This window comes from Beta vulgaris, chromosome 9 (assembly GCF_026745355.1).
Source record: "Beta vulgaris subsp. vulgaris cultivar EL10 chromosome 9, EL10.2, whole genome shotgun sequence".
Classification (NCBI taxonomy): Eukaryota; Viridiplantae; Streptophyta; class Magnoliopsida; order Caryophyllales; family Amaranthaceae; genus Beta; species Beta vulgaris.
The window spans coordinates 25,063,540-25,135,628 of record NC_079210.1 but is presented as its reverse complement, the minus strand read 5'-3'; the positions used below and the strand labels follow the sequence as shown (position 1 = coordinate 25,135,628).

Here is a 72,089-nt window from a genome sequence, read left to right as displayed (position 1 = left end):
GGTATTATTTTATCATTTTTAATTAATGTGTGGGATATAGTTGTAGAGTGATAAATGGTAAAATAATAGTGGGCTCATACCTTAAAGTGTTGCAATCAATGTAGGACGGAGGGAGTACATCATAATATGTGGAAAGTGAAAAGTGAATCTATATGTAAGTTATGTGATGACTTGAATGAAAATCTTGCAACTTGCCTAGCTATGAACTAGATTGACATACAAACAGTGTGAGATGGTGGGAGTATCTTAATAATCTTTAATACATTTCAAAAAAGTGAATAGTCACATTTTGACATTGAGTAGGGTGAGCATTTTTTTCATTTTGCTTTTATTCTTGTATCTTACTTTGTTTGACAAGTGCTTCAACAGATTGCTGGAGAATTTGGCTTTCGAGATTTATTAAACCTTCCTTTAATAGACGGATTATAATTGGTAGTCCTGACTCCTGAGTCGATGGTAGCTTAACTTTTTTGTTACAGGGGTTTGTCAACATCTGTGTAGTTGACTCTGACATCCTAAGCAAATGCTATCTTGGTAGTGTGTCATGTTTTATGCTGCAAGTAACAGTTTTAGGATGTTTCTAAACATATATGTACATGAGGGTTGGATGATTGAGATGTCTCTTTTAACTATTAGTCCTTCAGCTATATGCCTGGATATATTCTATGCCGAACAACCATATCATTTTTGAATTGTCATTTTTCCTGACTGCATTAAGTGGCTTCTTGTGTTTGATTTTATCTTCTTCCTCTGCAGGTCTCCCTGCTCCAGCAAACATGGCGGATGGATCAGGGTATCCATCTGTGTATAAGAAGATACAAGGAAAGTCTTATTTCATGTCTCAAGTTTCACCCAGTTTGCAAGCAAGGAATTGTACGGTACACAATTTCAGGCGTTCCTTCTTTAATGGAGAATTCCAAAGTCCTGTTCTGTACTCGTACCAGGGTACTGGCTTGACAGATGTGTCTCCAGTCTCTACACCGATTCTTGTGCCTGCAGTGGCTGAGAAAGCACAAAAAAATTTCTGGGTTGATTTTCTCATGGGAGGGGTTTCTGCTGCTGTTTCTAAGACTGCTGCTGCACCAATTGAACGAGTCAAGCTCTTGATCCAGAATCAAGATGAAATGCTCAAGAGTGGTCGGCTCTCTGAACCATACAAGGGTATATCTGACTGTTTTGCCAGAACTATGAAGGATGAAGGCATGATTGCTCTTTGGAGGGGAAACACTGCCAATGTTATCAGATACTTTCCCACCCAGGTCAGTGACTTATTGCTTTTTGCTTCGATTTGGCGTTGGAGTGCAGTAGATATATCATCTTTGACTGCAATCTGGTGCTTTTTTTTTATCTTGTTATTGAATCTATAGAATCTGAAGTTATTTTTGGTGAAGGTAATAATTTCATAAAACTCAAACTTAAGGCATGTCTACAAGGCCTTGGCCCATTTAGACAATCTTGGAAACACTACAACCTATTTTGTACACAAGTAATATAGCCTATGGTCTACATACCAAGAAATATACAGAGCTAGCATAAATCAAACCAAGATTGATCAGTAACAGAAACTGATTTAGCATTATAGCCCTAACAGGAACCTCAATATGTTCTTGAATGGCAATGGCATTCGTAATATCTTGAACAGAAGGGATCTTTTGATTCTAATATCCTTCATTTTTTAGCTCTTCACACTCTATACAGACACATTTACAGTAGCATAACGGATACTTTTCTTGAAACTTTGAATTGCAATTTATCTGCATAAGCTGCAACTGGTTCAAGAGATAGACAACCACTGTTTGATAGCCTTTAGACACTCCCTGCTAAAAGCGCACTCAAAGAAGTGTGAGATGGACTCAGAATCTGATGCACAAATAATGCACGTGTCATCGTCACTGATATCCAACAAAAGCAGCCTGGACTTGGTGTTTAATCATCCTAAAACAATAAGCCAACAAATGAAGCTATGTTTAGGAATTTTAAACCTGCACCAAATCCATATTTTCCATGGGACACTATCCATATTACTTCTTAGCCACTGGTACCCAAAACTAATTCATGGGTGATGAGACTCTAACCATATTACTTCTTTGCCACTGGTACCCAAAACTAACCGAGTTTAGACATCTTGGGTTTTGAATCCAAGAATTTCCTCTATATCCAGAAGCCACCTTTTCCCTCACTTTACAAACAGAACTCGAATACCAACTAGAAGAGGCAGGGGAATCAGAAGTAATCTTGTCTGTTTTATTCTATTGCGTAGAATAAGGGGTTAGAATTTAGAAAAAAAGTGTGAGAATTAGAGTAGATAGATGTTCCAGATTGAATAGTAGATATCAATTGAGTGGGTATTCTAATTCATGAGCTTGTTAAGTCATCTTTGCTTAGAGGATACTAGGAGAGTAAGGGGTTAGAAGTGAGAGAAACAAATTTTCCTGATTCAAGTGAAGTTCAAAGTTCAGTGTGTTTGTTGAAAATATGAGTCTAATAAACCACTATCCTCTCCTTTTTATTTTCTTCTGGTTTTTGTTGTTCTACTTTTGTTAATTGGTAATTGGTGTGTTTGTCCAATAGGCCCTGAACTTTGCTTTTAAAGATTACTTCAAGAGGATGTTTAATTTCAAGAAAGACAAGGATGGGTACTGGAAATGGTTTGGCGGAAACTTGGCATCTGGCGGGTTAGCTGGTGCTACATCTCTTTTCTTTGTGTATTCTTTAGATTATGCAAGGACCCGGTTGGCCAATGATTCTAAGGCTGCGAAGAAGGGTGGTGAGAGGCAATTCAATGGTTTGGTTGATGTATACAAGAAAACACTAAAATCAGATGGTATAGCTGGCCTTTACCGTGGTTTCAGCATCTCATGTGTTGGAATCATTGTCTACCGTGGATTATACTTCGGAATGTATGATTCACTTAAACCTGTGGTGTTGATTGGTGGATTGCAGGTAAATCACCATTTCTGAATGCTTTTTCTTTTGCATGCTGTCGATTTTATGTCATTCCTTCTATTATTCACTTTTATCATTTTGTTTAGGATTTAAATCCTCTTTAGGCCTTGTTTTTACTGGTGTAGTATTTCAGGGAACTACCTGTATTGTGAATTGAGCACTGTGCATTGTCTGCAATGCTATGCTTCCTCATTTATTGCTTGGTGATGGTGATGCTTGCAGGATAGCTTTTTGGCCAGTTTTCTCTTGGGTTGGGGAATCACAATTGGTGCTGGGCTAGCTTCCTACCCTATAGATACTGTGCGTAGAAGAATGATGATGACTTCCGGAGAAGCAGTTAAATACAAGAGTTCTCTTGACGCATTCAATCAGATCGTCAAGAAAGAAGGATCAAAATCACTCTTCAAGGGGGCTGGTGCAAACATTTTGCGTGCTGTTGCAGGTGCTGGTGTGCTTGCTGGTTATGACAAGCTACAGCTAATTCTCCTAGGCAAGAAATATGGTTCTGGTGGTGGCTAAGGCCCTGCCTTATGATGATGGCGATGAGTATGAAGTATATTATAGAATAATTTTGGTAGTACCCTTTATATATACTTTCTCCAGCTCTATGGATATAGTTTCCTGTGTTTCTCATCACCAGACCATTCTGAATTTCGAAGTGTTGTTATTTATGCTCAAATTCAGGCTTGCTTTTGCATTTGGAGGAGTTGTTTTGGCCATGGAAGCGAAAAATAACTGAATAGACAGTGTTTGTCATTTGAAAATGTAAACTCTTTTAGTAGAAAGAGTTGCTATCCTGGAACTTGTGTTTTATTAACAGCAAATGTATGTGTCTATTTTGTTTGCCAATATTTCACGGCTATTCATTTTGGGTTTTATCTTTGATACTATTCCACCGTCTTCCTGCATATGACTGCTCCTTTTGGCAGTTCAACATGTTTGTCCTGATCGACTAGGGTGTAATTCCTCCTTTAGATTTCTGCCGAATCATTTGGTGGTAATTTTTGTGTTACTATTGAGATAGTGGATAAGTTGGGGGAATACGAAAGGTTTATTGGAAATTCTCAAGTATGGTGATGATGGGATTAGAGAAATCAGATGAGTTTGGTGAAAATTTGAAGTCCTTACTGTAGGCTTCGCATTAACGTTTATGTGACAAGGAGAAAACAGGCTGCATGCCTGCAGCACCTATCATGTATACTACTAATCATGATATATTTGTAAACTTGCTAGCCTATATATTTCTGAGATGTGCAAATTCTATGTTACAGTTACCTGTATCAATAATGAGAAGGGACAATGGCTTTCTTAGTAGACGAGCATGACGTTGCGTATTGGTAAATTTTACTAAGCGTGTCACACTAGCACACGCCTTAACTTGCCGCCACGCAACATGCGTAGGGGTACATAATGTCACGCGCCGCCTGGGAGTATGTATGTTCTAGGGTATATTAAATGTGTTGATATCCTTTCGCACAACTAATCCTAACTTTGACAATATTGTCCTCTTCCTTGGTTCTGAAGAAATGTCATTACTCATTAGCTTCTTGATCAATTACTGGTTTGTTTGAAAAACATGTAAATGTCACTCTCTAGTTCCACTTCATGTTGGAAGGAGGTAAATCGTTGTCGATTGTTTTTTCTTCTTGTACGATGTTCAGAACTTGAAAATGAAAAAAGGCCTAGCTTGTTACCTCTGCATTCAAATTGTCATCTCCTACTTAGTTGTTAGTATATATCCATTTTGTGTTCAAACAAACTATCATTAAATACTTACAGAATATATCCCAACAACACTATCTTTAAGGATTTTAAATCTCCAACCACCATCGAAAGCCACACCAACTGAATCAACAATTTGTGTTTTAGAGTGCGTATGGTTAAAAGAAAGGAAATCGTTTTTCTTGAGAAAATAATTTCCCTTTTTTGAAGACGTGACATTTTTTCTATGTGCTCCTTACCTTATCTTTACTGTTCTAACTTCCATTCTCAATCTTCTTCCCTCCATTTTAATTTTCGCTTTCCAATTAATTATTTGGTGAAGGAACCAAACAAAGAAAAATTACTGTGTTTCGAAAATGATTTTCCATTATCCATGAAAAAGTTCTCGGCCCAACCAACAAAACATTAAAACGTCACTGAATTATTAAACAGAAGACCCAAATTGATTGAAAATGAAGTTTGAGTCCCTTACAAAAGCATTGCAAGATTGTCTAGTATTCCCTTACAGATTAGGCTACAGACAGCAAACAACAAAAATGGGTTTTTACAGATCAAAAACTTCTACTCTTGTTCTTGTTTTATATCTTCTTTCACTCTTGAATAAATTCGAGACGAAACACAACACTCATCATTCCCATCCTCATCACAAGCATTCACACTCTTTTGTTACTAATACCAGGTTGAACCAGGCATATATTGCTCTCCAAGCCTGGAAAAAAGTCATCTATTCTGACCCAACAAACTTCACTTCCAACTGGGTAGGATCTTCTGTGTGTAGCTACAGAGGAATATTCTGTGCACCTGCTATCGACGACAATTCCACCACTGTTGTAGCTAGTATTGACCTCAATCACCTTGACTTAGCTGGGTTCCTTCCAGATGAACTTGGCCTTCTCACTGACCTTGCAGTCATCCATATAAACAGCAACCGCTTTTGTGGGATCGTCCCACTAACTCTGTCAAACCTTACCCATTTGTATGAACTTGATCTTAGTAACAACCGTTTCGTGGGTCCATTTCCGTCTGTAGTCCTCTCTTTGCCGTCCCTCAAGTATCTCGATCTTCGATACAACGAGTTTGAAGGCGCGGTTCCATCTGAACTCTTCAATAACAAGTCTCTTGATGCAATCTTTGTTAATAATAACCGCTTCACAAGTGTAATCCCGTCTAACTTAGGCATGTCTACAGCTTCTGTGGTTGTTTTCGCTAATAACAGATTTGGTGGGTGTTTGCCTCCAAGTATAGCAAATTTTGCTAACTCAATCGAGGAACTATTATTGATCAACACGAGTTTAACCGGGTGTTTGCCCGTAGAAGTTGGATACTTGTATAAATTGAGGGTGCTAGATGTGAGCTACAATCAATTGGTAGGTCCAATACCTTATAGCATTGCAGGATTAGCTCATTTAGAGCAGCTTAATTTGGGCCATAATATGATGAGTGGAGAAGTGAGTGATGGGATATGTGTTTTGCCTAACTTGGCTAATTTTACACTTTCTTACAACTTCTTCTGTGAAGAGGAAGGACTATGTTCTAACTTGACATCAAAGGGAACTCTGTTTGATGATCGCTGGAATTGCTTGCCGGGGAAGAAACTACAGAGGAGTAAGAAGGTATGTGATGCTATTTTGGACCATCCGGTTGAATGTGAAGACTTTCATTGTCAATCCTCTTAATTAGTTTCTTGTGTGTAAATCTTGTTATAATACTAGTACTATCTTTGTTTAGCTGAAAACGGAGACTAGAGACAAATAATTGAAAGGTTTATTATTCCTTTATTGTCTGCTTTGTAAATTTGTGTGAAGATAGTTGAATACCTGTAAAATTTCTCTATGCCTACTGTAAGATTCTGCACCCAAAAATAAAAGAAGTTTTCAGTTCAAGAGTATATTTGAGTGGTTTGAAGTGGTTTGAAATGGTTGTTTGGTTGATTGCAAGGAGCACAGTGTTTTAGAAAGTTGCAATATCATGAAAATTTCATTACCTATGAAGCATGTAAAAAGTCATTTGAGACCGGAGTGAAGCGCAATTTTTGTTATTTGCACTAAAGTGTCGTGAAACTTTTAGCTTAACTATAACAAGAAAAGTTGGCCAAAACAATAGTATAGACTTTTACTGATATGAACAATCTCATATGAATTGAACTATTTGCTATGATTAAAATGAACTTCAGTAGCCAGTTCTAATATTATTTTAGCCAGTTCTAATGACATTTATAGTCATTATGTTGTGAAGAAACATTGTAAAACAACAAATTGGCCAAACTGAGATTTTGGTGTTCTTTTCTTTCATTCCATTCTCTCTTGTTCCTTACAAAAGGTTGCACCTTACATTTATATTGACGACAACAATTGGTGATCTCTAGGTTACTTTTAGCACACCATACACAGCATAACAGCTAGTGTTAGCTAAAGGACAAACAAGTAGCTGGAAAGACAAATTAAGAGATTTCCTTGATTTTACATGGACTGGATTATAGTTAATAGAACTAGACATGAGAGAAAATGTAGATGGGCATGATTAATGGATCTCATTCTCAACACTCCCCTTCAAACTAAGAGTGAAGAGTGATTCTGAACTCTCAGTTTTTTTGGCAATTCAAATTAGTTATTGAAAAAAAAAATAGGGCACAAGCTAAGGATGAATAGAGTAATAAACTGCTCCAAAAACATCCAAACGAACTTCACCACTACATCAGAATGAGACTAGTTATTTCTTGGTGACTACAATCACAAGCAACTTTAAATTAATATCCTTAGCAAGAGCATTAGGAGCCATCAAAGTGTTTCTGAAGCATTTTGTGTTCCGCTGAAGCCAAATGGCATAAATACACTTAGTATACATCATGACAAAGACCTTATCCTTACTCTTCTTGCTTCTAGCTTTATACAAGCTTTTCCTCAACTCCTCAACTACATTCGTTCGAGGAAGACAAGACATATATTGCAAGACAATTTTCCACACATTCATACTGTAACAAAAATCAAAGAACATATTTTGAACAGTCTCCACCTTCACATCACACAACTTACACATGAGGCTATATTCACCATTACGTTTATGAACCCTTACAGTAGTGGCTAACCTATTTAACAAGGCCATCCAAATAATAAAGTTACTTTTAGGGGAAGCCTTATTGTTGCAGACTAGTCTATTCCTTTTCACTTTATCAAATTTGTCTTGCAAAAGCTTATAAGTTTTCTTAATGCTGAACTGATGTTAGAGTGTTAACTTTGTCCCAAACCACCTATTCTCACCAATAACTCTCTAGACTCAAGCATTTTTTTTAAGTGTTACTGCTTACAGTAACTGAGTTACCTATCTTAATATAATAAGTATTCACCCAACGCACCCAGAGCTTATCTTGCTTAAAAGAGAAGGCCCAAAGGTGCTTAAGGATGACAACTTTATTCCAAATTAAAGCACCATGTTAACAACATTTGCCCCCATGAAGACTTTGGTTGTCGAATAAATTAAAAGACCAAGTCACATGAGCTTTCCTAGAGTTCTCTGTACCTCCTGTCCACAAAAAAAAACATCCTACAAACTACTTCAACAACCTTAATAAGTTTCTTAGGCAGATGGAAGATTTTGCCCCCAATAGTTATGCATACTCCCTAAAATAGTTATAAGTTGGAGCTTGTTAGCATAAGAAAGCAAGTGAACCATTCACCCTTGAGCCCTTGCTGTAATCTTGTCAATCAGAGGCTAAGACTGAGAGAAGTAAAGTTTTTTAGTAGCCAAGGGAACACCAAGGTACTTGAAAGGTAACAAGCCAATAAGCATATGAATCTCTGCAGCAAGCTGAGCATCATCATCCTGACTACCCCCTGAGAGATAGATGCAGCTTTTTTCATTACTAGCTTCAAGGCCTGAAGCCCTTGAAAACTTATGGATGCATCCATAATCTTCCCAATTGAACTGTGATCTGCTCTAGCAAACATGAACAGATCAACAGCAAACATTAAATGAACCAAATTGATTCTTTCACACTTGGGATAAAAGTTAAAATCAGGGTTTTTACTCATAACACTGATGCACCTACTTAAGTATTTCATACTTAAAGCAAAAATAAAGGGAGACAAAGGGTCCCATTGTCTTAATCCCTTTTTACAAGTAACGGGGACTAAAGGCACACACTTGAGTAATATTGAATAAGAGACAGACTTGACACAAGCCCTAATTCAACGATTGAACTTTTCAGGGAATCGCAACTCCTTAAGCATTCTCTCTAAGAATACCCATTCAACTGAGTCATACGCCTTCTTAATATCCACCTTTATAACACACCTAGGAGACAAATGATAGAGGTGATCATTTTGGCCCGGGCCAGGCCGTTTTTGGGCAGAATTTTCGGCCCACGAACCGGGGCCGGGACCCGGCCTGCCCGTATTTTTTTGGCTTTGGGCGGGCTTTGGGCAAGCCAAAAACGACTTTTTAGTCTATTTTTTGGCCCGCAAAAGCCCGCTAATTTAGGCCCGAAAAAGCGGGCTTTGGACACAAAAATTCGGCCCGAATTTAGGCCTGGCCCGTTTTGGCCCGCAAAAGCCCGCTAATTTAGGCCCGAAATAGCGCGCTTTGGACACAAAAATTCGGCCCGAATTTAGGCCCGGCCCGACCAATGAGCAAAATTTTTTGGCCGCGGCCCGGCCCGCCCCATGATCACCTCTAACAAATGACTCCTATTATACCCTCTTATTAACTCAGTGACTAAGCGAATATTATCCACTATATGTCTGTCTAGGATGAAGCCAGTTTAAGAGCAACTTAAACTTCTGTAATCACTGTCCGCAATCTATGAGTTCAGATTTTTGAAATCAGTTTGTAGACAATTGAACAACAAGCAATAGGCATGCAGTCTTTTGCAAACAAAGCATTTTCCATTTTTGGAAGAGTGGTAGCAGTACAGTTAACAGACTTGTGAAAGAAGGCATCATCAAAGAAATATAAGAAAGCATCATAAATATCATGTTTAACGATATGCCAAGCTTTCTTGAAAAAAACTGCATTAAAGCCATCCAAGCATAGAGCTCTTGAATCATCAATAGACTCCAACAGGCTTCATAATTAGCCTAGGACCCTCTTCTAACAACATACAGCAGGCTTCATAATTTAGCCTAGGACCCTCTTCTAACAACATATAAGTCAATAGCCTCCAATATCTCAGAGCTTGAACCCAATAGCTTTCTATAAAAATATTTTTGAATAGATATAGCTTCAGTCAACATCTCACCTTAAGCATTGTGAAGGACTGCATATTTGTTCTTTGTTGTCCTCACTTAACAGCTGTAAAAAAGAACTTTGAGTTGGAATCCCCTAAAGTGAGCCAATTAATCATGGCTTCTGCTGCAAGAAACTCTCATCAATCCTATATCATTTTTTTCAACTAATCTCGAATCAATTTTTCTTCTTGATGTATATCAGGATCATAATCCATCTAGAATCAAGTTTTCACTATATAAAGAACTGGTACATCCTAAGTTATATATAACCGAAAATAATACTCCTACTATGCTTAGGAGAAGTTCTTAAGTCATACTCGTAATATAACTCTTAAAACAACTAGACAATAGTAAAAGACTAACCATGGAGTCTCAAGATGCTTAAAACAACAAAAACCTACTCCAAGTAGAATAGTAAAAACTTGTAAGCCAAGTATTACTAGAACTAGGATATGAAGATTCGTAAATGATCAAATCAACTAGGGCATGATTCAAATTCCCCTTAATGATGCTTGTTGTCCAAGGTTTATAACCATGCACACCACCATGTTTGTAGTATAACACCCAAGAAACAAACTATGCGTGCTTTCTAACCCCAAGGGAGGAACTTTTGAACCAACGAAAAGTAATTGAGCATCTAATCATGTATCACTGATCTCCTAAGAAATGAGCCCAATCAGATTACTTGCAACAACGTTCGCGAGATTTTGAGGTTACTTTAGGTTCATGAGTTATGAACTACTCCCTAACGATAAACCTGTTCAGGTCTTTTTTTGTCCTAAGCTGCTCTTAATCTACTGGTGGGCAGAGTTGGTGGACCGTCGAAACTATGGGAGACGGTGTCACCTCCTTCTTAGCTTTCCCTCCCAAGAAAAATGGTTGTGGATTAGGGTGCCCACTTCTTGGTCATCCCTTCAGATTCCAGTCTCCCCTAACTTTGTCAAAGCCAGGTATAATGGGGGGAGGGGGAGAGTCATAAAGAATTATAACTCCCATAATAGGGGAATTAGGAAGTAAGACATCTTCAAAAGAATCCTAGGCCTCTTCCAAGTGTCTATGTAATTGTTCCGATTTTTAAGGACATTGATTGAGTGGCCCTAAGGGTTGCCAACCCTCTTATTATTGAATTTTCATTGGTTAGGAATACATTAAAACATTATTTTTATATCTCTTCTCTCCTCATTTATTACATACATATCAATATTTTATTCTAATGTGTCTAAGAGGGTTGGCAACCCTAAGGGTTACTCAAACATTTTCCGATTTTTAAATCGTCTTATCTATTGTTAAGTACAATTAAGAGTCAAATCATTAAATACTCTTTTTTATTTATGTTGAAATATGAATTTATATTCATTATTGATCTTCTATTATTTTACTGATGTTAATATTTTAATTTATACATGTTAAATAAGATTTTCATGTGCGCTTAAGCAAGAGCTATTTATTTCTGATAGCTTAATTATACTATTATATTTCTGAGATACATTTGAGTAATTTAGTTTTTTTTTTTAAAGAGAAAGTCCATTAATTGAAGGTCAAAGGATATCTACAATAGGTAATAAAGAAAAAGAAAATACAATCAAAGTAGGTCAAATCAACTTCGTCTTCAATGAAACTACAATGAACCAGATCGAAAATTGTGCCGCAAGTTCCTTGTATTTGTTGTTTGTGGCAACTATTAATGGAACTGTATATCATTTTCACATACTTTAAAGAAGAACATTCTTGATCAATCCATGTTGACATCCGAGCTTTTAATACCTTCATGTCGATAGTTTTGAACTTTAATAACCATTGAGAACAATTTCTCATACCTACAAATAAACAAACTAGACTAATAACTCCCATACAGGAAAAGGAGGCCTTCACAACAGAGAAGACTAGACTTCCCGTAGGAGGGCACAAAAAACTCTCATGAAGAGAGAATAACTTATTCAACAAAACAAAAGGGTAAACTAGAAAGAGAAAACAAGAAGGAAAAGGGGGCTTACCATGGATGAGATCATCCATGGCAGCCCCAAAAGGGAAAAGGGAAGGGGGGGGGGGGGTTTGAGGGGGGGGGTGAGGGGGGAGAGAGAATTCGACGTTTAGGGGTTAGGGAAAATATGAATACTAAATTGTACCTAGTTACCAACATTTTTCGAGTAATTTAGATTTTGATTAAATATAGTTGTTTTTACTGTCATATATGCAAATAAGTATATAGAAGGAAATTACTCTGTTGTATTATAAACATATTTTTGGATTCGACAAAAAAGTAGGAAACTCATCTATCTTATTTCTCTTTTCTCTCGTATCTTTTGTTCCAAGAACAAATACTACAAATATTCACCTTCTTCAATTCTGTGTCTTCCATATCAAAAGCCATCAATGTGAGCAAACTTGAGGTGCCCAATTCTTAGGCTCACAATACAAGATTGTATACACAAATTTTGAGTCAAAATATCTAAGGCCGAAAATAAAGTAATAAAGAAATTTTATTTTAATAGATGTAGTGAGTAGAATCTCTTTCAACAGTTTATAATAAAAATAAACTAAGTCCTATGATTCTATTTCGTAGATGGAGAGTGACACGTGTTGATATCGACGTGGAGTTCAGTGTAGAGTGACGTTTGTCAATGTCAACCTTAGTTTCAGTGTGGGATGACGTTTTATCATCAAAGTCAACCTGAGTTTGAGTTTGGTTTGAGCGTATTCGAGTGAGAGATAACAAAAGCTTGAATCGAAGGAATTATGTCCTCAACTTAATGCAATTACTACATATAATGTGGATTGTATTATGGAGATATTAAATTCACTAAAGTGGGTCGTCTATACGTCTTATTAGAGAATGTTATAGAACTTCGTGTTAGTAAATTATAAACCTGAAGCCCAATTAAATGAATCCTATTAGGTCACACATATTATTTGGATCAACAAATGAAAAACCTAGAACCCAAAGAGGGGAGAAGGAAGATGATTTCTAACCTATATATACTTGTATATTTAGTTAGGCAATCACAAGATAAAGATACAAGATCCCTCTCAATATTCTTCTCTCTCCTATTTTTCCAAAAGTCACGTTTAACTCCAATAAATAGAAGAAAATATTCTTCCTTCCAACTAGCATTGGTGGAGTGTTGATCCTGATTGGTGGACCAAGTAGAGGAATCACATTTGCAGTTCTATCTCCGAATTATAACAAGCGTCGTGGAAATCACGTTTCAAAGGTTAATTCTAAACTATTATGTGATCCTTGATTGTATATGCATGTGATCATGTTTTAAGTGCTTAAGAATACGATTCATGAAATTCCGCTTATAGTACTTATAATCCTACAGTGATATCAATTTTAGCTTCTTGCATATAGGTTTGTGGTCATAATGTTTAGATTTATTTTGATGTGCATGATTATTTTTAATTTAATTAAGGGGAGGAATTGAATAATTAATTGGAATTGATTAAATGGAGATTTAATTACTTAATTTTTGTAATAAAAGTGGCCAAATTTTTTGACTTTTCATCCCTAATTTTCGAAATATAAAATTTGATTTTAGATCTCTAAATTTCAATTATTAAATTCATATTATTAAGGATTTTTTAACTACAATAATACAAACTTTTGCCCGTTCTCTCGCAATAATACAAACTTTTGATTAATTTTTGATAATACAAACTTTACATCAAAATTCCTCCAATAGGTCAAGTTGACTTGTAAATGGTAAAACAGGTCAAAAAAATTACAAAATGATGTTTCTTCTTTCTCCCTCCTGCCCCCCAACCCCCACCCACCTGAATCGACTCAGCTTGTTACCTCCTACAACAAGTTAACAAATGATATTGCCCTACTGGAGGAATTTTGATCAAAAGTTTCTATTATTAAAAATAATCAAAAGTTTCTATTATTAATTCTTGTTAAAAAATCCTATTATTAATTTGATATTCATGTTTGAAATTGTTTATGTCTGAAAATTAATTCATGTGAAAAGTGTTTTATATGAATTAGAGATTAATTTATGTAACCCTAAAATTAATTAAAATGCAGATTTTAAATTAATTTTCTAAATTAAGTATAAAAGATTTTATGTTTAATTTAATTCATATCACTAATATAATTTTTCAAAAGGTTGTAATTTTAATTTCCTTCAAATAAAACAAAAAAAAATGAAGGATGGAGGAAGAGGAGCAGCCACGGTTGGTGGTTGCTCTGGTGGTCTGCCGGCGAGAAGTCCACATGGGTTGGCGATGACTGCCGGTGAGCAGTCGGCGAAGGGAGTCACTGAATCAACGGCTCGTGCGACGCAGTAGGAATTGACCGGCGAGATTCCGGTGGAGACCGCTTAATGTGGGGCTGCCGGAGTTTTGTGCCACATGGTGCAGTACTGGCGTGGAAGCAACCTTTGTGCTGTTGTGGCTTCCACGGGTTTTTTTTTTAAAAAAAATCTTTTAAAAGAAACTGGCAGCCCTCATAAAAAAAAATCTTGATTGTTGGCAAGTATAATATTTGATATTATTATGTGGATTTTTATATTTGATATAATTGCTACGGATGACTAGTATGGCCCAAATTTAAGTTAGAAGATAAGATCTAAGTATCATGATGTATTCTTGTAACTTAAATACGATATGCGTATCGTTAAGTACTTTTGTAATTTATTTAATTTAGATATTATTTAAATTATTTTGATACTTATGTAATCCAAAGACGAGCCCGTCAAGAGAAGGCTCGTGGCTAAGATGGATGGAGATCCATGAAGAGTCCAAGAAGGAGCCAATGATGCTTAGTTCTTAGGATTAGGGGGCCATACTAGATCATATTTATTTTGCATCTTATTCTTATTTAAAATGCTTATAAGTTTATTGTATGTTGGCTATCAAGGCGCTAGAGTTCACTAATTCATAACAACATAATAAACTTAGGTCCTGTAAATATTAATGTTAGCTTTTCCAAACATAAAGTACTTATTAAACCCTTAATTACTAGTAATAGGTCACGCCTCCGCATGGTATTATCATTAATTTTGGGAGATATGGTGAAATTGCGAGTTTTACAACTTAGTTTGGTTATCCTTAACAAAATCATCAAAAGCTTTTTGGATTTTGAAGCAAGAGATAGTTAAGCATGCGATGTTTACGAATCTCAACAAGAATGATAAAGTGTTATAATTAGTAAAAGAGTTTACTTACCTTGAGAATGTAACATTAATATTAGGCCTCCATCTGCTTAGTGTTGCATGTTGATAGGATCTTGTATTCAGTTATTCAAATGTGATATTAAAATTGAATAGGTGATCAACCTATAAACCTTTTACATGTTTTAGGTTGTTTTAGAAACATAAAATTGAACTTTGATTTTGTTTTCTGTCTGTACATACTATGCCTAATAACAACAACAACAACAACAACAACAACAAAAACTCTATTTTCAACATTCGGCCTTTTCTCGAAAAGGACAGGCTAAATGGTGAAAACTTCATGAACTGGGAAAGGACCTTAAGACTCGTTCTGAGGTCTGAGGGTCGAGAGGATGTCTTAGAAACCCCACTTCCTGTTGCTACTGATGAATTGACTGAAGCAGATAAACGTCGTGTTAAACAGGCCAATGATAGGTCTATACCAATCACTTGCCTGATGATAGTAGTCATGGAGCCGGACCTCCAAAAGAGGTTCGAAATCAAGGATGTGTATACCATCATGCAAGAATTGAGGGTCATGTTCCAGACTCAGGCCCGAGTTGAGCGGTATGAGACTAACAAAGATATATTGGAATGTCACATGAAGCCGTGTCAAGCTGTTGGCCCTCATGTTTTCGCTATGATGGGTATTTTTGAAAACATGGAACGACTTGGATTCTCTTATACGGTTAAGTCGGCTACTGACATCATTATCCATTCATTGCCTAACAATTTCAATCAGTTTAGGATGACCTTCAACATGAATGAGTCTGAAAAGATTTTGCAAGAGCTGCATGGGTTATTGGTCAATGCTGAGAGGAACATTCCTAAGAAACCAAAGAAAGAGGTTTTGATGGTTCAAAAGGGAAGAGGGTTTTAAGAAGAAGTTGGCAGGAGAGAAGGACAGAGGCAAGCAAGTTGTCGTCGTTGCTGAAAAACCTAAGCCAAAGGTCGTCGCGAAAAGCAAGTGCTTCCACTGTCACAAGATATGACATTGGAAGAGCAACTGCCCTGTATACTTGGAGGAAAACAGTATAGGGCTTCCACTTTAGGTATATTTGTTATAGAAATAAATTTGACTTCTACTTCTTTATGGGTATTTGATACCGATTGTGGTTCTCACATAGTTGATTATGTGCAGGGACTAAAAACAAGTAGGAAGCTGGCAAAGGGTGAGGTAGAGCTGCGCGTTGGAAATGGAGCAGGGGTTGCTGCACTTGCCATAGGAAGCTATAGTCTGCATTTGCCATCTGGCTTTGTTTTAGAACTCAATAATTGTTATTTTGTTCCTCGATAAATAAGAACATAATTTCTGCATCTGTTTTGGATTTTGAAGTAAGGGTTTTGTTTTGAAATTAAGAACAAATGTTGTTCCATTTCCTACGATAATATGTTCTATGGTAGTGCTCAATTGATAAATGGCTTATATGTGCTTGATAGGTCATTACAAGTTTATAACATAGATAGCAAGAAACAAAAATCAACTGATTAAAACCTAACCTACATTTGGCATTATCGAATGGGTCATATAAACCAAAAGCGTATTATTACCAAAGGATGGTATTCTTCCATCATTTAATTTCGAATCATTTGATGTATGTGAATCATGTTTAATGGGTAGGATGATGAAATCTGTAACAACGCAGAATTTCAAAGCAAAAAAGAAAGAAATAATAATAATAGTAGTATAGGACGATGGCGGAATCATCGTCTTCTGGGAATGTCACTACTACAAGAAATGCGTTTAAATATCTAAGTGATAAAACCAACATAAATAAATAGTATAAATAAATTAAATTGATAACCAAAAGAGAAAACTAACTCATAAATTAATAAAAGAGTCTAGGCCTAAAACATCTAACATTTTAATGCTCACATCTCAACCCGAGCCCAAAACCAAATAAGATCGTCATCAACATATCCTGCAAAAATAAACAACAAACATCCACAATCAGTGGGGAGTAACTAACAGCTCTCTCAGCTCAATTAGGATCCATGTAGAAGTTATAAAATCACCATTTACTAAAAAAGGTGAAAGGGCCAGCGATCTCTTGGGCCTCATACATACAAATGTTTGTGGCCTTATGAGCACAAAGGTAAGGGGAGGGTGTAATTACTTCATTACCTTCATTGATGATTTGAGTAGATATGGATATGTCTACTTAATGAAACATAAGTCAAAATCTTTTGACAGATTTAAAGAGTTCCAAAGTGAAGTACAAAATAAACTTGTTAAGACAATAAAAGCATTGCGATCCGATCGTAGTTGCGAGTATTTGAGCCAAGAATTTGATGATCATCTAAAGGGTTGTGGAATTCTTTCACAATTAACTCCACCAGGAACAACGCAATTGAATGGTGTATCTGAAAGGAAGAAATGGTGTATCTGAAAGGAGGAATTAGACCTTACTGGATATGGTTCGATCAATAATGAGTCTTGCTGATCTTTCGATTTCCTTTTGGGGATATGCTCTTGAAACAACTACACAGAAACTGAATAGGAGCCCGTCAAAGGCTGTAGAAAAGACTCCATATGAGTTATGGAATGGAAAAACTCCAAACTTGTCTTTTCTTAAGATCTGGGGATGTGAGGTCTATGTAAAGCGGTTACTATCAGACAAACTTGCACCCAAGTCAGATATATGTCTCTTGTGGATACCCAAAAGAGACAAGGGGTGATTACTTCTATAACCGTCAAGAGAACAAAGTGTTTGTTGCTCGTGATGGTGTCTTTCTTGAAAAGGAATTTGTTTCTATAAAGACAAGTGGGACTAAAATAATACTCGAAGAAATTCGAGATGAGAAACAACTGGACATGGTTCACACCATATCAGAGACGGCTCGACAAGACAAAAGTCATGTTCAGGAGATGATGAATTCAACGCGTGAACCTCCTACCATCCCACTTGAATCTGATTCAAGCGAAAAATCTTCAGGATGTTGAAGAAAACATTTCTCTTGATGCTTAGAGCCCGCATAGGTCAAGTAGACCAAGGATTCCAAACAAGAGGTTGGTTGATTTCATGTTAACTGAAAACTATGTAATTATGATTTTAGAGAATTCAGAACCTACTACCTACAAACAAGCTTTGACGAGCCCAGACTCTGAGAAATGGCTTGAGGCCATGAAATCCGAGTTAGACTCCGTGTTTGAGAATAAAGTTTGGACCCTGGTCGACTTACCTGATGGAGTTAACCCTATTGGATTCAAGTGGGTGTTCAAATTATAAAAACAAACAAAGATTAAAATGTCTATGTCTACAAAGAAAGAGTGGTTACAAAAGGATTCAGGAAAATTCATGGTATAGACTATGATGAGACCTTTTCTCCAGTGGCAATGCTTAAGTCAATTCAGGTACTTTTAGAGATTACTGCATTTTACGATTAAGAAATTTGGCAGATGGATGTCAAAACTGCATTCTTGAATGGGTTCTTGAATGAGGATGTGTACATGACACAACATGAGGGTTTTGAGGATCCGAAAAATTCTAAAAGGGTTTCCTCAAAAGTGAAGAAGAATCTTGTGTTTGCATGAAGTTTAGTGGGAGCTGCCTAGTCTTCTTGGTTTTATATGTAGATGACATACTACTCATGGGAAATGACATACCAATGCTTGAGTCGGTCAAGGAATGGTTGAAAAGTTGTTTCTCCATGAAGGACCTTGGAGAAGCTGAGTACATACTGGGAATTAAAATCCATAGAGATAGGTCTCGAAGGATGATTGGACTAAGTCAAGAAACTTATATTGATAAAGTTCTTGCAAGGTTCGACATGGAAAACTCGAAGAGAGGATTCGTTCCCATGTCACATGGCATATCGCTTAGCAAGAGTCAGTGCCTGATTGAGCCTGGTGAGTTAAAGCGAATGAGTATCATCCCTTATGCTTCAGCTATAGGACCTATCATGTATGCCATGATAAGTACTCGACTAGATGTTGCATATGCATTAAGCATGTGTAGCAGGTTCCAAGCAAATCCAGGAGAAGCACACTAGAATATAGCTAAGAGATCTTTAAGTAATTGAGGATCTGAAGGCTTGTTCTTAGTCTATGGAGGACAAAGTGAGTTGGTTGTTGAAGATTATACTGATGCGAACTTCCAAACCGACTGAGATGATTACTACTCTCAGTCAGGGTACGTCTTTCGTCTAAATGGAGGAGCAATGAGCTGGAAGAGCTCAAAGCAAAGCACCGTAGCAGACTCTAGAACAGAATAAGAATATTTAGCAGCAGTTGAAGCAGCTAAGGAAGCAGTTTGGATAAAGAAATTCTTGACAGAGCTGGATATCATACCTAGTGCTCAGGAAAGGATTGAGTTATTCTGTGACAGCAATGGAACAATTGTGCAAGCAAAAGAACCAAGATCACATAACAAGTCAAAACATGTGATGAGGAAGTTTCACCTCGTTCGAGAGATATAGTTGACAGGAAGAATGTCAGGATCTGCAAAGTTCATATGGATGAGAATGTGGCTGATCCGCTAACTAAACCACTACCTCAACCCAAGCATGAGTGTCACGCTAGGGCTATAGGCTTAAAGAAAATGTTAAAGTGGCTTTAGATTGTACTAGGTTTAGAGAAACTTGTTACAATGTAGAGACATGATTTTTGCTATTTATGTTTATGAGAATAAATTTTTTGTCATATTTAATTTTGGTTTGGTATTAAATAAAATGTCCTAAATATATCTCTAATTCAATGATTTTGCCAAATATGTGATTTGATGAATGAAACACCATATATGAACAGAATTCATAGAATATTAAAGTTCCTAATCTAAGTCATTAAACTGGACATAAATGACTTATTAAAGGATTAGCATATAAGATCGATTGATAGCGCCGTTTCATGGGCTACGGGAACATGGAAATGTTTAATCAATCATATGGATATGTATAGTTGATACATAATCTAACAAGACCTACTTAGAAGTTTTATAACTTCGTAATTATATTAGTGGATTCCTAAGACATGAGTGCAACACTACTTAGCCTAACGATTGGTATAATATCAATGTTGTTAAACGTCATGCCATAAAAGGGGACTATAAAGACAACATTTGGGTTGTGCTAAAAGTTGAGTGGGAGTTTTGGTTGCCACAAGATTGAAAAGTCCTCCTATATTAGATGGGATGGGTGTCTTGGCCCGACCCCTTGAAGAGTGAAAATCAAAAATGCATGGTCGTGCTCAAATGGATCATATGATGATCATTTGTTAGTTAATTCGAACTCGGATTTCAAGGATTAATTTGAAGACTAGTATGGATGACATAGAAATATGATCATACTATCAAATTGGACACTAACAGACTTAAGGAATTTGAACATTGCACACTCGTCTCGGACAAGTGGGAGATTGGATGAGTTATGTCCTCGACTTTAATGCAATTACTAAATATAATATGGATCGTATTATGGAGATAATAATTTTATTAAATTGGATCGTCTATACGTCTTGGTAGATAATGCTATAGAACTTTGTGTTAGTAAAGTATAAACCCGAAGCCCAATTAAATGAATCCTATTAGGTCACACATATTATTTGGATCAACAAAAGAAAAATCTAGAGCCCAAAAGGGCTCTAGGGTGGCCGACAAAGAGGGGAGAGGGAAGGAGATTTCTAACCTAAATATACTTGTATATTTAGTTAGGCAATCACAATAAAAAGATACAAGATCTCCCTCAATATTCTTCTCTCTCCTATTCTTCTAAAAGTCACGTTTAACTCCAATAAATTGAAGAAAAATATTCTTCCTTCCAGCTAGCATTGGTGGAGTGTTGATCCGAATTGGTGGACCAAATAGAGGACTCACAGTTGCGGTTCTATCTCTGGATTATAACACGCTTCGTGGAAATCACGCTTCAAAGGATAATTCTAAACTATTATGTGATCCTTGATTGTATATGCATGTGATCCTGTTTTAAGTGCTTATGAATATGATTCATGAAATTTCGCTTAGAGTACTTATAATCCTACATAAATCACATTCGAATGTGTTTAAGTGTATCTGAACAGTAAGCACGGATTTGATGTGCTTGTTGACTATTTGCATAGAGAATTCCAAAAGCTCTTGAAAATGATGATTTTCTGGTCCCCTCAACTGAAGGATGTGAGATCTATTTAAAGGGAATGGAGATCCCTCGATAAACTTGTTTAGTTGATGGGCTTGGACCCGTTTATGACTTGGAAGTCTTTTTTACCTTTGTCATTTGACCATCTTTTTTGGACTAGTAATATGGACTGGCCCAACTATTTTAGAACCAAAATTATATTTGTTTGATTTGATTTGGATATTTATTTAAGTGAGCTGAATTAATTAATTTCGCTAATTATATTTATTTTAGATTAATAATAATTAATTCATTTTAATGTAAAATACGACTAATATATTTAGTTTCTTCACAAAGATAAAAAAAACCTTATGGTTCTTGCTCGCTCAATTTTTTCTCTCACTTTCCTTGCAACTTTCTTCCCTTCTTCCTCTGCTTCCATCTTCGCCACCCACTGAGCTCGACGGATTTGTGTGTGCTACTCGTTGGAGATTTATATCTTCCCGTTGTCGTTGGTCTGATAGTCGGAGTTGCAGCGAGCCTTGGTCGTTCATGGCTGCGTGTTGCGGTGTTGTCCCCTGCCTCGTGTTCCTCTATTTTGGTCGTCTGCTTGGCTGCTACCACCACCAACTGTCGTGATCTTTTCTCTCATCTACGTTGATGCTCATCTCTTTTCTCTCCTTTGGTGGTCTTTTCCTATGTTTATTTTATATAGAGTTTTTACCCCCGTCCCTTATTGATATTGGAGTTAATTGAGCTCTTCGGAGCTATTTTTAGTACTAATTTGCTCCTTGTAGTGTGCTTGTAGCTTCATGTTGATCTTTGTAGGAATTAGCATGTTTTGCTGCATTTCCTACTCATTTATACCACTACAAGAGATGATTTACTTTTGAGAGTACGAGCATTGAGTTGGAAGAGTTTTGAAACGAAGCGAATAGTGAAAGAAGTTGAAAATTGATTCTTGTCCACTCTTTTGATGATGTTTAATGATCTATAAATCCAAATGCATTGATTTCACTTAAGTTAGTATATGGATTTCAAGAGCTTTCCAACGAGTGGTCAGGAAAGTCAAGATCGAATTCGCGGGGAGATAACTATACATGTATATCTGAACACTAATATTATACTAACTAAATCAGATGAAAATGGCGGATTTACTAAGCAAATAATCAAATCACAAATATCAATTAAAAAGACTAGGGAATAGTTCACATGTATGCAATTCAGGATATCAAGAATGATTGAAGAAACTCAATGAAAAATCTAACTAAGGCACATGTAATTTCTCTCGAACCTCACTAAGTCGCTCTTACATGGTCAAAGATCGCTAAGCATACTATTGAGAGCCTATACAAAATCCTACCTCTCGGTCAATAACTTTATATTGCAATAATAATCAACACAGTTGGCCAAATTTGTAGATTAACTTAAATAACTCAATAGCAAGAATCAAAGAAATCAATGAATTAAATAACGATTCAATCAATCACTCATATGCGTAAATAGATCCCAAATCCCTAGAAAATAAACTACTCGCACATAATTAGGAAAAACATAACCCCAATTAAATAAGAAAGCAACATGATGGAATAACAAGGAAGAAATGAAAATGGAGTAGTAAGGGGAGAGAAACAATACCAATTGAAAAATATCTTGAAAGCATACTCTATTCAAATCTTCAATGTGTTTGTAAAGTAGAATAAACTAGGGTTCTTGAAAGAATAAAAGTGCTTAGAAAATTAAAGACTGAAATAATAATATGAGAACGTAATCTTTTCTTCCAAAAGGATAAGTATTTATATTAAAATAATAACCAGCGTAACACGCGCTTCGAAACACCTAAAAATTACCCCGCCCGGGTCGCCTGCGTGGATTCCTCCCTGTCGGGGGGTTGTCAGGTGCAATAGAATCTTTGCTACACCCAACTGGGCGAGGTCTTGCCTGACCGGGCGGTCTTCAACAGCCTATTTCTCACATAACATCGTCTCGCCCGACCAACCTGGGAGGATTTCGTCGGGCCCGCAAGCAACTTTGCTGGCAAAACTTCTCAAACGCTGAAAAATTGGCTAAGTAATGTCGCCCGACCTGGCACGGATATCGCTCGATGGTGTGTTCGTCAGGTGCAAAACAGAAGAAATTTAACATCTTCAAAATGTCATCCATAACTCTTGTGTTATTTGTCGAAATTAGGCAAGTGGCCACTCGTTTGAAAACTCTTGAAATGTAGAATCTAACCCAAGTATAATCAATCCATTTGGATTTGTAAATCTTTAAATATCATCAAAAGAGTGGACGGGAATCAATTTTGAACTTCTTTCACTATTCCCTTCGCTTCAAAAGTCTTCCAACTCAATGCTCATGCTCTCCAAAGTACATCATCTCTTGTAGTGGTATAAATGAGTAGGCAATGCGCCAAAACATGCTGATTACTACAGATGATCAACCAACAGCTACAACCACACTACAAGGAGCACATTAGTACTAAAAAGTCTCCGAAGAGCGCAATTAATTAGGACCAATGATCAATGAGCGACGGGGGGTAAAAACTCTATATAGCATAGACATATCAAACTCCACCAAGCTAGACTTTTTTTTGTCCCTAAGAAAAACTTTTCTGAAAATTAAGAGTTCAAGGAAGTAATAGTCGTTCACCCCATCATAAAATCGTTGCATAGAAAACATTTAGGTGATCTAGATCAAATTCAAGCACACCACAAATCACAATCTGTAAAGCTCAACAAATAATCACCAATCAGGGATGAGAATCAAAAGAGGCTACTAGATATGCATTAAAAACTAATGAAAATGATCTCACAAGGGGACTCTCCACTTATTTGTAAAAACACTCTCCAAGAAGTTAAAATGGTTGCTTTTATCCAAACCCAGGTGCCCCCTCCCAACTCTCACACTCATATGTTTGAAGGGTGATCAACGACACTCAATTGCGAAACTTCACCAAGTTAGTCCATATGCTTAAGCCGTCTCTCCACATTATGTAACTGTACATGCAAACAAATCATATAACTCATTAAAGTTGTAACAGGGCTCATGGTAGTAGGTGTGGTAAATATTTGGAAATGTGATGCTCAAGAAAGTAAAGTATTACTAAAACTTTGATGAGAAAACTCACAGAATATATTAAATTCCAACAAAACTACAACCAATTTTCTTTTATTTCATCTCCTTTCTCCTTCCATGTAATCCAAGTAAAGAATTTCATCTCAACGTTTTTCACCTTTTTTTTCTTTTCTTTTTACTTTTCTTGAAAAGCCTTAATTACTTGTCTCAATTTCAAAAGTTTTATACTTTAGCTACTAGCTAATAATTATAGAGGAGAATCAACAATTAGGACTCGAAAATAATAAGGCGAAGTCCTCTTTCATGTACACATTTTTTTCCTCATCAATAACCAATTCCATCCAACAAATGTCAACCAACATACATTTTCTAAATACTTCACAACCAAAGGTAGAGGAATGTATTTTTGGAAAATGAGGAGCTCATACCGTGTTATCAAAAGAAATAGGCTTAGCTCAGAGTGGTTAACTAAGGAAAATAAATGTAGGGAAGGCTATTTGGTTTTATGGTGCAATTTCTTGCAAGGCGTAATCATTTTTGTTTAGCCATCATATAGTCAATGCATCAATTTAGAGAAAGCACAAGTTCTAGTATCCCTTAGAGAAGTGAGGATACACACATGAAAAGAAAAAACTGTAATATATGCAGTTTTAAGGCACACAAGCTCACAATTAAACCTAACCATACTTAAAGGACATATGGAGTGCCACAACTATGATTGTTATCATATATCAAAGTAAAAAAATTGTGATGCTCTGTTGATGAATCATTGTTTCATGCCCATCAATAATGCAAAGTCAAAACACAAATACAATAATATGGCGCATAAGGAAACAACTATTCAACTTGACTCTCATTTTCTAATAAACTCATAATTTTTTTCTTTTTCGTTTTCTTTTTTTTCCTTTTCAATTAACTAAAAAAACTAACTAGATATGCTTAACTAAACTAGGACAACAATAAACTACCTAAAGAGTGAGAGAAAGATACCATATATACAAGACACATCCTCCCCCAAGATGAACTTCGTAATGTCCTCATTGTAACAAGGGGAAGGAGAGGAATTAACATGGACCTCAATCATCCATAAAGTAATCATCGTCATCACCATCATGAGCACTAGTACCGGCGCCACTTTCCCCAGTACTAACACCATAGGCGGGGTTCCAAGTGTACCAAGTGGGTATGGACCATCCCGAGCTATTGTACCCATCCTGCAATATTCATTATACATAGGAAACATAGATTTATGTTGGTCAGTGTTGATAGTGTCCATGTGGCGCTTGAGGCGTTGAGTAGCCTAAGTGTTAGCAATCGTATTTAGTTCCATGAACTGCAACACACTCATCATACCCTCAAAATCGGTAGTAGGGGAGGAGGACTGGAGCAGTCAGAGGGGGGTTGGTCTCATCACCTATAGGGACAAGGTTAGTGGGTGGAACGGCATTCTAGATGTAGTCATCAACTATAGCTAATTAGACCAAGTTAGGATTAGGGAGGATTATGGATTTAAAAATGGTAGTAATAGTTACTATTACTATTATAATTGTTATTAATAGTAGTTATATCATCGCTTTATGTTTATTATTATTATTATTGTTATCATTATCATAATAGCTATTTACAAACTTATATATCAATCATAATGCTTATAGTAATAAAGTCATTTATATAAACCTTGGAATTGATCATCTACTCGTTATTATTGTCGTTGGTTATAGTATTATAACATATGAAGAGTTGTTCTAACCATTTATATTAGGGTCTGGCCTGTTCGTCGTGGGTACACCCAGAATCTATTTCAGATTCTGTTTTGACACTACTAATGTTGGCGTGCTTGCTGCCACAAAATATATTTTTCTCTTTTATTTTATTTTTCTTTTGTAAACATGTTTTGATTTGGATGTTCTTTAAAAACACTTTTAATTTTTTTTTGACAAACTATTTGGATTAGTAAACCTAGGCCTAAAATTCAATTTGGGATGGATTTAATTTTAAGTATCCAAAATCTTTTATAAAACTTTAATAACCTTTTTAATAAATAAAATCATTTTCAATAAGTAAAACCTTTTTAAAATTATGAATACCAACTTAATAAAAATACGAAGTATTACAATGGGCCTCCTAATGAGAAATAAGATTAAAATGTTAATCCTTGTTTGAGCAGTTCGAACTCAAAAATTAAGAAACTTAATATGAGCAGTAACATTATGAATATGAGATGCTAATTATGTTATTAAATTTGACATTAAGAGACTTTAGGAATTTTAGTATTGCGTTCTTGTCTTCGGACAAGTGGAAGATTGAAAAAATATGTCCTTAGACAATTTATGGCAATTACTAAATATAAATAGGAATATCTTATGAAGATAATTAGTTAAATTATTTTATTTATCACATTTACTTGCTAGAGAATAAATATTGATTAGTGGGACAATTAGATTGGGCTTACAAATAAAATATATTAATCCTATATGCTCACACATTGTATTATCCAACTAAAAGCATATCAAACCCATTTTGGGCCACTATGGCCGGCCATGGAGGGAGGAAAAGAGGGAGAATTAGTTCTCCTAATCAACCTAATATTGTGTTATTATTTTTTTTTTTGTGGGAAACCTAATATTCAATAATAATACAATGATATTATATTAGGGTTTAGGTAATTCAAGTTGAGCAGTAACTCTGAATTACAAAAGAAGAAAAGAGAAAATCTTAACCTCTCTCTAAAATTGATGCCCCTCCCATAAAACACAAGAGAGTGTAATATATTCATCCTCTTCCGCTCTAGTAGACGTGGGAGTTCAATTGGTGCTCGTGGACCAAACACGGGAGCAACATTTGAAGATCTTGGATCCCAATCACTAGTAAACTTGTAGAAAACACACTACATAGGTTGTACATCTAATCAGTATTGATTGATTCATGTTTATGTTATGCTTGTGATCTTTTGATAGATGTTAGGAAATAGTTTATAGCAATTTCACTATATATGCATCTACTTTTCCTACAATCCCTGGTGTACGAGGACGATGCTGAATCAAAGTTGTACCAGTGGCCTACCTACAATATATATTGGTTATCAAGCAGTAAGAGGGAGAGAGAAAGAAGAAAATATGCGAGACAGTTAGCCTCTTAAAGACGAGTATAAACGGTAAATATGCATTACTGGTTTTATATAAACTATCTTAAGACATTGATATTAAAAGCCAAATTTGTAGGAATTTTCGGCCTACAAAAGAGCTGCATATCATTTACATTAGTTGTAGGTGAATATTGTAGTTGCTTTTAGAATCTCCTCTATTCTTGGCATTCCAAAGAAGGGCTAATTTTTCTCTTGTGAATCGAAGAAGTTATAGTGATTCAAAGATGGAAACTAAAATCTCCATACCAGAGAAAGCACACTCATATTGGATTTTTAATGTGGGACCCAACAATAAATTTTTGTTGTGTCTTTTCTAAGGAATTTTTAAAGGGGTAGATCATAAATTTAATGACAGGAATGGCACAAGGGAGAGTCCACTATTTAGCCTTTTAATGTGGTTCATCATTAATTATATCCAATCAATTTGGTTTTTGGCTTCTATGAATTTTTTTCTTTCGCTTTTATGTACAAGTCGGGCTTTTGCGATTGAATGTTTGGAATGGAATGTTGAGACAAAAATGTATTATAAGTACTTTTGATTTGTGCTATTATGGTTTTACATCCCTTTGTTGGGTTGGGGGGACAGACGACAGAGAAACAAGGATCAATTCCCTCCCAAATTGGAGAGATTAAACGAAAAATCAAACTTTATTTTTTCCCTACTCTTCCTTCTTTATCCCTCCCCTTCCTTTCCCTCCTTTGTTGTTATCCAAATTTGTTTAGATAGTTATATAAAAGGGAAAGGAAGGGTAAGAACACAGGATTAAGGGGGAAGGAAAAGAAAAGGGATAAAATGGAGCTCAAATCTCTCCAATTTGGAAGAGGTGGTGTTTATTAGGACAAAAAAAATCCTTCGCTTTTCCTTAACTTCTCTTTCTCTCTATTATCCTCCTATCCAAACAAAATATTACATAATATAATTAGTCATTTTTTATTTACTAAAAGACAAGAAGTAAATAAAGCAATGGATATTCGGTATTCCAATGTAAGCTATCCAATAAGGCTACATAAATTAAAATATAACAAGTAACTCAAGAAAAGTAGAAAACTATATATCCATCTTTCCACCTTCAGATCAATATCATTATTCTACTTCATTGATCCAAGAATAAAATATGTTCATATGTTGCATATTAGATACCCAACGATTCGGCTATTTGGAGCTTTGCAAAGAAAAGAAGATGATTACGCAACTTATCAAGCTTCACATAGCTCGTCCACAATCCTCCAACAAAGCAATCACCATATCCCTGATTTGGATCGTATCTGAACGCACTAAAAAGTTCAAAGACTAAAAATGAGATCTGAGGGACTTCCACTCAAGTATGTTTCAAGGCAACAAGTCCATTTTACACATAAACATGGCACCCTCAACAAGATCACCAACAAACTAATACAGCTACTACAACTTATAATTGACTACTGCCATTCTTTGTATCAGCTTGGCCAAGTCCTGAGTCTCCCAACTTCCCCAAATTGGAAGTCCAGCAGCACAGCCACGTCCTTGATCCCTCACAAGCTATAAGATTGACGACATCACTTTCCACAATAACTTACTAATAGGGTCGGAATCTTCTACTCCTATTACCATCATTCCCACTTCCACTACCCCTTCCCTGGGGCCCACCTGATCCATTAGAGCGATCGTTTCTCCGTGGCCGCACTGGTGCAGGTGCTGCCATTTGCATTCCTGGCTGCTGCCTGCGGATTTATATTTTTACCAACTTAGAGTTGAAAATATGGCAATATAAGTCCAAATCTTTAGTTTCACAAAGAAAGCTAAAAATATCAGATAAAAATGCCTACTTACAAGACATAGCCAATTCTGCCATCAGGCAGAACCATTGGAACCATCTGCATGCCAGCTGGCATTGGCCCCCTCCCATATATGACTGGCTGCTATCACGTTCAAATTGACACAATGAGAAAACGAGTTTTTGATGCATGAAAAAACGAGTTCCTGACAAAAAAGAAAGACGTAAAATTTGTAAACACCTGTTGTTGGTATCCAGCAGCAACACCATATCCAGCTCCCAATGAACCATATGGATTTCCAGCAAACCCATAAGCTGGTGGAGCAAGATAGTTCGCACCAGCAGGGAAGGAAGCAGCTGCTTCAGACTTCTTATCTGCCTGAGGCTTAGCCATAGTAACCTCTAACGCCTGACCTGCATTTCATGTGCATGAAAGTATAAGAGAGTGCACAGAGTTGGAAACAGGTTGAAAAATCTTGTCGCAACTACTGTTCGAGAAACGGTACATATTACGAAGTGCTAAAATTTAAAAAAATACTACCTCGGACCTTTATTAGTTTACCCGTATTCATTTTCAGGATATCCCTTATTAGTTTACGCATTTCTTTTGTTTCTAGTTTTGGAATGAGACCACTAACTTTCCATCACACACATTCAACTTTAACATAAAATAATAGTTTCTCTTTCCTTCTATGTCCCACAACATTGTTTCTTCTAAAACTTTGCGCAAAAGAAACGGGCAAACTAATAAAGATCGGAGGGAGTAGTACATAGTTTAATGGAATTATACTTTAATTGCAGTGTGACGATGAATTTTGGAAGGTTCAAACCATCCCCAAAATGGAAAGTAGAGAAGTCCAGTTGAACTTGATAACACTATTGTATTGTTTGTACAAACGATTGTAGTGTTTGTATTGGTTGCTTATTTCTTCCCATAATAAGGAAAGCTAGCAAAGAACATGCATACTTCCCTCTCTACAGATTAATCAAAATGCTGATATTGTGACACCACATATCAGGGTTGAATGTCAATATTGCCAAGTAGCAACTGTTGACATCACTTGGATGGTATGAAAGTATACAAAATTAAACCAACAGCATATATCTGAGTCTTTCAATCAATTCATTGCAAATGAAAATTCAACCTATTCCAACATAATAAATCCAAACATCAAGGACAGCAGCATTACCATCAATCTCGTACTTTTCTGTGTCTTTGACAGCCTTCAGAGCACTAGACCTTTCACCAAAATGTATAAATCCGAAATTTCCTTTGCCTTGTCCACCTTTAGCAGGCGGTAACACAACCTTCGTGACTTCTCCATGGCGCTGAAAGATTTCCTTCAGTTGCTCAGGAGTGGCAGTATCAGGAATATTTTTTACATACAGTGCCTTGACCTGAACAATCAAGCAAAGTTTATTAACAAAAACTTCTTAAGTATAAGCAGCACAGGTTCTAATTTTAAATCTTGTCTTACCAATATAAATGTTCTTATTAACTAATCCTAAAACACAACATTTGATATAAGGAGCCCGATAATATCGGGATAGCTCCTACACTGCTACATTTCATTTGTATAAATTTGAAACCATTGCAATAACCAACCTATTGAAGCGAATAGTATTCAGATCTCCAGCAATGAGCTTGTTTCAAATTACGACTGTTAACGAGGGGATTTTGAGTAATTTGGGGAAAAAAATATCACAGTGACAATTCTGTAGTTTGTATCCGACAATACCAGGATACTATAAACAGGTATTTCATGCTCATCATATGACGTTACCTGTGTTTACAAACTGCGCATGGTATTTGCACATAGATTTACACATTTCAGAAAGAAGCTATCTAACAGTTTATTAACCATGTCCATTCTATGGCGATTTTTACAGGTTTCTGTTAAAAATATTCTGTAATTAATCTGCAGGGCAAAAATAGAAATCCAGGGCACTTCCCAAGCTCAACTACTCAACACTTGGCCTACGAGAGACTATAAGTCATAATTCACTCCATTTTTCGGGGGAATTCTAGAATTTTGGAGAGCATATAAAAAGAAAGGCACCCAAAAGATGACGAAAGAAGAACAAATTCTAATACCATGTTGACATCTCATGGGGTCTGCAGCATAATGAAAAGGAGCATTCAACTTATTTGATAGTAATCATAGAAACCCTTTCAAGAAAATCAATCCAAGTTCATTTGCAGAAAAGTCAAGGTAAATCACATCTAAGCTGACTCCATAATCGAACATCTTCACCTCACACCAATCATTGCATAGTCCAAAATGATACAACTTTGTAACATGTAGTCTTACTCTTAGATTTTCTTTGTCTACCATATGGAAAATCCATTCAAGAACAAAAGATACAGTCTCTAAGTAAATCATCGTTAATTTGGAGCTTCTGCAACCACCTGCTTACTTATCCATCAAACTCGACTTTAATAAACTATTTTTCAAAAACATCCAGAAAGGGCTTCCACAAAACCTGTCAGTATGTCATAGACAATCTAATATAATAATCACTGTCATGCCTCATGACAGCTCCTCTTAGTAAATATCTCATTACACATCAATATAAAAGAAATACACTCATTTTGCACTTTCAGAAAACCATAACCAAGAAGAAAATTGAATATTACTTCTGATATAGAAATTTTAGTCCTAAAGCATCAGTCTATAAACTAAAAGCAAATAACACCCAATAACTTCTTTGTAGATAAGAAAAGTAAAAAACGTTCTCTGTTTCACAAAAATGGTTATGCTCTGTATTTTAGCACTAATTATCTACACCACTTTGACCGTCATTTGTGATTTATAGAGAAGGGATAAAATAGTCATGTGGGATCTTCTTAATTACTCCCTTTGTTCTTTTTTATATGTAATATGTTGACTTTTGACACTATTCATACAACTCACTTTGACCATTAATTAATATTTATATATATGAGAAAATATAGTCATGTGGGATCTTTTTAATTTCGCCTCGGTATATACTTTTTCAAATATATAATTTTTATAGTTTTTACAATTATATCATTAGAGATAATATAGGTAAAACTTGTCTCTCAACAAGTGTGAAAAGTCAAATGTTATATCTATTGAAAAGCGGAGGGAGTATCAACTATACATAATTTTTAAAAAACATAATTAGATATATTAATGATCAAAATATTACATCGGCAAACGTGAAAAGAACTAATAATTTTTTGTGAAATGGAGGAAGTAATTCCTCTTTTTCTTTTTCCTTGCAACAGTTTAACTTTTATGCTTGGCGATTCATAATATCAACCATCAATATCTTTAATTACCAATAAATAAAAATTACAAAAAGTAGATATTCGGAAAACATACATTCAGAGGAATCTAAAAAGATTCCACATGGATATGTTTTTCCCTTAACTATAAATCACCAAAGATAAACTAAGTAGAGTTGATGAATAGTGTAAAAGTCAAATTGTTGCAAGTAAAAGAAACGGAGAAAGTATTACAATTGCAAGAACTTGTTAGTTGTTAACTGTTGAAATTTAGTATATAATTGTTGCACCCTTTCAATTCTATTTGAGACATCCGAGAATCACACAAACACATCATAGTCCTGTAGCAATGATTCACAAGATGGAAGCATCCGATTGCGATACAAGGTATTTGCAACAACATCCATTAAGAGGGTATTTATAGCAAGACTAAATTCGCAATTTCCAATTTGGTTGGTACAACTAAGCAACAATAGGTGCATTCTAAGGTGGCTTCATCAGCAAGACTTGTTTCAATTTACCGTCATGTAATACTATAAACTCAAGATAAAATTGTAAAAGATTGATGGGTGTTCATAGATTTGCAGCCAACAATTCTCGATCCTCTTCAGTATAAACAACAAGAGTAAAGTAAATGAAATTTAGGAGGAACTTCTTCCACAGTCGTCAACTGACTTATATCACCCAGTAACGAATAAAGCAACAATAGGTGCACTCTAAGGTGGCTTCAACATCAATACTTGTTTCAATATACTGTCATGTAATACTACAAACTAAAGATAAAATTAAAACAGATAGATGGGTGTTCACAGATTTGCAGCCAATAATTCTCAATCCTCTTCAGTATAAACAACAAGACTAAAGTAAATGAAATGTAAGAGGAACTTCTTCAATAGTGCTGAACTGAGAAACTGACACAAATCACAGATAAACTTCTGTCATTCGGTTGATCCTCCTGAGGTGCTATAGACAATGAAGCAGCCATGAACGACTTCCAGGCAACTTAAGGGACATACCAGATATGGGTTCTTAAGGACTCTCAGAAGTTATGCCAAGGATCTCAGACTTCCAAACAACTTAAGGGATGTCCAGAGTAATTGGAGAAAGGGCAATACGCAAGATACTACCCAGGAGAGAAACTAATTACATACGCTAGAAGGGGCAAAAAGGGTAATGTGCTCACTCTTCTAGAAGACTGATAGTAGTACAGCAGGAATGATGAGGAAATGATTGAAAAAGGGATATTCTGTTATTTCCAGTACTATTCCACATATAGTAGATTGAGCAGAGCAGAGAATAATACATGGCTTGTAATTAGAGGGGATAGGGCAGTACATCAGTAGTATAAATAGAAGAATAGGTTGTAATGAGCAGCATTGAGAAGTTTATTCAGGAAGCTAGTATTGGAGAGCCTCACCTCTCGAATGTGAGATTAGCTTGTATTGATTTCCCTACAATTTATACATTCATATCCTTAGGGGGCGTTTGGTTCACATGGGGGTAAGGGAATGAAATCAAGAAAGGGATAGGAGGAGAAAGGAAAGCAAAACCCTTAGGGGAAGAATGTTGTTTGGATAGGTTTTATTCTTCAACCTTTTATCCACCTCTTAATCTTCTCTTCCTCCTCTCAAACACCAGACACTCCTCCGTCGGCCACGCACCTCACCACCTGCCACCTCACCTTTGATTACCGCCTTCTCACCGCCACGTTCTCGCGTTTTCGAGTGGGGCAATTATTGGGATGAGGGGTTAGTTTAGGGTTGTGGGGGACGTTTTCAGGTGGGGTGAGGCATAGTTCTTTCGGGATGGAGGTTAGTTTAGGGTTGTGGGTGGGTGTTTTCAGGTGGGGTAAGGGGTGGTTTTCAGGATGGGGTTTGGTTTAGGGTTGTGGGGAGGTGTTTTAAGGTGGGACCACAGGTGGTTTTCGGGATGGGGGTTTGGTTAAGGTTGTAGGGGGCCATTTTAGGTGGCGCTAAGGGGTGGTTTTGGGGAGGAGTTAAGTTTTTCGGTGTGTCATAGAGGTTTCTCCGGGTGTCTGAGTGGTTCGTAAGTGGTTTCCGTGAGGTGTATGGTCAAGTCCGGGTGGGTGGAGGTGGTTGTTGGGTGGTTGTGGTTTGTGTGTGATGGAGGTGAGTGGTCGAAGAGAAGGGTGGGGTGAGGTTGGTGGTCATCAAGGGTTTCCCTTACCCCTATTTGAAAGTGGAGGTGGTGTGGGGGAATCAACATAGAGGGACTTGGGGGTAAGGAGGGGAAAAGAGGGGAAACAAACCCCCAAACCAAACAAAATATAAGGGAATGGAATCAGTTCATTCCCTTTCCCTTTCTTATAGCCCCCTAACCAAACGCCCCCTTAGTTCCCATTTTATCTTGTGCCTAATCTGAGTATCTAACACAATAAAGTCCCTCAAACATGAGCATCACAAAATAACAGTTCCACAAAGTAGAATGCCCAGAAACGGAACACCTCCCCCAGCCTATCCTCGTAGCAGTTCAGTTAGTCCCCTCTTACAGTTTTTATTCATTTCATTTCAGTTCACATAAATTCATTTCAGTTTAGTTCAGACAATTAGTCTCAAAGCCTTAGTCAACGGAGCAAAAGGGAGCAAAAGAAACGAAGAAAAATGAACCTAACGTGTGTTTATTGACTTAGAAACTAGGAGATACAACATGCCCATCAGCTGGTCACTCCTACAAAATTCTAGGTACTTCATCCCTTAGTTCTAAAAGGAGCAAGGCACATTGAGGCGCAAAGCGCGAAGCGAAGGGATGTGCGAGGTGCGAGATGAAGGCACGCACATCCCGTAGGAGAGACGCACCTTTGGTGCCAAAAGCACTTTAAATCAATTGTAGAACATATTTATACTCCAAACAATATGATAATTACATTAAAGATGCATAAAAGAACATATTAATTCTTCATTATATTTTTCTTAAAAAAAAGGTAAAAACACTTTAATATCAATTCTAGAACATATTTGTTCTCAAAACAATATCATAATTACATTTAAGATGCATAAAAAGAGCATATTAAATTGTAAATTATATTTTTCTCAAAAAAAAATTATTATTTCAAAATGAAATATTATCAGAGGAACTTTGGCCATGGCCCACAGTACATTAATTTTAAAAATGAATTAGAAAATCAAAAATGAGGGCTCTCAATCTTTTACTTTCACGTGAGTTTACTGAGGACCACAAGAAAAAAAGAAGAGAAAAGTGATGAGACAAGGGGAGAAACCAGAACAAAAGAGTAAATCAAAGCCACCTGCAAAAACCTTCACCGACGATGACTACCGGAGGAATAAAGCACCGGCAACCATGGGCAATTTCCAGTGAGCAATGTCAGTCATGAATACCGACGTCCAATTATAAATTACTACCAGATTTTGGAAATTAGGGTTTCGCCAAATTGGGGCTTCTTGTTTTTCAATTTAAATTGAAGCAATTTTATGCAATTAAATGAGAGATCTTGCTCGAACTCATAACATAAAGCTTGGGTGAGTTTTAATTTAAAAGAAATTTGATTTCTTTTCAGTTTTAAACTCAAATCTCCTCATCTCTCTCGCATTTCCACATTAAGCGGCAAAGGCAGTGCTCCTAGCACCTTGTTGGAGGCACGCCCCTCCATGCGCCTCTCGTAGGTCGCTTCGCCTTGGTCTTTGGATGCGATTTTACTCGCGCCTGGCATGGAACTAAAACTCTCCCGTTCCGTTATAAAACGGTTGTTCTGGAACAGTTTTTGGATATGCCGTTACGCGAAATCCCATTACGAAACGCCATAATAGAAATCACATACATCTCGTCCTGTTGTCTGTTCCATAACGTGAACTCGCTGCGTCAAAACGTTTTTATTCCGGTTACATTCGTTCTTCTCAAACATAGGCCAAAAATTATAAATTAGTTATATAGCTGATACATAGATTTTATCATATTATGTTGTAATAATGCTTCATAAACTAAAACAACGCAAAAAAAGGTTAGAACATATTAATGTGAACTTTTTGAAAATATTCATGTCGCGTCGGCCACGACCGGTTCCATTAATCCGTTACAAGCCGCTTCCGGGACAATGCAAATATTACCGTGATCGCGACCGCATCAGCAACTCTTTTCCTTGACTCCTGGAATTACCTTTCGCCTAGGCACGCCTTGGGAGCGCTTTTTAAAATTAAGCTCCATCCACAATAGCTTATGGATCAACCCCAATGGAACAAATTAGGTAGCACCATGACAGTTCAAAAGGGTCTAGTACAAACCTCATTTGAAAGATATCGGAAGACAAAAAAATCATAAAAAGGGGTAGAAAAAGTTAATCAGATGGTTCCGCATATAACCACACTTATTGCTTAAATGAATAGATAACAAGCAGCATACTAGGCTCTAGATTAAGACTGCAAAATCCATTTTCTGGGCTGTGACAGAATAGTTTACCCAGTTTGAATGCATCATCACATATATACATTAGAGCATAAGTAGATATGCTTGCAGCTTTAACATCATGCGCAAACTAAGCATCAAAATTCAAAGATTCCAATAGAAATAAGGCATGTTGCCTTTATGAGGAGCATGAAAGATGAACAACATAGATTCAAAACAGTACTTCAAAAAGATTAGGTGAATCATGATCCTTAAAACATACATATATATGGATGCGTTCTCTTCAACTTATTGGGCCTGAACTTATTGGACCTTATCTGAACTGAACTTATTGAACCTAAACTGAACTTATTGGAACTTAACCTGATTCATTGGACCTGATTGAACCTGATTGGAACTTATTGGACCTTATTGGAACTTATTGACCTTATTGAAACTTATTAGACCTTATTGGACCTGATTGAAACTTATTAGACCTTATTGGACCTGATTGAAACTTATTAGACCTTATTGGACCTGATTGAAACTTATTTGACCTTATTAGACAGAAAAATTGACCATTAATAACATAAATATTACCCCTAACGTAAATACTACCCCTCAAAATTTATTATGAAGTAATAATTATTAAAATTTGTCCTTTAAAAAGATATTATTATTAATTATCTCTTATGATAATTAATTTAACAAAAAAAAATTACTATTTATATATTTGCCTATACATAACTTTGATCACTAATATATCTAATACTCTTATTTGATTTTATAAAGCACTAGTGGAAAATCAAAAGTTGATTAACATTTATTGCTAACAAGTTAAAATTGGCACATATGAAAAATTCTCACCCCACTTTCATTTATGTGAAGGTAGTAGAATGCATTAACTCCTTATCTCTCACTCTACATTTATATCTTTCATTTTTATTAGTAACGAAATATGTTATCTCTAGTTATTTAAAGACGAATTGCAAAATATTGTAATTATAATGATTATTATTGTTAGCCTTAATTATTTGACCATGATTATAATATTATTTAATAATAATATAATCACCTAATAGTAATATGAATAATCAAATAATAGACAATAATACAAGTATAATACTATACATTGTGGTACTTTAATAAAAAATTCTAATAATAACATAATCAGCTAATAGTAATATGAATAATAAAATAATAGACAATAATACAAATATTTAATAAAATAATAGACACTAATACAAGTATAATACTATATAATCATTGTGGTACTTTAATTAAAATTCTAATAATAACATAATGGACAATAATACAAATGTTTATTGAACATTGACTATTTGGACCTTATTAGACCTTATTGGAACTTATTGGAACTTATTGGACCTTATTAGACCTGATTGGAACTTATTGCACCTGATTGGAACTTATTGAACCTTATTAGACCTGGTTGGAACTTATTGCCCTTATGGAACTTATTACAACTTATCTGAACTTATTAGACCTAAACTTAATTTTTTAAGTTGAGGAGAACGCACCCATATTCCATAATGTTTTGCGGTATCTATCTCACATATATCTAGGGGGTTCTCTGTTATGTTTCATATTTCATATCAACATATATGTTGTTAAGATATAAGCTTTTGATATGAACTACCTGGGAAGCTGCAGCAGAGTCGGGTGCAGTCTTTGGATCAGCCCAAGTGACAGTTGGGGTGTTACCTTCCAGCTTAAAACTTCCACTAGACATTTTCTGTCGAGCATAATCCGCACAAGCATTGTTGTAATACTCAATAAAAGCAAAGCCACGGTTACGGCCGGGATTTAAAGCATCCTGCCATATGCAGAGGAAACTGTAAGTGAAATAGAAACAGATCATACTACACTGCAATCAATTAGACTGATATAATCTACTATAGTCCACCTGCTTGAGGTCGATCATTTCAGCCCCTGGGCCAACATCATGAATCATTTTTCTGAACTGATCCTCTGACCAGCTTTTAGGTATGTTACCAATAAACAACCTGTGCTTTGAATCAGACAATGAGCATCTAAGCGATTTTCCCTGTATTGAAGAAGCAATGAACGTAAGAAGTGCCACAGCATCTCAAGAGTTAATCCCAAATCATTGCAGGGAAGAGGAGGGGGAGGAGTGAAGTTGTACAGCCATAAGAAGACTTGAAAGTACCTTAAATTCCTTGTTTTTCAGCTCTTCTATTGCCCTTTGGGCGTCTTCCTTTGTTTTGAATGCCACAAAGGCATATCCCTTGATCTCACCAGTATCCTTATTCTTCATTAATCTTACCTGCAAGTCACAAAGATTTAGAAGCTTACTGACAGGAAAAAGAAAAACAGAAGAAACAAAAAAGAAGACATGACTACAACCGTTAAAAAAAAAAAAACCTTAAAATAAAGTGATCACCTCAAATAGTTCACCGATAGGCTCACAAAGATCTCTTAGATCTTCTTCTGTAGCATCCTTTGGAAGTCCGCCAATGAAAACCTCAGATCCATAAGGAGGGAGAGAAAGAAGCTCAGTGTGCTTCTCTTTGTCCTCTTCATCAACTGAAGCTGTGAAAATCTCTTCATCTTCCACATGATCATCACCAACGGGGCTTTGATCAGGTTCTGATGATTGCTCTTTCCCACTACCATCAGTTTTCACATCCTCATACGGTTCCTCGGCCTTGTCATCGCCAGTTTCCTCCTCTGCCTCGTCCTCAATGCCATCAGCAACATCTTCATCGGTCTCTTCCATGTAATTATCATCATCAAGGTCCACACGTTCATCAATCTCCGAACCCTCAGCCATGACTGCTTTATGTAAATCTTTTCTGAGAATAAGCAGATTCTCAATCAACTGAGCTTGAGGACGCATACAACCATTTTTCTTAATAATGGACAAATGTGGATAAGACGAGAAAGGGGAAGCAAAGATAAATGTAGAAAAGTGAGGGTCTTTTTTGCACTGGATTGATTGTGTTTGATTTTAATGTGTCAATTGGGTCACCTGATATCTAGGATCGTCACATTACAGAGCTGGATAGCCATGTCAGACATAAAATCTAAGGTATCAACCAGATATTTACCGGGGTCGTTTGTGTTTGTTTTTAATGTGTCATGAGGTGGTACATAAGAACTAGAGTATGGCATTTTGAATGCGTGTGTTGCTATAGAGAATTTTGAATGTGTGGAATTGATATGTTTCAAAAGGATCACTTCCCCCTTTCACTGAAATATCAGGGTTTAGGAGGTTTCACCATAAAAAGCACGTCCAACATGGATTCCACGTTTTAGTCACCTGCACCTCCGTGGTCATATTTAAGTAACTTGAAATTCAGGATCATATCAGCTCTGCCCATGTACAATACAATGAAACCCTGCTATTGTTTTAGGACAGCTGGAAAGGGAAGAACTTGACAAGAGATATTTATACCTATGCTATCTCATATAAAGGCTAATTAATGATACCAATAAATACCACATTTAACCAAATAATGATAACAGTAATATAAAAAAGTTTCCATCTAACTGTGATTAAAGTATTAAAGACCTATGAAAAGTGGAAGCCTCTAGGACTAGAGGTTTTCCTGTTTTCGAAATGTTTTCGTTCCCGGATTGGTTTATTTTCATGCTAAAAGAGCCGCAAATAACTGGAAGCCGCCGTTTTTGAAATGTTCTGTTTTCTACACCCAACCATTTCCGTGTTACATAGTTAATCAAAGTAAAATCCTCCACGTAACTGCAATGAATTGCGACTAAAAAAATGCAAAACTCAGATTAAGGATGTAAGCATAATCAAATAGATTAAAGCATTTATCTTATTCTTTATAGACTTTCAGAAGCTCTTAAAAAATCTCAGATGAAGCTAGCACGAAAATCTATTTTCAGAACACAATATTGTAAAACAGGGCAACAACGTAACAAAGTCTTCCATCGAATTACTTACAGCTCCTCAAGCTAACCTATCTTCCACCTGGATAACACTACGCAAGAAAAACCTAATTTGATAACTACTTATCAAGAAATTAAACCCTAATCAGCGAAAAGAAAAAGAACTCAAACTTGGCCAATTTAGCTCACAAATCAAACAACAATCTTTCGAATCACTCACAACAGCACCATAACAACAAAATCATCAAATTGAGGGATGGAACGCATACGCAAATCGGATAGAAACTGATAAAACTAGAACATAAATCGTTCAAGAACATGTGCGATTTTAGAACAAATCAAGAAAAATGAGGAAGAACAAATGATTAAAATTAAACAACCAACCTAGAGAAGCAGAGATAATACCGCAGACAGAGGAGAGAGAAAATGAAGATGGGTTTCTGCCTGCGCACTGGTGTATTAGTTTCTGATGTGCTGGAACCCGAATTGTGTGTAATGTACCCTAACGCTTCAAAAATGCCGCATCTCTATTTTAATCCACTAGTGGTTTATTTTTCACTTCACTCTAGAGAACCAAAGACAGATTACAAAATATGATCCCTTCAAAAAAAAAAAGTATAAAATATGAGAATAAGATATATGAGTGAAAAAAAGAATAGATGAAATATATTATCAATAATAGAAAAAATAATTGTGTGTTAAGAAAAAAAAAATCATAAAGAAAAATATGTAGATTGCAAAGAATAGGAGGGAGTACTAATAACTGAAAGAATGAGCCTAAGATAATTCAACAGCTTAGTGCTCTTAGCCTCGTTGGTCCCGAGAAGACGGCTTAAGGCTCACTATTAACTTAGATTATATTTTTTATATGTTGTGTTTTTCGTGATGTGTATCTTTTTGTAAAGGTAGAAGAAGGATCGCGTTTAGTTTATGGTTTAGGTAATTGGGAGTAAGGGGGAAAATGAGGGGAACCCTACTTAAAACTACACTCGCCAAGATTTGAACATAAAATCAATAAAGGTGTTTCGGGTAAAAACTTGTATTATGCGGGATGGATCGAGATTAGGATTAATGAGGGTCGGATGCTCAAAGATTGCCGGGAGACCTGCACAGGACGAGAATTAGACTACCTCGGGGTGGATTCGGGTTCGCCCCTCCGACGATCAAGTCAGTTGATGCGTATTAATTGGGATCTGTGAAGTAGTTTGTCTAGAAGTTATTACCTCAATAAATGAGGATCTGCCCCCTATTTATAGGCGTTGAAATGTATGAAGAATGTCCCTGCCATGCTGGCACAGGATTAAGATAGGTGGGTCCCACTGGAAGATTGACACGCTGGCAAGCAGCTTTGGAACATGTAGTATCCCACTAGCATTATTGGGCCCAAACATTAGCCCCACGCGAAACATGTGGGGGGGCCATTGCTGATTCCATGTGTTTTACGGAAATTACCAGAACACCCTCCATGGCTAGGCTCTCTGTCTATCTAGAGAGGGTGGAAAGACCTGGTTTAAGGTTACCCAGGGGCCAATGAGCTCCAGGTAACTCGAGGGATTGAGGAGACCTCGTTCGAGGTTACCCAGCGGCCAATGAGCCCCATAACTCGAGGAAGTGAGGAGACCTCACTCGAGGTATCCAGGGGCCAATGTGCCCCAGGTAACTCGAGGGAGTGAGGAGACCTCACTCAGGTACCCATTGGCCAATGGCCCCTGGTAACTCGAGGGACTGAGGAGGCCTCACTGAGTTACCCATTGGCCAATGGCCCCAGGTAACTCGAGGGATTCAGGAGACCTCGCTTGAGGTTACCCAGGGGCCAGTGAGCCCCAGGTAACTCGAGGGACTCAGGAGACCTCGCTCGAGGTTACCCAGGGGCCAGTGAGCCCCAAGTAACTTAAGAGATTCAGGAGACCTCGCTCGAGGTTACCCAGGGGCCAATGAGCCCTATGTAACTCGAGGAAGTGAGGAGATCTCGCTCGAGGTACCCAGGGGTCAATGAGCCCCAGATAACTCGAGGAAGCGATGAGACCTCACTCGAGGTACCCAGGGGCCAATGAGCCCCAGGTAACTCGAGGAAGTGAGGAGACCTCGCTCGAGGTATCCAGGGGTCAATGAGCCCCAGGTAACTCGAGGAAGTGAGGAGACCTCGCTCGAGGTTACCTAGGGGCCAATGAACCCCAGGTAACTCGAGGCAGGTGGAGGGATCTTGTTCGATGTCGCCTAGGAGCCAATGGGTCCTGAACGACTCGAGGGGTATGACACCGTAGCTCTTGACGGGTGCCGATCTCGGCGTCGTCGATGGCCGAGATATCCCCCACTCGATCTGGGTGGAGTGCCTAACTGTAGGTCTTGGGCCTCCGTCTGAGCGTGAGTCGCCCGGGGAGTTAGGGCTCCGGCAAGGAGAGGTTCTCAAGGTGGAGCAGTTGTACTCCAACACTGGATTCAGCTGGATTCCAGTCAAGCTCTAGGGGAGCTAGCAGAGATTTGTCCAGGAAGCTGGTGCCATTGGGCCTTTTAAGAGGCCCAATTCTAGGTACTTTGAGGGGTTTCAAAGCCCGTCGGGATATTAATCGTCCTTTTCAGGCAGTCTATATAAACAAAGGCAAGTACTTTATTTTGTCTCATTACATGCTCTGATCCTCTTGAGACTTTGCATTCTTCTTTGTACGATCTCGAGAGCCTTGAAGGTTGGTTGCTTTGCTTCGAGTCGGGGACGGATCTCGAGAGCACTTCTTTAACTAAGGTACGATCTTTCTTCCTTTGCTTCTTTCTTTAACTTTCTAATGGACCACTCTGAATGGAGCCCCCTATTGAAGGATACTTGGGGCACCTCATCTAGCTCGGGGACCCCACCTCCCTTGTTAGAACCCTTGTTCGACGGAATTTTGATAGGAGGGTTTCCCGTGGTGTCCGCGACCTTCGAGTGTCCGGATCCCACTCAGGTCTTCGACGCTCTACCGTACTCGAGTGACGGTGCGTCCATTGTTTCCGACTGGGAGGAGGAGTTAAATAACCCCCCTATTCTACACCATTGCTCAACCTCGGGCCGTTAGGAGTTACTTAGATGATCTTCTCGATAGCTAGGTCGTTCAAGTGATGGAGGGGAGCAGTGAGGGTATCTCTCTTATCGCGAGTACGAGCGGCAGAGATGAAGAGGCGGTGGATCTACCTCGGGGGATAGCCCATTTTCATCTTCGAGGGCCGTTTATGGACTTCTTATCAGAGAATCTTCGGTTCCTCGAGAGTTCCTTCTTTATTAAACACCCCTATGCCCTTTACATACCAGAACCCACAGAGATGGTCTGTACTCCACCGACGGGTTGCATTGCGCTGTACAAGGCGCATCTCGAGCTAGGGCTGAGGTTTCGTTGGACCCTTTCATAGTCGAGGTGCTCTTCTCCTATGGCCTGACCCTATGCCAGCTTATGCCCAATAGTGTGGGCTCGATGGTGGGGTTTTTGGCCATTTGTAAGATGATGGGCGTCCAGCCCTCTTTAGTCCTTTGGAGGAATATGGTGAAGCTTGTCATCATGTCCGCCATCTCGAACGGAGAAGGCTGGTGGAGCTTCCAAGTTCGCCACCCCTACAAGATTGTTTGCGCTATGTCTTCGAATCAGCAGTTCTTTCGTACGGAATTTATGTACGTGTATCGAGCTGAACAGTGGGATTTCCCAGTGGTCCCTCTACTCGAGGGCCCTAACTTGTGGCTGAACAGATCCGTTCCTCGAATGTCTGAGGACGAGGCTAGGGTGGCCATATACTGCCAGTGCGTCACTGTAATCAAGAGGGGTGACCAGGAGCAAGTTCCTCAGCACTGGAATCCTGTTGCGGATGACCTGAGCAATGAGCACTTCTTGTCAGCGATGGGGTTGAGCCCAGCCTATCCCCAGGGTAGGGACTTTTTATGCTTAAGGCACTCGACCACCATCCTTTACTCTTTAAAATGATTCTAACTGTTTTTGTGTTGTCTTGCAGTCATAGTCCGTCACGAACTGAGTGACGAGATGCAGAAGCGACTGACCGCCAATCAGAGGGTTCAGGAGCAACTCAAAATGAAGGTGTCCAAGGGCGACACCAAGGTTCCTCGATCCCCAAAGGTAACATCCTTCTTTTAGTGATTGTGTTTTACCCTTTAAATTGCTTCTAACTCCTCCCTCTCTCAGGATCCCTCGAAGAGGCCGAAGGTTCGTCCTCCAACTAAATCTGCTATCGTCACCCCTCGAGGGACGGACGATAGGAGGGATATGGCCATAGAGGACATCCCTCAGTAAAAATGGGACGCCCCAAAATCCAAGGGGAAATCCATCGAAGTAACATAGACGGGGGACGTATCTCCAACTCGAGGGGAGGACTCTCCTGTCCCAAAGAAAAGGAAGACCTCGGAACCCGAGACTGATGCCCGGGACTTTACACAGAAAACCACCATCGAGAAGGCCGCCCTTTTTTATTCGGTGGTTAAGCGGTTCATCTCGAAGCCGGACATTAAGGTGATTCGGGGGCTTTCCGAGGAACAAGAGGTTGAGAAGCTTCAGTCTTCTTGGATCAATATAAGTTAGTTACTCTTGATTTGCTCGTTATATATTGTGATCCAGTACTAACATTTTTCTATCTTTCAGCACTTGATTCGTATGGCGGTAATGAGCCATCACCATACCGCCGGCTTTCGAAAGCTGCGAGAGGGGCTGAAGGAGCAAACATACCTGGCCGTCGAGCGGGGCGAGGAGATCGAGAGGCTGATCAAAGGCTTCGAGGAGGAGAAGAAGCTCTGGGCCAAGGAGAAGGCTGCTCTGGAGCAAAAGGTCCAGGACTCGACGAGCCAACGGGACAGCGTCTTGCGCAATCGGGACCTCATTATCGAGGAATGGAAGACCTCGAACGCAGGTCTAGAGTTTGCGGCAAACATAGGCCTAGAGGCGTCGGAGGTGGCTGCTCGAGAGGTCGTGGCGAGGCTTCAAGAGGCCTTCAAGAAGGTATATCCCCAGGCCGACTGGCAGGCAGTCGAGGCAGAATATAATGCGGCTGTTGATGCCACCTTTCACGAGGGCAACGACTACGACCCCGAGCTCCAGGTGGATGATGCCATCGACATAGGGGATCTTCTTGGGGGGGGGGGAAGCCCAACAGATCGAAGACCCCTTGGCCGTCAGGACGCCCGTCGCTCAAGGAGAGGAGGTGCATGAGGAGAACTCGGGAGGCCAAGAAGACTCGAGTGACAGCTCTTCCTCCTAGAGTGACGATGAGGAGGTTGTGTCTGAGACCTCGGACAACGATACCTCGAGTAGCTCTCCTTAGCTTTTGTATTTCACAGCTTTTTGCCTTTTGTCCTGACTGTACTTAGCTGGGCCCTACGTGGCCCTTAGGGTGTAATGCTTTCTTTTGATGAAAATTAAGATTCATTGTTAGCTAGGCCCTGAGTGGCTTTTAGGATGTAACATTTCCCTTAATGAAAATGAAGATTCATTTTTGCCTATCTCTTCATGCCTCGCTTTCTTTTGTTTAGTCATTCGATGTCTTATGCATGTCGAGACTTAAGGCTTTCATGCTTGGACCAGGAGACCAATGACCTATGCGAGCGTGGGGCGCGTGAGGCCTTCTCCTGGGCCTTGACACGTGGGAGCCCACTAGGGGTCAAGTAATTAATGCCCTTTTTGGGAAATTATGATTTGTCCTGCTATAAGTACGGACAATTAGTCCTGCTGATTTCACAACTTCATCCTCTTTTTTTCTCTCTCTTCAAACTTGATTTTCCACCTCATTCTTAACCTCGACCAACAATGTCTCAACCTTTGATCACTGCCGAGGCCCTTCGAGCGGCCAAACGTCGCAAGCTGGCCAAGGCCGGGTCCAGTTTGTCCTCGGCCTCGAGTGCAGTCACGGAGGCCTCCTTGGTGAAACTCGAGGTTGATCCCTCCGTCGAGGAAAGGAAGCAGCCTCCTTCTCTCTTGGCTCCAAAACCCGAGCCAAAGGACGTTAAGGCCGATACCTTGGCGTCGATTAAAGTCGAGGACCCCCGGCCGCTGCTACTTCGAGTGCCGCCGTAGCTACGACGGCCTCGAAGGAGACAGCTTGGCCTGAGGAGACTGCCAGGCTACCCTTCTCGCCCCTCTCGAGGGCTGAAATGGCTGCGAGGTTCGACAGGGCCTCGAAGCATCTCATGACAGAGCTGGATGGGAGGGCGTGTCTGACGCCCGACGGGCAAGAGGTCGAGGCCGTTAAGGCGACCATGACTGAGGTATGGTGATCTTGCTTTATGTTACTTCGAATGTTTTAGCTTTTAATGCTTACTAACACGTCTTTCTTTTATCAGTTGTCGATCAGGGTGTTGGCCCTGACTCGAAGGTCTCAGCCAGGGATAGGCGTTGGGGCTGTCTCGGGGGAGATGTCTTGGGATGAGAGGAACACTCTCGTCAATCGATTGCGCCTGGCCGAGATGCGACTCTCGGAGACCCAGGAGGCCATGGCCAAGTCCCATAAGGCCTTCGAGGAGAAGAAGGGGGAGCTCGAGCAGGCTGTCGAGGTCGCCATTTCACAAAGGAGTCTGCCAGCAAAAGGCATAGGACGACTGCCAAGGACTGCAAGAAGGCTGACCAGCGAGCCGAGAGGGCTCGAAAGAATGCTGAGGAAGCCATTGCCAAGGCCCGGGAGTGTCGGGAGGCCGTGGTCAAGGACTGGAAGGACTTCAATGAGGGGAGGACCTTCCTCGAGGACGTCTCCCTGCAGGCCTCTGTGATACGACAGACCGAGGCTCTCCGCAAGGTGCGGTTGGTCCTCGAGAGGTTTGCCCCCGGTCTCTCCTGGGTCGAAGTCAAGGAAGGTGTCAAGGCACCTTCCCAGGAGGAGGGAGCTGCTGGGGCAGCCCAGACTGAGGACCAAGTTCCTTCCCTCGCCAATTTCTAGGGGTGAACCTTGGCTCTTCTCCTTTTCTTCACTCCCCTCCTTTTTCTCTATCCTCTCCCCAGGCTTTTCTTATGTCTCCTACGAGGGTTAATATTGGACCCTTAGGCTTTCTTGTTTGATCTGAGTTTTTTCTTGAACTTGTATTGTAGCGACTTCGATAGCTTGTACTATGATTAATGGAATAAAACTCGATTATTTGTTGTTCATCAGTTTGTTCCTTCGAGCTTATATGCCTTTATATTTTGAACTGGAATTAATGCTGGCCGAGGAATCTCGAGGCCCTTTTTACTTTATATTTGTTGTATGTTAGCCGAGTGAGCTCGAAGCTCTTTATATAACAAGTAATTTACAAAGGCAACTGTTGTTATAAATAATGTCCAAAAGACAAAGGCAAGTGACTCTTGCGATGTTTACAAAAATCGACATGCTTTAAGGTCGCTAGTGCCTTACAAAATGTTTACAAAAGTGCTTATGTAGTATACCCCCAAGCTCGAGGGACAAACCCTTAGATATAAAATTTTCGGAGGTTGTCCGCATTCCAAGGTTGAGGAAGGGGACGCCCTTCTTGGTCTTCGAGGCGGTAAGTGCCTGGGCGGCTATCGAGGTCACGCGATACGGTCCTTCCCAGTTGGGCTGTAGCTTACCTAAGTTAGGTTGTCGCCCGGTGGACTCAAACTTCCGAAGTACCCAGTCATCGACCTAAAAGGGTCGCTGCTTGACTCGGCGATTGAATAACCGGGTGAGTTTGAGTTTATAAGAGATAGCCTTAAGGAGGGTCGTTCCTCGAGTCTCGGGGAGGAGATCGAGGTTAATCTTCTTTTCTTCATCGTTGATGTCGTGATCGTAGAACGTGATCCAGGGTGATGGGATGCCCAACTCGACGGCTAGAACAACTTCACTCCCATACACCAGGTTGAAGGGTGAGTGGCCCGTCACTTCTCGAACGGTTGTCCCGGTTGACCAGAGAATTCCGGGTGGGTCGTTAATCCACGAGCCTTTCGCTCCCTCGAGCACTATTTTGAGCCCCTTTAAGACCACCTTGTTGGCCGCTTCTACTTGCCCGTGAGTCTAAGGTCGACCAACGGCGGAAAACCTGGTTTCAATTCCAAACTTCGAACAATAGTCGCGAGTAGGGCCACTATTAAATTGTCGACCATTGTCTGATATAAGAACTCAAGGGACCCCAAATCGGGTGATCAAGTGTTGCCAGATGAATTATTGAACCTGCTTGTCAGTGATCGAGGCCAGAGGTGGTGCCTCGACCCATTTTGTGAAATAATCGACCGCTACCAGCAAAAACCTCTGTTGTCCTGACGCTGGAGGGAAGGGTCCCAGGAGGTTCATGCCCCATATGTCGAATGGCAAGGGGGTTTGGATGGTAGTTAAGGTGCTTGCAGCTTAGTGAGGAAGGTTGGCATGCATTTGGCATTCTTTGCATTTTTGAACCATTGCTGAGGCATCCTCCCTCATGGTGGGCCAGTAATACCCTACTCGAAGAGCTTTAGCTGCAATGGTTCGCGACCCTTGGTGGCTCCCGCATGCCCCCCGGTGCGTCTCTCGAAGAACGTAGTCCACTTCTTGGGGGGGGTGAGGCAGCGGAGGAGGGGGTGAGTGAATGACTTCTTGTATAACTGCCCTTCGTGATAAGCGAACCAACGAACCCACCTCCGGATTCGCTCTGCCTCGAGCTCGTCTTCAGGGAGGATACCATCTCGAATGAATGTTATGATCTTGTCCATCCAAGTTGGACTTATGTCAAGAGTGGTTACCCCCCTGTTAATGCTGGGTGCTTTCAAAACTTCCCACATGATGGGTCGAGGTGAGAGATCCTCTGCGGAACTCGCCAACCTTGACAAGGCGTCTGCGTGTTGGTTCTCCGATCGAGGGATGTGAGTTATGATGAAGAGTGATAGGCCAGAAATTTCTTCTTTTACTTTCCTCAGATACATCTTCATACTATCTTCCTTCGCCTCGAACTCCCCCGTCACCTGTCCAACGATTAGTTGGGAATCAGAGTGAGCCTTGAGTTTTCGAGCGCCGACCATTTTGCAGAGCTGGATACCTAGGAGTAGTGCCTCGTTATTTGAGGCGGTAAAATCGAACTTAATTGCATACTCAGTTCTGTTGGCCTGCAGATCGAGGATCAGGAGCCCAGCGCCGCATCCTGCTTCAGATGACGACCTATCGACGAACAGGTTCCAGGATCCTTCTTCGGTAGGCTCGGGCCGGGAGGTGCATTCTGCGATGAAGTCGGCTAGAGCTTGCGCTTTTATAGCATGTCGGGGCTCGAACTCTATACCGAAATCTAGTATTTGGTTGGCCCAATCAGTCACCCTGCTCGACTGATTCCTCCCTTCGATCACCTTCCGCATTGGTTGAATTGTGAGAACTTTGATGGGTGAGCCTGGAAATGAGGCTTGAGTTTCCGAGTCGCGAGAACCAGGGCAAAAATCATCTTCTCGATCGGAGGATATTTGGACTCTGCGCCTCGGAAGGTGTGACTTATGAAGTATACCGCATGCTGGTTCTTCTCTCGCTCGGCCACGAGGACCGCGCTAAGGGCGTGTTCGGACACAACCAGGTAGACGAAGAGCGTCTCTCCTGGCAAAGGTGAGATTAACTTTGGGGACTTGCTAGATGGGTCTTAAGTTGTTGGAATGCTTCTTCTGCTGACGTATCCAGTTCGAACGTTGACTGTTTTAGAGCTCGGAAGAAATGGAGACTCTTGTCGGCGGATCGAGAGAGGAAGCGCCCTAAGGCCGCCATGCAGCCGGTTAGGCGCTGAAGTTCTTTGACAGTTTGAGGGCTTTTCATCTCGATAATGGCCTGAATTTTGTCAGGATTGACTTCGATCCCTCTTTCGTCAACAAGGAACCCGAGGCACTTTCCTCCCTTTACACCGAAGACGCACTTCTTCGGATTCAACTTCATGTTGTAGGTGCGAAGAGTGGAAAGTGTTTCCCTGAGGCCGGAGAAGTGGTCTCCCTCTTTCTTGCTCTTGACGATCATGTCGTCGACATAGACCTCGACGTTCCGTCCGATTTGTTTCTCGAACATTTTGTTCACGAAGCGTTGGTAGGTGGCCCCGACACTTTTGAGACCGAAAGGCATTACTTTTTAGCAATAAACCCATGAGCTTGTGGTGAAAGCGGTATGGACTTGGTCCTCTGCAGCCATCGGGATCTGATGATATCTCGCATTTGCATCCATGAAGCTAAACAATGCATGGCCGGCTGTCGAGTCTCCCAGACTATCAATCTTTGGTACAGGGAAATCATCCTTTGGGCAGGCCTTGTTCAGGTATGTGAAATCGACGCACATCCTCCAGGCTTCGGTTTGCTTTCAGACTAGGACCATGTTGGCTAACCACTCGGTGTATTGCCATTCTCGAATGAAGCCGGAGGCTAAAAACTTTTGTACCTCCTCGGAGGCCGCTGCACTCCTTCCGGCCCCTTGGTGCCTGAGTTTTTGTTTGACCGGCTTGTATCCTTCTTGAATGTTAAGCCGATTGACCATAAGCTGAGGATCGATTCCAGGCATTTCATCGACGGTGTAGGCGAAGTCGTCTTGGAATTCTTTAATGACTTCAATGATCTAGGTCCTTATTTCTTTAGGGACCTGCTTGCCGATTCGGACCATGCGGCCCTTTTCACTGTCAATACACACCTTCTCATCCCTGTCCGCGGGACGAGGTCTCTCATACCTCTTGGCGTTCTCAGCTATGTAGAGCCCAATCACGGGAAAGGGCTCCTCAGGCTCGGGGAACTTTCTTTTTCGCGTAGCTTCTTCATTCTTGTTTTTCAAACTGTTGACGTAACATTCTTGGGCAGACTTTTGGTCGCCGAACAATCGAGCGACCTTCCCATCGCCCCCCTCGAACTGCAGGAGCAGTTGGTATGTCGAGATGGCGGCCTTAACTTTATTGAGCGTGGGCCGCCCTATGATCACGTTGTAGGGGAGATTGGTGTCTACCACTAGGTAGTCAATGACGACATTCCAGCCCGCTCCCTTCTCTCCCATTCGAGTGGGAAGCTTGACCGAGCTTAGGGGGTGAACAGATTGTCCACCAAATCCCACCAATGGCTGGTCGATAGGGGCGAGGTCCTTCTCTTAGTACTTCAGCTTCCTCAGGCAGTCCATAGTAATGATGTCGGCGGAACTTCCGCTGTCTATCAGGACTCAACTCACCCGCAGATTGGTTATCTTCATTTCAACGACTAAAGGGTCATCATGCGGGGTTTGTATGGGTCGATGGTCGTCCTTGAAGGTTATAGTCGGGCCGACTGCTGAAGAAGCCACGTTGTTTCCGTGTTTCAGGGCATAAAGATGCTTTTTTCGAGAACGGTTGGTTAAGCCGCCCGAGGCGAATCCTCCCGCAATGACGCTAACATATTCTGCTGTCTCGTCACTTCGGGTCTGCTTTTCTTGGCGGGCTCGATTTTCTTCTCCTTTGGATCCTTCAAATATCGATTCAATTTCCCTTCATCGGCTAGTTTGTCTAGTGCTCTCTTTAGTTCTCGGCAATCACGTGTAGTGTGACCACAATCGTGATGGAACTTTCACCAGAGCCTTTTATCCCGCTTGTTGACGGAAGTCCGGATAGGATTAGGCTTCGGCAAGGGGTACTTTCCTTTGATGTCCAGGTAGATTTCTCTTCGTTTAAGATTATACCGAGGGTCGTGCCTGTTGTCCTCCAACCGGGGCTTTTTGTCTTTCTCTTTTCGAGGGACATCCCTTGGGTTCTCCGCTCGAGGAGTGTACTCGTGCTTTCTCTTTCCAGAGTTAGGCTCCTCATGCGTTTTGCAGATATCGGAGGCTTGAATGAACTTCTGGGCGAGGTTCATAGGTTCTGAAAATGATGATGCTTCACTTTCCGCGAGCTTCAGCTTGAATTTGCTCGAGGGGTACAACCCGGACATGAGCGCGGTGAACGCGATGCTATCTAAGTCCTCATTGAACCTCTTGATATAGTCGGCTAAGTCCTCATCTCTCCGCTGTCTAATCGACATGAGGTGAATGCTAGTCTTCCGATGTCTTCTATCAGCGATGAAATTCTGCTTGAAGGCTATTTCGAGAGCCGCGAAGCTCAATATACTTCCGGAGGGGAGCTCGGTGAACCAGGTCAAGGACAACCCCTTCAAAGTGGTTGGGAAAAACTTACACCATGCAGCCGCGCTACTGGTCTACACACTCATCTGTGCCTGAAATGCTGCTAGATCGTCGATGGGGTCTGTAATTCCATCATAGTGGTCGATGGGAGGAACCTTGACCTTTCAAGGGGTGATGGCTCTCATGATATTCTCCCCGAAGGGAGTCACGAACCCTAGATGCCCATTTGGGCCTCTGACTCGCTGCTGGACTCAAAGCTACTAGACGCTCGTTCTTGATGACCCCAACGATGTCGAGGCCCCCTCTCTTTACGAGCCTCCCTCTGCTCCTGAGGCTCCCTCTACTCCTGAGGCTCCCTCTGCCCTCGAGGTTCCTTCTCTCGAGGTTCCCTCTGTTCCCGGTTAGGGCTGGGAGGCATATTCCTTGCCTTGGACTGTGCTCGTTTTTCGTTCAAGACTTCACGAGCGTCACGATTGGCATTTCTCAGATGGCGCTCGTTGATCACATGTCGCGCGTCCCCCCTGCTGGGGGCGACCTGAGCTGCCCTTCGAGATACCCGTGGTGAACTCGGCGGATCGAGGGCTATGACCTGGGGTTGGTCGAGGTTCCTTGCTCGATTGTGATCAATAACTAACCGAGGCACGGGAGCACAGGGGGTCTGTTCGAGGGCCCTTCTCCTCCTGCCTGGAAGTTCAATATTAGAGCTCGGAGGCCGCACTCAAAATTGTCGCTGAGACGATCAGCGAGCTGCTGAAGATCTTGTTGAGTGACCGGATTAGGGTTGGTATGCTTATATCGAGGGGGGGCTGCTGGGATTTGAGCTGTCCTAGCTCGAGGCACCCCGAGGTTAACTGCACTTGTAGCCTCTCGAGGATGCACCTTCTCGAGGACGTGCTGGTGGCGGGACGAGAGGACAGGGGCCTGCCGGGGGTTTTTCGCTGTCTCGTCAGCCACCTCATGAGATGGTGCTCTCGAGTGATGAGAGGGAACGGGAGTCCTCTGTCATCTCCGATTTCTCTGAGTAATGGCCATGACTTTTAGTTCGATTATCCCCACAAACGACGCCAACCTGTTTCGGGTAAAAACTTGTATTATGCGGGATGGATCGAGATTAGGATTAATGAGGGTCAGATGCTCGAAGATTGCTGGGACACCTGCACAGGACGAGAGTTAACCCCGGGGTGGATCCGGAATCGCCCCTCCGACGATCAAGTCAGTTGATGCGTATTAATTGGGATCTGTGAAGTAGTTTGTCTAGAACTTATTACCTCAATAAATGGGGATCTGCCCCCTATTTATAGGCGTTGAAATGTGTGAAGAATGTCCCTGCCATGCTGGCACAGGATTTAAGATGGGTGGGTCCCACTGGAAGACTGCCACGCTGGCAAGTAGCTTTGAAACATGTAGTGGCCCACTTGGCATTATTGGGCCCAAACAAAAGGTAAACTTGTTGTCAAGCGACACATACCACTTGGTTTTCTTTATGGGCAAATGATTATACATATGATAAAAAGTATTTTCCTATTTGATACACGACTCTTCTTTTTTAAAGGTAAGATGGAAATCCCTTTCACAAATGGAGCAAAGTTTGGGGATTTTTGAAAGGTACAATGAATGTTCCTTGCACAAGTGGGGGGAATTTGGGATTTTGTTAAAGGTAAGATGAATATCGAGCCATTTTACAAGGGAAGATGGAGGGCCTGTAAACAACTAGACCAATCCTGATTCGTGATACGTGGTACTATATACGAGTAATAATATCTAAACTAGTGAGCGTCCCGGGCGATACCCCGGGTTGTTACTTTTCATAACTTTTTGTCAAGTGTGGAAAAATTGATGTAATGACATGATAAGTAATTGCATGAATTTTGAAAAATAAACCCTTAAAAGTTTGTGGATGAAAGCAATCGCTTAATTCTTTCTACAAGGATTTGGATTAAGAGTTTATGTATATAATAGTCTCTTGTTATTATCATAAAAAGGTTAGGTATCTAACTACTTGTACAAATCTTTTAATTAGATACTAGTCTCATATGCACGCAATGCGTGCGACAATATATTGTATAAATACTAATATTCAGAATCGTAAGAACATTAACATTATCGCGAAAAATAAACAAGTAATTCGTACTTACAATTAATCTTTACAAAAAAGATAGGATTAAAAATGAAAATAAGAGACTTTGGTTTATGCTTACTTTTTCTCAGTAGGTTTAATTCTATTGAATAACATCTTGACTAAGATAATTATGTAGTCAAGAAATAAAAAGATGAGTTATACTCTTTTTTTCTCGGTAATTTTATGAATTTTTATTGAATATCTTAAAACTTTCGGCTTTACAATTGTTGGAAAATTTCTTTGTTAGGTTAGTTTCCTTATCGTAAGTAATATTTTAATGACAATCTTAAACTCTATTATGTTAGTTTTCTTTTTTTATAACTTTTCTTATAATATATAATTGTAAATCAGGAGTTGAATGAGAAATTTTAAATAGTTTATATTTTAAATTAGGGGTAAATAAGTCTTTTTATAGGAGGATACCATAACTCCTTCCTTGACTTATATAATAGAGATAATTATAAGACCTTATGATATTTTATTTTAAAATATTAAACAATGGTGTTATGGTGGATTAATGGTTAAGCTTTCACTTTTCGATTCAAAGGTCACGTGTTTGATACCTTGTACAACATTATTTTTTTAATTGAGGGTTTTACTTGAAAATAAAACATTTGCATTACAACTTTAAAGGAGAGTGTCACGTGGCACACAAACTTTTTTATGAACACCTTTTAATATATTAGTATAGAGTTTGGTATAATTGTATTTTTGAAAAATGTTTGAGTTATTTTTTTAAAAGGTGGGTGCTTTGTAATGTAAAAAAAGGCAATAATAGTTGCATATCATACAAAATATTAATACATGTAGCACTAGTAATCAGTGGAAGAGATGAAAAGTGTGAAATAATGATGAAAAGATATCAAAGAAATGATAGATTGTGATTAATTAATAAGGGTAATGTTCAATTTATACCAATATATTAAAAGGTGTTCCTAAACAAGGAAGTGTATCACGTGACGTTATCCCTTAGAGTGTTAAGTTCATGTACTTCACACACAATTAGAAAAATTAGAAAATGCATGGTATGAAATTTGATCCCATAACTAAAAGTCTTAACCACTAAAACAAGTAATGTTTGATGATATAGTGTTAAAGTAAAATACTATACATGATAATTATAATTACTCGGGGCATAACTTAGGCCTAAAAACTAATTAGTATATTTGAAAGAGTGTGGAGAATTTGTTGACATGAACTTGTACTATGTGTAGACATTATAATCTTGTTTTAAAAACAAAATCTAGTTTAAAAGGAAGATTAGACAGAGATGTTGTATTTGAAAGTATATTTCAAATCTAGCTATAATCTTGTTTTAAAAACAAAATCTAGTTTAAAAGGAAGATTAGATAGAGATGTTTGTGTTTTAAAAAACATTTAGCATATATATGAAATAACTTGATTTTGATTAAAGACATCTAAGATTGTTAGTCTTGGGTGTAACTATTATAGCTTATGGTGTAACAAGTAATCACACGTGTGAAATAGAACTTAGAGGAACATCAATATCTTCTCCATCCTCTCTCTCTCCTCTCCCTCATCTTGACAAAAATGGAGAAAATTGAGCTCCCACCTTCAATTCTCTGCTTCCCTCTCCCTTCTTCCTCCCAATTTTCTCTCTTCCTCCCCCCTTCAATAGTTCACCTTCAATTTCTTTGTGGTTTTTGTGGTAATTATTGGAAGGAAAATTTGTTGAAAGAAAGTTGATTGAAATAGTATGATAATACAAAATTAAAAGAATGATGAAGAAGTTGTGAAAATAATTATGAAAAATTGAAAAAAAAAAGAAGTGAAAAAAATTGAATAAAAGGGTGAATGAGAATTTTTGGAGTTGATAAGGATAGGTATCTTGCTTTATTGGCAATTTGTTGTTGAACTTCTAGTAGGAGTTTTGTGGCGTTTGCATCTAATGGCTATAGATGTAAAAATGTTATTTTGCTTCACTACTATCAAAATTCAAATGAGACATACAATCTGCATTTTGTGTTAATTTAGATCACTAAATCAAAGGAAAATTTTGATAAATAAGGACTAAGAAGAATGAACTCATAACATAGCGAGCCTTCTCAAGCAACCGATTATACTACTGCGTATTCATGACTAATGTTAGTGTGATTGCAGGGATATTCTTATCCCAACTCTTTCCTTGGCTTCGGGTGCACTATGGAAATGATACTTCCCAATCAGTTGTTATTGATGCTTGCTTAGCTGCACTACAAGGTTTAGTCATCGGTCAGACCGACGTACGACTAACTTCTTTTGTTAAAAACCACCTTAGCTAGTTTCGAATCGGCCGCCCCATCATCATTTTCCTTAAAATAGGCAGGTGACTGATCGATCTTGTAAACTATACTTTTTTGAGAAAAGTCCATACTACTTTACCCTCACCCTTGCCTACTAGTTTTCACCCCTCCTAATCAATGAACTTTCGAGATCTACTTTTTCTTTTTTTTCTGACAAAATTAACCAAGCTTAAGTGGTCACGACAACATCCCCCATTTTAAAGAGAATTCTAGTGATAATTCGAAAGATTATGTTCCTCCCCCCCCCCCCTTCTCGTACTTCAGAAAGGTAGAGAAAGAGGGCAAGGGGTAGTCAATCAACTTATTCCTTTGGTTCCGCCTAAGAGGGAAGAAACCGTTAAAAGAAGTGATTGGCAAGTGGATAAATAGCAAGTGATTCTGAGTGGGTCAAGATACTCTTGTGACGCGGCGTGTTTGAATTTTAATTGCTTTTACGAGAGAAAGGGGGACCACTTCTAAGCCTAAGTATTCCTCAATTGACCAATATATATTTCTATCAAAGATACATTAGCTATTGAAACAGGAATCTCGAACAAATGAATTCCTATGACCCTATCATGATTGTTAAAAAATGAGTTTTTTGTCAGGAACAACATTTTGAAAGCGTCCTTTTGTGAGAAACAACCTTATAAATTTTTTTTGTTAGAAACAACCTTTAAACTCTATTTTCATGTCAGATCGGACTCATCAACCATTTTTCGACATTGACTTAATTTTTCCGGCCTCGACTTTTTCTCATCCCCCTTCCCTCTCTTTTATTTGTCTTGGAGTTTAATCTCCTCCAATTTCTTTCTTATATAACCACTTCTTGCCTCTCTTCCACACTTAACCACTTCTTACCACACCCCAAATCCCTAAATTTTCCAAAGGAATCCTAAATCGTCCTACACCCTAAACTTACCAATTGAAGAACCCTAAAATTTGGATTTGGGGTGTGGGAAGAAGCGTGTTAAGTGTGGAAGAGAGGGAAGAAGTGGTTATATAAGAAAGAAATTGGAGGGAAATTAAACTCCAAGACAAATAAAAGAGAGGGGAGGCCGGTAAAAAAAAAGTCAAGGCCGGAAAAATCAAGTCAATGTCGAAAAATGGTTGAGGGGTCTGATCTGACAAGAAAATATAGTTTAAAGGTTGTTTCTCACAAAAACGAAATTATAAAGTTGTTTCTCACAAAATGACACTTTTAAAAGGTTGTTTCTAAAAAAAAAACTCTTAAGAAAATATATCAAAATCCAAAATCTACGTGAGACATACAATCTGCATTTCATTATGTTTAATTAGATGACTAAAGCATCGGAAAATTTTGACAATAAGGATGAAGAAACATGAACTCATAACATATATTCCTATCAAAGACACATTAACTATTGACACAAGATTCTCAAATAAACAAATATCTATAACGATATAATGATAAAAAGACATATCAAAATGAATGCGACATACTATCTGAATTTCATTATCTCTAAGGGCCTGTTCTCTTCGGCATAAAACAACTGAACTGAACTGAACTTATTGGAGCTGAACTGAACTGAACTTATTGGAGCTGAACTGAACTGAACTGAACTTATCAGAACTGAACTGAACTGAACTGAACTGAACTGAATTGAATTGAATTGAATTGAAATAAACTGAATGTAATAAATATATAAATAATATTTTAAACAAGAATAATATGAATATTAAATAATAATTATAAAGATAAGTAATAATAATGAATAATAATAATAATAATAATGATAATAATAATAATAATAATAATAATAATAGTATTTTGGATATTTTTAAATGATAGTTATAAATAAATAATTTTAATAATTATAAATTACTAATAATAATAATTAATGATAATAATGATAATAATAATAATTATTTTATATATTTGTATTAATATATTAATACTTGATGATGATATATAATAACAATAATATCTAAGAAGTAAATTAATATTACTATTTTAATAATTAGATTTAATAATATAAAAATATTTAGTAATAAAAATACCGCAAAAATTACATCATAAACCGTCTTGACGCGATTTGATTGGTTTATGGGCTAAAAAAAGTGGATTTATTTGTGCTTTGACCTAAATCATGTTCCTCCTAATAATAATAGTAATAATAATGAGTAAAGCTATAATAAACAAAATAATACTAACAACAACAACAATAATAATAATAATAATAATAATAATAATAATAATAATAATAATAATAATAATAATAATAATGATATATATTTAAATAATAATAATATAATCATAATAATAATTTAATAATAATAATATATAATATAATAATAATAATAATAATAATAATAATAATAATAATAATAATAATAATAATAATAATAATAATAATAAGAGTAATTAGTAAAATAAATTATACCAACATAATAATAATATTTAACAAAATAATTATAAAAGAATGGAGCTGAACTGAACTGAACTGAACTGAACTGATCTGAACTGAACTGAACTTATTGGAGCTGAACTGAACTGAACTGAACTGAACTTATTGGAGCTGAATTGAACTGAACTGAACTGAAAATAAGCTGGGGAGAACATGCCCTAATTATATTACTAAACTATTGGAAAATTTTGACAAATAAGGATGTGTTATCTCCACAATAAAAAAGGGTTCCGGACTGATTATGTCTAATCAAAGTTAATAGTGTTTATCCACGTATAAATAAGGTAAAATCAAGGCTAATTAGGTTCGATTAGTTCGGATAAGTTCACTACAAAAATGAAATCTCCAATAATAGGGAAAAATTCAGGAAAATTGGACAGGAATAATCCCACCTTTGTCGATCTGCCAAAAATAATCTCACCTTTGGATTATTTTAGAATAATCCTATCTTTGCTTATTAAATCGATTATTCGGTCGTAGGAACTTGTAACTTGGTAAACCGGTAAACCAAGTTAACTTTTGATTCAACCTTTACCCGACTGATTTGGACTCCCCCTAGCTACCGAACCACGCACTAGCCACCAGGCCCCTCCCCAGCCACCACACCCCCATCCCCTCTCTCTCCCCGTCGTCGCTTCTCTCTTCCTCATGTCTCTTTCCTCTTTCTCTCTGTCCTCGAATCGTGTGTATATTTTGTGGTGGTTGTACGATATCTAATCTTCAGACGATGGTTGTGTGTGGTGGTGGCAGTGGTCGTCAACAATGATGGTGCCAGGAAAGCTCGGAGAGAGGAAAAGAGAGGGGGTAAAAAGATACAGAGGGAGAGGAGAAGGGAGGAGTGACGAGGTCATGGGACGTAGGGGAGAAACGAGAAGGGTTGGCGTGGTTGGCTACACGCGAAGGGTCGTGGTTTGCAGGGAAATCAGGTGGGAGGGTGGGGTGGGTTTTGGGTTAGGGCAGCAGGTAACTAGGGTAGTAGTAGGGTTTAGATTTTGCAGTGGGCTGGGGTGGGGGTGGGGCGGGGCAGGGTTGGGGTGTGGCAACAAGCAGCAACAAACTAGGATAGTGCGGGGGGGGGGGGGTTAAGTTTTGCAGCGGGCAAGGGTGAGGGTGGGGGTGGGGTGGGGCTGGGGTATGGCAACAGGCAGGAGAAATGAACAGGGAAAAGGGTGGTAAAAATTGAATAAATGTCATACCTAACTTCTTGTTACCGGTCATTATGTTCCTATGACCAACAAATCGATTTAGTAAACAAAGGTGGAATTATTCCAGAATAATCCAAAGGTGAAATTATTTTTGACAAATCGCGCAAAGGTAGGATTATTCCTGTCCAATTTTTCAAAAGTTTAAAGAATAATACAAAAACCCTGTAATAGAATCTCGTTTGCATCTTGAGGATCCTTGCGGACCCCAAAAGGATCACCAAAAAATATATAAGCATCCATATAAAAAGGAATTATAGTATGATAAAAATTTCTATGACTTCAGAATCCTGTAAAAGAAAACATGGTAGCCTTGTCCAAATTGAGTATAAATTTCCGAGACGGGTCTTCAAATATCAAGTCAATATCAAGGTAGGATACTTATACAATCTTGTCGAGAAATAGAATGGGGCTCACCAGGGGTAAAAGGAAACAACAAAACATAAATCACAGCCTAAAATTATTAATAACCCCTGGTCACTTGATGAATACATTTCACTTGAACGAGAAATGCTTTCCAAATACAGGACAAGCACGGGCACAAATCAAGAAAACGCGGTTCCAGACCAAATTATTTTGCTGCACAATCAAGCTAGTTGACCATCAATATTCCAGGTTGCGGTTTCATTTTAACATCATGCACTGAAACAATAAACGTAAACCTAAACATCAAGCACCGAACAACTAGTTCTGGAGACGTTTGATTTGTTGGATCTGCTTTGCAGGGTTCAAACCCTTTGGGCAGGCACGAGTACAGTTCATAATTGTATGGCACCTATAGAGCTTAAATTCGTCATTTATAGCCTCTAGTCGCTCCTCAGTATATTCATCTCGGCTATCAGCTATCCATCTGCAAGCAAAAAAAGTAACAGTTCCACAAAATCTTAGAAGATTCACAACATAAACAAAAACAGGCAGAATAAATTAGAAAAAAAAAAGAACCAAGTTGCACCCCAGGCTAAAACTGCTCTACATTGAAAAAAGGACCATTCCGCTGTCACAACTTCAGTTCATTTATTTTACACTTCATTGAAAAATTCTTACCTGCAAAAAGGTCTTCTGCTTATGTATACATTATGATTACAGGCATAACTGTCTGCAGAGAATCAAGCCACCACTACAAGGCCAATCATCACATATGTGAGAGGGGGCAAGAATGGAAATGCAGAAAATGGTGCCACCTAGAATATTCTCCTAACTTGCTGTTATCTATGGCAGCAAGAATATTGCTAGATATTTTAGAAAGGAATATTTCTGTTATCTTTCTTGCTTAAGAAGTAGCTCTAAGTCTATAGATAGCAGCTGAATGTAAATAGAAGAGGAAGAAGTTACTCTGGGAGAGTCCTTACTCCTTACCTCTCGAATGTAAGGGTTGTAATTGTTGATCTTTCTCTGAGTTTAGAAATACAACAACTATCGCCCCCCCCCCCCCTGCCCCCTCTGCTTTTGGTACCATTCTACTGCGGTTTGCTAGTTCTGTTGTGGGGTTATAACACTGTCCCTATAGTTACATGATGTGAAAGAAATCAGATCAAATGGATGAAAGTCTGTTCTCTTGCATGTAGAGTCTAGCTTGAGTAACTAGTTCTGCATTGACTATCATTTCCAGTGTATCTGACTCCTTTTTGTCAAACAGCTATCAACATCACCTACTTCATAAATAGGATTCAAAGTATTTGCTTTTCTTTTTGACAAAAAAGATAATTCTGAGCAGGTTAGAAACAAGTCTTGGAGGAAATGATGCACCTTACATAATTTGACAAATTTTCATTTGCCTCTTGTCAGCAATGAACTTGCTTTTCACCACAAAGCAACTGCAGGCAATATTTCCAAGAGTTGGAAGTTCACTAATAGTAATTTTTGATAGGGAGATTTGGATGAAAGGGAGAGAGGTTTACGATGAAAGATAGGGGTAGGGTGGGGAGGAGGAATGTCTCTTTAGTACTCAAAAGCATCAGAAATCAAACTCTCAAGTAAAATCTCAAAGAGCTAATTTTGCTGCTCTCTAGAAGGCTACTTGCGTTAGGGGAACATACCTCTCTGTCCTCCTAGCTACATTGCATACATCCAAAGACTGTTATCTAAATTGCCAGACCCTGTAAATTGTGACCCTAAAAAGGAATGGAATGGTACATGCTTGTGGTATACTTTTGGGCTAAGTTTACAAAACTAGATAGCAACTTGTGTTCTAGTAACCATTCTTGTGTCGAGATATAAGCAATACTGGTCCAAGGTTTCGAACTCTTTTGTCTTCATATACATCTATACTCGATTATAATCCATAATCAATAACTTCTAACTAATAATTTCCGAAATGTGGTTTACTTTTGACTAATTTAACAAAACAAGATGGTTAATTGCAAACTCGTATACTAAGTGGTATACATTCATATACTGCAAATAGGTGAAACAAATCCAAAGTTACACAATCTTTTATCTTCTATACATGTATACTAAATTGTATTCCAAAATCAATAACTTCTAATTAAATCCTAACTTGTTTGCTCAATTCATGCAAATCCTTCCCTCTATCCCTTGATGACCAGAATTCAACCCTCTTTCCGACATGTTTGGAGGAACCATAACTGTGAAACAACTCCATGCTGAAGTGACTGACGATTTTTCCCTAGTTAATTCATTACATTAATCTAAAAGCAATTAAGAGAGCTCACAGATTCAGCATCACCACTAACACAACAAATACATAAAAAGCAAAACAAACAAAATTTGAAGACATTACTAGGAGAAGTCATGAAGGTATGCACTTGGGATATGAGAGGTATAAATGAGGTCTGAAACCATGGATCTGTAAACACTACAAGCATCAATTAAAAAGTTCATCCACTAAATTCCACCATGAAATTCTTGATGCCATTAGCAGTCGCTATGAAAGCATCAAGGACAAAACAAAAGAGAATTTCAATGCTTGATATCATAATTTTGTTAACACAACAAGCACCAATTTAAGAGTTTACACTAGGATACACCACCATATTTTTAGTGGCTTATCAGTTATGGTGGCTTTCAGGAATTCAATTTACAAAACATAAAGCAACGCACGCATTGATAAACAATAACGAAGATTATAGCAAGTTAAGGAATGAGGAGATCAAGATGATTCGTATTCCAGCATCTCTTGTTACTAAAAGGCCAAACAGGTTTAAGAAATCCAATTGAAAAAGCTTGCAGCACAATGGAGAAAGATGATAGATTAAAAAGCATGACGCAATTTGTACAATCAGGATTACATAAATTTGAGTCCCAAATTTCAAATGCCAGTGGTGACTGCCATAAATCAAACTTCAAAGGGATGCGGACGTCTTTCCTTTGACATAGAAAGAAAGTAAAGGGGAAACTGAGAGCGAATTAGATCCGACAAAAGATACATACACTAGCCTTGTTTTGGAGGTACTAAATAGGCACAACTTTTCAAGAGCTAAGAGAGTAAGGGACAGCAACATCCCTCTAATATTATTTTGAACACTTCCAAATGGCATGATAACTGAAAGTAAGAATAGAAGGACAAAAACTGAGACAGAAAGAGAAAGTGTGGTGCGGAATACGCCAAATGGTTGAAAAGAAAGGAAAAGCCAATTGATGCTAGTGTTCAATTTGATGTGGAATGGAGAGAGTAGTATTCATTTACTACCTCCAGTCTTTATTAGTTTACCTGTATTCCTTTTTGGGACATCCCTTATTAGTTTACCCATTTCTTTTGTTTCTATTCTTAGAATGGGACCAGTAACTTTCCATCACACATACATTCAACTTTAACATAAAATAATAGTTTATCTTTCCTTCTATGTCCCACAACATTGTTTCTCCTAAAACTTTGTGCAAAAGAAACGGGTAAGCTAATAAAGACCACTGGATATACTTTAATCTTCATCTCATATCCCATTCTCCAAACACTATGCTCTTGGGGTCTTAAAAAAGAGGCATGTAAATCCTCATAAAATACCAGCAACCTTGCAGATATGATGTGGAAGAGATTGAAAAGAGACCACAACCACAACTTTAAAAGATAGGAGATAATAACATGGAAACAATACAACAGTAAGGGGGAAGGATAACGAGAATACGTGAAGCTCCATATTTACCTCCGTTTTTAAAAAATTGTACGATGTTTTATTTTAGGTTGTTTAGATTAGTTGTACGACATCTTTTTTCAAAAAAGTTTTCTCCTCACATGTCATTTCTTTTACATTGATCATCATAACTTTAAAGTTTAAACAACTATCCTATATATGCATGCCATTTTTCTTTAGAACAACTCAAAAAAGAAAGTATTGAAGATTTACCCCATTTTTCTTTGAGGAAAGGTTGCAACTTACACTTTGTCTGGATAGCAATCATGAAAGGCAACTTAGGGGAGGGAAGGGTAAATAAAAAGGTGCTGTTATAGTGAGCTTACATTTCCTTTCCAAATATTATCTAACAAAAAGATCAGGTTTATTAGGAAGAAAAAAAAATCTTTGCAATTCTCTTCTTTTCTCTCCCTTTTTATTACGAGTCCCACGGTTTCTCTTCTCTTCCTTTCCCTCCAAATTACCCTATCCAACACACTCTTAGTATTACTTTGAAATGCAATGCGCTTTTAGAATTGTGGGGTTATGGTTTACCAGCTTAACTTGGACTTACTCAATTCCAAACTGTTTGCATCATTTACTTTTTTGCAATATCCAAGACACATATTACTATTTCGTAAGGAGTACCATCGGTTGTTTGGTTTGTCAAGGGAAGTAACTTCTACTTACCTAGGGACCTAGCTAACCAACTTCCTATATTCCATTATGTAAGGAGTAAAACTTCCTAGGACATTTCTTCCAACTAAAAACTTCACATACTTCTGCTTACTTAAAACTTCTACTTTCCATGTTCTTATTTATGCCAACCAAACAAACACTAACACTAATCGGTATATTCCTTTACCAAACACGACATTGTAACATCCCCAATATCTCTTATATAAATTTCCTGTCCACCTCAAAAACTTTACCTACTAACTTCTAAAACAATAACTCTAGGGCTGTGCTCCACACAATTCCATTAAGTTGTTCCGCAATACCATTAATAATAATCTAGCCGATGCTTATACACGTAACACCACACTAATCATACAACAAAACCTAATCACCAACCGATTATCTTATCCAGCAACATTTTCAATAATAATTATTTAGAAAAAAAAAAACAATCCACAAGAAAATCAATCGAAAGACGAAAACGGAACTCACCGGTGAGCATGGAGCAAAGCAGCAGGACCCAAATAAGACTCAGGATTCCACCAATAACTAGGGCAAGAAGTACTACAACAAGCACAAAGAATACACTCATACATCCCATCCAACTTCTTCCTATCCTCTTTACTCTGCAAATACTCCTTCCCTGGCGTAGCTGCCTCATTCTTCCTCTTCAACCACGGTTCAATACTCTTATACTGATTATAAAAATTAGTCATATCCACCACCAAATCCTTGATCACAAACATATGCGGAAGCGGGGTAACCATAGAAGTACCAGTAGATTCAATCTTCGTAAGGCAAGCGAGGCCGTTACAGCCGTCGATGTTCATAGCGCAGGAGCCGCAGATTCCTTCGCGGCAAGATCGGCGGAAGGTGAGGGAAGGATCCATTTCGTTCTTGATCTTGATGAGCGCATCGAGAACCATTGGACCGCATTCTTTGAGATTGATCTCGTAGTTTTTGAGCTCTGGTTTCGAAGGTTGGTCGGGGTTCCATCGATAGATTGAGAAGGTCTTCATGGAGGTTAGTGGTGATGATTTTGCGGTATCTGTTGCGTGAAGGCGAGAGAGGAGGAGTTTGCTGAGGGGAGATGCGATGGAGGTTGAGGTTGAGGTGCGGCGGAGGAGTCGCGTAGCCATTGATGAAGGTTTGAAGGAGGAGAGAGAAAATGGAGATAGGTGAAAAGAGAAACGAAGGTTAATTGGAAATGGCGTGTGGTAAGAGAGAGAGAGAGAGAGAGAGAGAGAGATTGGTGAAAAAAAGAGGAAAGAATGGGGTGTGCAGTATGCTGGCGTGGCGAATGTTTTGGCCGCGAGTGAGAGGGGGTGTCGTGGTTTACTCGTGGAACGTTTGAAAATAACTATTTTCGTAAATAAAATGATGTGAAACCTGTGAAATCTAATACTTCATCCATTTCAAAATAGATGCTACATTGTTGACTTTTCCACTATTCATGAATGAGGTTTGACCATGCATTATTTACTATTAGGTAAAATCAAATGTTATAATGTAATATGTTGTTGGATTTGTCTTAATATATATTTTCAGAAAATCAAAATTTTATACTTTACTCTAATACATAATCAAAGATATTAGTAGTCAAAGTAGTGCCTCGACAAGCGTTTTAGTCAACAATGTACCATCTATTTTGAAACGGAGGAAGTAGGTGTTTAGCCTTTAATTCTTGCATTTCTGCTTCGGGTTTAATTGATGTGAAAAGCTCTAGTTTACGTTTCACTTGGATTAACAAGTCGAAAACTAGACCAATACATGAAAAATTGGAAAGAGCCATGGTTAATGGTAACTGGATTAGTAGCTAGTCTGAAACTTACTCTATCAATCTCCCTCGCCTAGACTCATTGGCGGACCCAATGGGGGACATGGGGGTACAGTCGTACCCCCATTTCTTAAAAAAAAACCAACTGAATGAAGAGTGCAGCAGACCATTCTCTCTCTACCAGGATCCACGCTTCCCCCGCCCTCCTCTCTCTCTCCATGCTTCCCCACTCCTCTCTCCATTGTACTACAAAATAATTGATACAGAAGCTCCAACTTGTTCATCTTCCACTACTACTACAATTATTGATACTTCTTCACCCCTAATTTTGTTAAAAACAGAAGTTTATAATTTGTTTCCTCTTCACCAGCCATAAACTTCGAGAAAAGGTCTCAATTTTGATTCATTATTTGTTGGGTATTTTGTTTTTATATTTATGATCGATAATTAACTAATTTTGTTTCTGGGTATTTGTAATTCTTTTGATTTGGTTAAAGTTGCATGTTGTGATTTTGTTGGATATGGGTCTGTGTTTTATTGCCACATTTGATTGTATGTTAGTGCCTAATGGAAACTGGAATCAAATATTTTTTTTAGGGATTTAGCATTCAAGGGATAGATTAAATTAGTTTTAACTTTATGTATTTTATTTTTCTTATTTGGGTTGTATGTCTATGCATATTTTGGATGTTTTAATTGTAAGACTTATGTATCTATGTTACTTAGATTTGGATTAAGTGTTGACTCGAATATGGGTGTCTAAACGTCCGACTCGGGTATTTTGTAAAAAAAAAGGTCAAGTTTTTAGTTTAAAATGGAGTATCCAAGTGAAGTATCGTATCAGACATGACACCCGATTTTGGAGATAAATGAAGGTATCAGGGTAATATAATTATGTAGTAAACAATTTATGCAAACATTTTCCCCCTTGCTTTTGTTATATGTTTGTATCGGTGTATCCCCAAATTGAAATTCCTGGGTCCGCCACTGCCTAGACTTGGATCATTCTCTTGTTTTATTATGCTGTGAAGTCCCTGCTACCCCCCCAGTCACTACCCCAAACACTTTAAACTTGAGCCTCTCTGGTATTATAACCTCTCCTTTGGAAATCTTGTTCTCAACCACTGGAACTCCTTCCCTTTCTGATCTTTTGGTTAAACTTAAACTGTTCTCTGGCACTATTCAGTCTTAGGCAAGAGTTTTCTCGAGAAATTTTTTTCACAAGAAAAAAGATTAATTGCAAGATTAGCTGGGATTCAAAAATTCCTGGAGTTTGATCCTTCAAATAACCACCTATGGGACCTTGAATCCTTCCTGTCTGCAAACCTAAATGAGAATTTAGATCAAGAGGAAATATACTGGATTATTATGTCAAGAGAAAATTGGCTTTGTGGAGGAGATAAAAATTCCAAAATTTTCCATCAATCAGTCTTTATCAAAAGACATAGAAACAAAATCAGGACCTTAGATACTGACATTGGGGAGGAGCTTACGGACCCTAAAGAAATCAACTCTCATATTAGAAACTACTTCTTCTCCTTGTTCAAAACTGACAAAATCTGCTCCCAAAGGGTTTCTGAGGAGTATGATAGTATAAATCTAGTCAAAAGGGCAACAAATCGGAAGGTGAGAAGAATTGTGTTTAGCATGTGTGCCCTTAAAGCTGCTAGAGTGGATGACTTCCACCCCCTTTTCTATTAGAAACATTAAGGAGATATGGGTAGGATTGTGGTAGGAGTCTTCTACCATTCCTACTGGCCTGAACAACACCATCATTAGTTCAATCCTAAAAATGATAATCCAAGATCTGTTGAACATATTAGACCTATAAGCCTTTGCAACCCAACTTACAAATTAAAATTGTGACTAAAATTCTTGTCGTTAGACTTATACATATTCTTAATATTATGATATCCCCCACACAAAGCAGTTTCCTACTTGGAAGGGGAAAGGTGAACAACTACATAGTAGCCTCAAAGATCCTTCACTCTTATGAAGAGTAGGAAAGGTTAGAGGGAGTGGATGGCAATAAAGATAGATCTTGAGAAATCCTATTATAGGCTAGAGCGGGATTTCACTCATAGGACCCTCATTAGACATAATCTGGATAAGAACACATGTAACTTAATTTATGAGATGTATATCCTCTGCGTCTTATGTTGGTCAATGGCCAACACACTGATCCTTTTTTCCTTTAGAGAGGAATTAGGCAGGGTGACCCCCTTTCCCCATACCTCTTTATCATATGCATGGATCATGACTACTTTGATAAATGAGGCCATTTGGACGGAGATTGGACTCTCTTTACAATTACCAAAAATAGGATCAATGTGTCACATCTCCTCTTTGCACATGATATTCTTTTATTTGGGAAAGCCAATACAACCGCAACTGATGCAATGATTAGAACCATGGACATCTTCCATAATGAAGCGGGATTAAAAATGCACCCCCCAAAAAGCTCAGTCTAGTTCTCCAAAAACACTGACCCTATGGTGTGTGACCAACTGCTCTAGACTTCAAATCTAGTCTAGCCCTGATCTAAGTCTATACTTAGGTTTTTCCCTTACTGATAGGAGGCCTACAAAAAATCAATTAAGCCATATTGTAAACAAGATTCAATCCAAATTGGTTAGCTAGAAAATTAAGTACCTTAACAAGGCTGGTAGAGCTATATTGATATCTGCAACTCATATTGCAATCCCAGCTTACTCCATGAATTATATAAATCTTCTTGGATCCGTCACCAAGCATGTTGAATCAGGTGTTAGAAATTTCTTTTGGGGAGTTGAGGATGGCAAAATAAAACTAGCTACTATTGCATGGGATAAGATCTGTGGTCCAAAGAAGTTAGGGAGGCTAGGTGTGAGGAGATGTGGGATATTCAACAAAATTTCCCTAGCTAAACTATGTTGGAAAATGAACTCTTCTGAAAACCTGACTGCTAAGGTGATATATGCTATATACTACAAGGGGAAAGAATACCCTAATCCCTTTAAAAAGAGATTCCATATCTGGCAGGATATGGGGAAAAGGTTGGGATATCTTCAAGAAATACCCGAGATGGAGTATTGGGAAGGGGATTGTGTCTCCTTTTGGTATGACATCTGGACCCCTTTTAGTCCTCTTAGAAATAATTTTCAGGGGACAATGACCAGCCAAGAGGAGAATATGATTGTGGCTAGCAGTATTATTAAGAATGCCTGGAACTTGAACGAAATCACTTGAACTGTGCCCCTGCTCTTATCCTTTAGATTCAACATTTGACCCTACAAACTGACCAAGAGGATAGCCTTGTTTGTTGGTTGGCTAAAGGGGATTATTTTGACTAATAAAAATGTATAGGGAGGAGTGGCAACTTGCTACAAAGAATTCCCCCACCCAGGTTTCAAAGTGGAAGTAGATCTGAAATACCTCTTCCCAGCTTAAGATCCAAAATTTCCTCTGGTTTTGCCTTTGGGCCAGCCTCCCTACTAGAGCTAACTTGTTTAGACAGACAATCTCTGATAATCCCAACTGCCTTTTCTGCCAAACTTTAGAGGAATCTGAGGATCACATTCTTAGAAAATGCCATGGAGCTCATGTGGAAGTTTGGACTAGATGTCTCCCCCCCCCCCCCCCCAATTTTTTTTGACTTGCCCTATAAGGACTAGCTGATAACTAATATTTCCTCCAAAGAGACCTTAAAGAACCACCAAAGTGTACCATAGGCTACTCTTTTTTCCTTTGTGTGCTGGAGACTGTGGATGCGAAGGAACCAATGGGTGTTTAATCAAAAGGATCTTAAACTTGATTATTTTTTGAAATAGACTAAATCTCTTGCGATTGAATTTTCCTGCTCAAGATCTATATTGTCAGGGAAACCTCCAAATCCTAACCTTCTAGAACCATTTCTAAACTGAACTTTCATAATCACGATCGATGCTTCTTTCTGCCACTCCTCTCTTTGTAGTAGGTATGGGAGCTGTTTGTAGGGATAGATCTAAAACTTGGAGAGAAGGTTTCTATGGCAAGCTTACTTACAATGACCCTACTAGGGCTGAATTATTAGCCATCATAGAAGCTATAGCTTGGTCCAAGGAAAGGGATTGGAAAGATTGTATAATCCTATCTAACTCTATGATTGCAGTGGATAACATCAATGCAGCCGCTAGGATCAAGTGTGGTATACTAACCTGACAAATTCTTGCATGAAGCTTTTGTAGGAGGGTTGGGTAAAGGTGGTTCTCAAAGTTAAAGGAGACCAGGTTAGGGAGGCAGATGCAATGGCGCAGACAGTTAGGAAGGGGACATCATGGTCTAATGATTTCCTCCATTTTTGTACTTCCCCTTGGGAGGGAATGAACATTGGTAGCAAGGATGTGATTTTTTAACAGCTTAATTTTATGTTGTAACGTTCGGGCCCAGAGGCCGCCTAGGTCTGCTACTATCTAGTTGCTACTGTTTGTATGATAACTCTTGACTGCTTTTAATATATATGTTCCCTTTACCAAAAAAAAATGATATTAAGAAAATCAGTTTTATTTCCGAGTTTAAATGATGATATTTCATGAAAGATAGAAATAATTTTTTAATTTTGGATAACAAATAAAACTCGGCCGAATGTGTGGTTGTGCAATGGTCTGATGCGTCTTACACACAACGATGTGCACGTATGCCATGGAGATAGTCATCGAAATCGAGAAGCATGGAGCTGATAAGTGTCGAATATTAGGCTCGTTTTTTCTGATTTTTCAATAATAAACCTCGTTCCATTCAATTTCGAGACACGACTTCCTGATACAATTTCCTCTACTATACTTTGAATATATTCCTCTAGTTATCCAAATATAAACATTTCCAGAATGCATAGATTAATATTTAGAATGCTTGAACACATTGATGGGTTATTTAATTGTATAAAACTATGATATGAATTGTGTTAAGTAGAGGCCAATAATGGACGAATTTCATTCATG

General features: G+C 38.6%; 5 protein-coding genes across 9 annotated transcripts in view; 3 read left to right on the top strand and 2 right to left on the bottom strand.

Moving 5' to 3' along the window:
- The window catches only part of LOC104902831 (ADP,ATP carrier protein), a 6,316-nt gene extending 2,480 nt beyond the window's left edge, over window positions 1-3,836 (top strand). Inside the window, exons 2-4 of the mRNA XM_010690747.4 lie at window positions 757-1,259; window positions 2,572-2,943; window positions 3,169-3,836. Coding sequence (XP_010689049.1) covers window positions 777-1,259; window positions 2,572-2,943; window positions 3,169-3,465 — 1,152 coding nt within the window. The 5' untranslated portion in view covers window positions 757-776 and the 3' untranslated portion in view covers window positions 3,466-3,836. The remainder of the gene's footprint in view (window positions 1-756; window positions 1,260-2,571; window positions 2,944-3,168) is intronic.
- Window positions 3,837-4,740: 904 nt separating this feature from the next.
- On the top strand, window positions 4,741-6,558 carry LOC104902829 (leucine-rich repeat extensin-like protein 4). The gene has a single exon (XM_010690746.4). The coding sequence runs from the start codon at window positions 5,121-5,123 to the stop codon at window positions 6,342-6,344; it is 1,224 nt and encodes a 407-aa protein (XP_010689048.2). The 5' UTR covers window positions 4,741-5,120; the 3' UTR covers window positions 6,345-6,558.
- Window positions 6,559-28,348: 21,790 nt separating this feature from the next.
- LOC104902828 (heterogeneous nuclear ribonucleoprotein Q) lies at window positions 28,349-41,139 on the bottom strand. Of its 5 annotated transcripts, none has more exons than XM_010690745.4 (9): window positions 40,980-41,139; window positions 39,103-39,514; window positions 38,869-38,985; window positions 38,605-38,745; window positions 38,338-38,514; window positions 30,262-30,469; window positions 29,313-29,485; window positions 29,128-29,216; window positions 28,349-29,018 (listed from the first exon to the last, which is right to left on the bottom strand). In XM_010690745.4, the coding sequence occupies exons 2-9, from the start codon at window positions 39,490-39,492 to the stop codon at window positions 28,874-28,876; spliced, it is 1,440 nt and encodes a 479-aa protein (XP_010689047.1). In that variant the 5' UTR covers window positions 39,493-39,514; window positions 40,980-41,139; the 3' UTR covers window positions 28,349-28,873. The 5 variants fall into 5 exon arrangements, with proteins under 5 accessions (XP_010689047.1, XP_019107280.1, XP_010689046.1 ...); XM_019251735.3 differs by having other exon boundaries at window positions 39,103-39,509; window positions 40,980-41,135; XM_010690744.4 differs by having other exon boundaries at window positions 39,103-39,509; window positions 40,959-41,119.
- Window positions 41,140-44,917: 3,778 nt separating this feature from the next.
- LOC125493366 (uncharacterized) lies at window positions 44,918-45,904 on the top strand. The gene is made up of 2 exons (XM_048636643.2): window positions 44,918-45,088; window positions 45,188-45,904. The coding sequence occupies exon 2, from the start codon at window positions 45,200-45,202 to the stop codon at window positions 45,749-45,751; it is 552 nt and encodes a 183-aa protein (XP_048492600.2). The 5' UTR covers window positions 44,918-45,088; window positions 45,188-45,199; the 3' UTR covers window positions 45,752-45,904.
- Window positions 45,905-60,902: 14,998 nt separating this feature from the next.
- On the bottom strand, window positions 60,903-66,642 carry LOC104902827 (succinate dehydrogenase [ubiquinone] iron-sulfur subunit 2, mitochondrial). Its single transcript, XM_010690735.4, has 2 exons — window positions 65,847-66,642; window positions 60,903-61,459 (listed from the first exon to the last, which is right to left on the bottom strand). Exons 1-2 carry the CDS (start codon window positions 66,491-66,493, stop codon window positions 61,294-61,296), a joined length of 813 nt encoding a protein of 270 aa, XP_010689037.2. The 5' UTR covers window positions 66,494-66,642; the 3' UTR covers window positions 60,903-61,293.
- Between the last annotated feature and the right edge of the window lie 5,447 nt (window positions 66,643-72,089).

Coding starts and splice junctions, on each gene's coding strand:
- LOC104902829 (XM_010690746.4), top strand. CDS start 5,121: ATGAAGTTTGAGTCCCTTACAAAAGCATTGCAAGATTGTCTAGTATTC.
- LOC104902828 (XM_010690745.4), bottom strand. CDS start 39,492: ATGGCTGAGGGTTCGGAGATTGATGAACGTGTGGACCTTGATGATGAT. Junction 38,746..38,868: donor TGAAAAACAAGGAATTTAAG/GTACTTTCAAGT, acceptor TCTTCAATACAG/GGAAAATCGCTTAGATGCTC. Junction 29,019..29,127: donor GGCAGAATTGGCTATGTCTT/GTAAGTAGGCAT, acceptor ATAAATCCGCAG/GCAGCAGCCAGGAATGCAAA.
- LOC104902827 (XM_010690735.4), bottom strand. CDS start 66,493: ATGGCTACGCGACTCCTCCGCCGCACCTCAACCTCAACCTCCATCGCA. Junction 61,460..65,846: donor GCTTTGCTCCATGCTCACCG/GTGAGTTCCGTT, acceptor TTTTGCTTGCAG/ATGGATAGCTGATAGCCGAG.
- LOC125493366 (XM_048636643.2), top strand. CDS start 45,200: ATGGCGGTAATGAGCCATCACCATACCGCCGGCTTTCGAAAGCTGCGA.